At 45.4% G+C, this 61,941-nt stretch overlaps 4 protein-coding genes and 1 long non-coding RNA gene across 13 annotated transcripts; 3 read left to right on the top strand and 2 right to left on the bottom strand.

Moving 5' to 3' along the window:
* Positions 1-6,723: 6,723 nt before the first annotated feature.
* Positions 6,724-8,882, top strand: LOC129601929 (uncharacterized). 2 transcript variants are annotated; one of them, XM_055500870.1, is made up of 3 exons: positions 6,724-7,134; positions 7,186-7,904; positions 8,037-8,882. In XM_055500870.1, the coding sequence occupies exons 1-3, from the start codon at positions 6,942-6,944 to the stop codon at positions 8,040-8,042; spliced, it is 918 nt and encodes a 305-aa protein (XP_055356845.1). In that variant the 5' UTR covers positions 6,724-6,941; the 3' UTR covers positions 8,043-8,882. The 2 variants fall into 2 exon arrangements, with proteins under 2 accessions (XP_055356845.1, XP_055356844.1); XM_055500869.1 differs by having other exon boundaries at positions 6,855-7,904; positions 8,037-8,881.
* Positions 8,883-36,380: 27,498 nt separating this feature from the next.
* LOC129601931 (uncharacterized) lies at positions 36,381-41,119 on the bottom strand. 2 transcript variants are annotated; one of them, XR_008692305.1, is made up of 6 exons: positions 40,283-41,119; positions 39,949-40,025; positions 38,806-39,028; positions 37,894-38,023; positions 37,785-37,824; positions 36,381-37,300 (listed from the first exon to the last, which is right to left on the bottom strand). XR_008692305.1 is itself a non-coding variant. In XM_055500872.1 (5 exons), exons 1-4 carry the CDS (start codon positions 40,333-40,335, stop codon positions 37,942-37,944), a joined length of 435 nt encoding a protein of 144 aa, XP_055356847.1. In that variant the 5' UTR covers positions 40,336-41,119; the 3' UTR covers positions 36,381-37,300; positions 37,894-37,941. The 2 variants fall into 2 exon arrangements, 1 of the variants encoding a protein (XP_055356847.1); XM_055500872.1 differs by lacking the exon at positions 37,785-37,824.
* A 175-nt stretch (positions 41,120-41,294) lies between these two features.
* LOC129601933 (uncharacterized) lies at positions 41,295-43,672 on the top strand. 2 transcript variants are annotated; one of them, XR_008692307.1, is made up of 5 exons: positions 41,295-41,648; positions 42,072-42,147; positions 42,393-42,527; positions 42,683-42,804; positions 43,312-43,672. It is a non-coding gene; the product is annotated as an uncharacterized LOC129601933 (long non-coding RNA). The 2 variants fall into 2 exon arrangements; XR_008692306.1 differs by having other exon boundaries at positions 42,683-43,672.
* Positions 43,673-44,990: 1,318 nt separating this feature from the next.
* On the top strand, positions 44,991-54,070 carry LOC129601934 (putative ATP-dependent RNA helicase Pl10). 6 transcript variants are annotated; one of them, XM_055500873.1, is made up of 12 exons: positions 44,991-45,032; positions 48,109-48,226; positions 48,288-48,364; positions 48,454-48,840; positions 50,183-50,643; positions 51,125-51,224; positions 51,391-51,455; positions 51,529-51,602; positions 51,735-51,814; positions 51,876-51,923; positions 52,163-52,315; positions 52,855-54,070. In XM_055500873.1, the coding sequence occupies exons 5-12, from the start codon at positions 50,441-50,443 to the stop codon at positions 53,287-53,289; spliced, it is 1,158 nt and encodes a 385-aa protein (XP_055356848.1). In that variant the 5' UTR covers positions 44,991-45,032; positions 48,109-48,226; positions 48,288-48,364; positions 48,454-48,840; positions 50,183-50,440; the 3' UTR covers positions 53,290-54,070. The 6 variants fall into 6 exon arrangements, 3 of the variants coding, with proteins under 3 accessions (XP_055356848.1, XP_055356851.1, XP_055356850.1); XR_008692310.1 differs by lacking the exon at positions 44,991-45,032 and having other exon boundaries at positions 48,062-48,226; positions 52,855-53,587; positions 53,654-54,070; XR_008692309.1 differs by lacking the exon at positions 44,991-45,032 and having other exon boundaries at positions 48,063-48,226; positions 52,855-53,367; positions 53,435-54,070.
* A 1,897-nt stretch (positions 54,071-55,967) lies between these two features.
* On the bottom strand, positions 55,968-60,945 carry LOC129601930 (sulfate transporter-like). Its single transcript, XM_055500871.1, has 18 exons — positions 60,662-60,945; positions 60,476-60,508; positions 60,243-60,259; positions 60,174-60,189; positions 59,887-59,964; positions 59,602-59,795; positions 59,258-59,322; positions 59,046-59,148; positions 58,850-58,984; positions 58,586-58,774; positions 58,189-58,408; positions 57,848-57,984; positions 57,709-57,782; positions 57,547-57,570; positions 57,384-57,462; positions 56,741-57,314; positions 56,499-56,638; positions 55,968-56,425 (listed from the first exon to the last, which is right to left on the bottom strand). The coding sequence occupies exons 1-18, from the start codon at positions 60,885-60,887 to the stop codon at positions 56,246-56,248; spliced, it is 2,484 nt and encodes an 827-aa protein (XP_055356846.1). The 5' UTR covers positions 60,888-60,945; the 3' UTR covers positions 55,968-56,245.
* Between the last annotated feature and the right edge of the window lie 996 nt (positions 60,946-61,941).

Genomic DNA, 61,941 nt, shown 5'->3' with positions numbered 1-61,941 from the left:
TGTCGCTAACAGAAAGACCCGCGTTCCGAACAACAACTAAATGCAGTGCTAGTACCGACGGAATTAAACCTTAATTATTATCGAATGTGCGGCTTCCACCGTACTAAAAGCACCTCCGTCTTGGTCTGTGTATTACTAGTCCGTATTGTTCTTCGAAATCCCTAATCCAAGCATGACTAGGTTGATACGCGGTGTAGTGGAGTGATTCTACGTAAATAATATCACACTCTGCGCTACGTAAACTTTACGCAGCCGAGCGCACACGCAAATCTCCGTATGACGTAAAATTGTTTTGAAAATTTCACGCCAGGCGTTGAACTTTTCCCATGGCTGATTTACTGTATGTGTATTATAACATGCGTCTTATCAGTAAATTATCACTTCACGTACAGGTAATGACGTAACTGAACCACAAACTCTGATACACAGAGGGGTTGAGCGTGCAAGCATGAAGAAGAAAGGGGACAGAATACGAACGGATGTGTTCAAGAACCACTGATATACCTGTTGTAGTATACTGAGTTCACGTGTTTGTTGTCCTTCTAATACTTTCCTATTTCTGACCTTTGTCCTTGTCTTCTTAGCAACTTCTCTTCTGTTTCCCTGTTCTCTAGTTACGATTCCTCAGTTTCCTTTCAGTTGTTTTCCTGACCATTACGATACAATAAAGATACGATTCTACACATGACAATACATGACAATGGCGTGGTTTGTGTAATACTGTAGATCTCTATCATTGAAGTGTACGAGTTCTTTATATACGGCTTAACAGCGCTAGTTCGCTTCTTAATTCATTCGAATATGGCGACACCAGAAACTCATCCCATCCTACGGTTTAATCCCGAGTCGATGCAGTGGGATATGTGGAAAACCTCCACAGCTATATCGAATTCGCCGACATCCCAGTGGAGAAGCAGAAAGGGCTGCTTCTGAACTCGCTGGAGGTCAAGCTATTCGAGATGCTTGTCTCGATGTGCAGGCCGACTGCCATCACGGACAAGAAACTCACCATAGAAATTCTACTGGCCAATTGGATACAGTGTACAACAGTACACATTCAAGGTCGCGGAGGGCACACCTGTTCCGAACTGTCCAAGGGAAGGACGAATCGCTGGCGGCATACTCCAGCAGGTTACGGTACAGGAGTACCGTATGCAAGTTCCCCGCTGACATCATCGACCCGATGCTCAGCGCCGTCTTCATAAACGGCATCCAGTCGGATTCCGTCCGCCGTCACCTACTCATAAACGAATACCAGACCCACGAAGAAACCCTGAACGCCGCCAGGAAGATGGAAACCGGCATTGAAGAAGCTACGGCCAGTACGTCCAGCCAAGACCGTGAAACTGTGACGAAAGTCACAGCCAGCAGAAGGTCAACGGTTGTCAAGCAAAAGACATCCAATTCCAGTGGTCAATCCAGTGCAAATGGAAGCCAAGCCACCCACCAGCAATCAAAACGAGTCCGATTCCGATTCCAGTTCCCAAGCGAAGATGCGATTCCTGTGGATCAACCGATCACATGCGCGAGCGCTGTTCTACAGGAAACACGTATGCCATAACTGGGAAGAAAGGTCATATAGCAAAGGCATGCCGCTCAGCGAAGAAATCCGACGTCGCTACGAATAACTACATTACGGATTACGCACCGCGTCCTCCATACGACATACTGTGATTTCAGTTCCGATTCCTACGACGCTTCGTCTCAGTGGTTCAGAGTTCACTAACTATATGGTTCAGTTGCCGTGGTTCTTGTTGCTATGGTTCTATGGTTTGTATGCTGCTAAATATATGGTTCTGCTGCAATGGTTCAACCCAGCTCTTTTTGGGCGAGGGAAGGAAATGTAGTATACTGAGTTCACGTGTTTGTTGTCCTTCTGATACTTTCCTATTTCTGACCTTTGTCCTTGTCTTCTTAGCAACTTCTCTTCTGTTTCCCTGTTCTCTAGTTACGATTCCTCAGTTTCCTTTCAGTTGTTTTCCTGACCAGTGCGATACAATAAAGATACGATTCCTACACATGACAATACATGACACCTGTTGCGCGCTTACTCTGTTTTGATAGCTGTGGTGTAAACAAATGATTTTTTGGTAAGTACTTGGAACGTTAGTAGCTGAAAGTAAACATGGATTAATGCGATGAAATTACGCTTTCGGTGTGTTCCAAGTTACATTGCTAATTGCTATAAATAATCACTGACACAGGGCCTTGGGTCCGCAGAAACAATGCTGTTTTGTTGTCGATAGGAGTGTTTCATGTTTGTAAATACGATCACTGACGATCAACAATGAATACTGTACTGAACTGATGAATACTCCTTATTAATTATTCAGGTTAACCACTTACACAATCACTGTTACCGCTTAATGCAAATTCTAAACAGAAACGAAGATCAGAATGTTGGGAACCAAAGATAACAGCTACCGGAACGGAAAGACCGGAGAGTACGACGCAATCAAATCGATCATGAGGCGCTGCGTCATTGCAGCAGAGTGTGCACTCTGCCAGTAAAGCAGTGTGTATTAAAAACCCGTACCACCGCTTAAATTTTGGTTGCGCTGGGATATTAGTGACTTCGATGTACAATACGGACTAGTAATATACAGATTACAGACCATGCCTCCGTTGTGCTCGCCGCCATCCTGAGGCACCCCCCGAAATCACAATCCATGTAATGTCTTGTACCCGTGGACTGTTTCCCCGAATTTTTCAAACCGTATTTCAAAATTGATACTCACCTATGGTCTCTCAAAATCGGTGCAAAACCATTGAAAGAAGCTGCATGCTAAAATTCTTGAATACCTCATTTCGCACCACATGGACGACAGGGGCCTTTTTTCCAGAAATTCCTAAAGTATAGCGACAGATCCCAGTTCTACAGAGCCTGCGCAGATACACATATGGTAATGAGTTGTTGTAATTTGCTGAATAGGAAAAAGATATTAAACTGCTCATAAAATCGCCGGTCTGGATACGAACGAATAAGCGCATGTTTGCGCATTGCACGGAATCTGCTTTTTGTAGTACCAAGTACTTACTATAGTGTGAGAGTAAGTTCTAGTAAGTTCTAGCTATAGTAAGTTCTTGGTAGTACTATTATGAACTACCACATTAAAGAGGATATTTTTTGCAGTTTCTCTTTTATTTGCTTTGTCTAAGTAAGAAGATTAAAAATCCATGACATCGTTCCCGTTTAGGTTATTTAAAGGCAAAACACACATTTTCCTTCTCAACCGTGTCGCTAATTGTACCGAGAACAGAAACCGCATTTACTCGCTGGATTTCAATGCCGATTCTCTGGCGAAAAAACTTTGCAGAGCGAAAGTTGCTTGTGCAACCGCTTGTCTTTCTCTACACTAAAGTATTGTAGTAGTATTAAAATAGACTTTGTATTGTGGACCTTGTGGTGTAACTGTATTTCAGGTTCAGCCCCTTTACGTCCGACGGCCGACCAAAATCGTGGGCCACAGACGACCTGCGGCTGGTGGATGTCCGTAACCTGAGCAGACTTGCCATCTACGGAATCGATGCACTATTCCTGTTGTAATCAGTACTCAGTACTGCGGACAGCTGCGTATAGCGTTTGCTGACGTTTTGATCGTAGTCAGCCATATATCGCGTTGGTTTCTCTGAAATCTGGTGATCCCACTTTCTTCTATGTAGTATGAAATCTAATGTGCAAATTAAGTACTTAGACAGTCTTAGAGTAATACTACTTAAGGGTAAAATTTTAGATAGTGCAACGAATAACATACTGTCAGAAGACACAGAAGCAGAAGAAGAAAATGGGAGCAAATCCAGCCTTTATTGGAACAATAAAGCAACCACAAAACCAATAGAAAACCGATACGGAATCACTGTGGAAAAAGTAGTGATAATGAACGGCGTGCTGCAGCTGCGTAACAGCTGATGACGTAAAGCATGGAATAGCTCGTAAGCGCTGGGCTACGCCCCCACGAGTGCAGCAATGCGCTGATTGGTCAGCGCAGACAAAGTGTAGTCAGCGTGTAATAGCGGCACGAGTGGCGTGGCCACCTGCGTGCGGGCGACAGAGCGAGCCACAAGAGGTGTCTACCGCCTCGAGCGGTCTCTGACATGTCTCTGGGCGGGAATGGGAGCATTCGAGCACCTTCCCGACTCTGCCCCTGACCAACCCGGTAGGGTGTCAGGATCCGATACCCGGTAGGGCCGGATGCCACTTTGTCTCTCAACCCGATCGGGCGGCTGCCTCCAGACCCCCGGTGCAGTGCACCGAACGGCCGAAATCTGGAGTGCACTCGGTGTTCTGGGGGTTCCAGTGTGGTTTGGAAAGGCTTCTTCGGTCGATCAAGTAAAAAAATAAAGTTTATGAGGCTCATTAGGTAAACATCGAAATGAAAGAATCACAATTCCAGTGGGAATTAAAGAAAAGATCATAGTTAGAGATCCAAAGCCAATTGATTTTGTTAATAAGGTCTAAAAAACAAGTTATGGTTAAAAACCTAGACGCAAAATGGCTAATTCCAACTAGGTTTACCACAGGGCAGGTTCTGTCCACACGGGTCCTAGTCAACGGTCCGCTTTATCCGATAGGATTGGTCAGATCCTGTGAATCCGGGGTGACGGTTCCCAGGGATGTCCACGGTGTTTAGTGATGTAAATTCAGCGGTGTTGTACTGTATTTTTACAAGTTTAAGGAACGCTCCAGGGGCCGGGCCGCGCACACGGGTTGTCGGCCGCTTTGAGATCAAAGCCGACCGGGATATTGGAGAAAAAGGTCATCTGCGCGCTATTTGCAAGCACACCTGCATTCGCACTGTCCTCAACGGATTATTTATGGGCCGTAGTCAGACAGTTCAGCTCAGTACTGACTACAGGCCACCATCAATTTCCGGCCGGGTTTTGGTCTGATAAGTGCCGTAAGAGTTTTTCGGGTTTTCACTTCCTTTTGAGAAAAATTCGGCTCCCATTACACTGATAAGAACGTTGATGTATTGACGGAATCCGTAAGTGGAATAACGCGAATTACAGCGAACTGGATTTTAGCGCAGCCAAGAGTATGAGGTAGGTGGCCCTGCTTGTCGTCGGATTTCCTTGAATGTTGTCGCTGGCTGTGTGATACCTACCTTATTAAGCTGTATCCGGTAGGACGGGTTCCCGGCGTTTCTTGGTTTGCTCCTTGCTCGTTGCTGAATTGCCTCCGAAATCCAGAAACGACCAAGACTATGCTGGTGCTGTGTAACCATGAAGTGGGCGGTACGGACTCCGGAGCAGATAGTTCAATACTCGTACGCCACATTAATAACAATTAAACGTGTTTAATGAGACATTAGCTGCTGCACGACCTCGTCATACCATCGCACTACACCCGCCTTCCCATCATGTTTTCCCTGCTACTAGCATTTTAGCTAGATTTTTTGCTGGGAATAATTTGTTGTACAAGCTCTTTGTTAAAGCCAAAAAGCAGGCCTCACTTGCACAAGCCTCTCGCAATAAACCACCGCAAGGCAGCCGCATACGGCACCCTATCATTTCGGAAACCATTCATTTCGGAAATCATTCATTTCGGAAATCATTCATTTCGGAAAATATTCATTTCGGAAATCGTTCATTTCGGAAACCATGCATTTCAACACTTTTCCTTTACAGTTAGTGACAGAAGACGTTATTTCGGCCATTATTGTACAGAAACAATTATACAATTGTGAATTGTCAACGAAAAAGCATTTCAGGGATCTTTTTCATAAACTTTCATTTACTGTACTAACTGACAACTGCCATGTCGACGGTTCGATTTGCTTGTGTTGTGGGTTACAATGAGAGCACAAGAATTAACTGCATCATAATCGAGCTTAGCAATGTTACCCGCATTTAGCGTGTATTAGTGCGCACGATCGAACACGGCTGCAGATAAGCGGCGTCATAACCAAAACAATAATCTCTGACACACGAAAAAAACCACAGCAGTTGCGCGTAGAAGTATGTCATAAACCGTGCTCATAAACCATACATTTACATGTTGCAGCCTAACGTGAGACGTGCCGATAAAACAATATGTTGCGTTGATTTTGCGCTGAAATGAAGATTGTACAGAATTTGTACATGGAATACTGTTATTTCGGGAACCCGTTTAATTGTACAGATACAAAGTACACAGACTGTACAATGGCTACTAAACATACTAGTACCAGTTATAATAATTAATCTACTGTTATAATAGTATAATAATATTAAACTACTGTGATAACGTATGGTTTCCGAAATGAATGGTTTCCGAAATGAATGATTTCCGAAATTAATGGACACCGCAGCATACAACCTGGCCACAAATCACGGAGGCACCTGATCACGCACCCAGTGCTGGTCTCAGTTCCATGGCCGTGGGAGTCAGTTCCTTGCCCACCTGGCGTGTCACTAACCTCACTGCCACGAATCAGTGAGGACACTTTGTACCTTCCCGAAGCACGTGCTAAGGGAATTGAGGGACAGACATGCCGCAGTGACCACGTTCACATAGATCAGAGTGTAAGGTAGATGGGATGTGTTAAGCCCGTACCGCAATGTAAGGTAGATGTTATGTGTAAACCATAATATTAAGTACACATCGCAGTGTAAGGTAGTAGACGGGATGTTTAAAAACCATAATATTATCGCAGTGTAAGGTAGATGGGATGCGTAATCACAGTGTAAGGTAGATGGGAAGTGTTGTAACCATAATAATGTATTATTATTAGTGCAACTGTGTAAGGTAGATGGGATGTAATAATCCCATATTGCATTATCGCAGTGTAAGCTAGATGGAATGTGTTAGAACTTAAGCCTGTGCCGCAGTGCAATTACGGTAGATGGGTGTGCTAGGACCATAATATTACGGTTGCCAAGCAAAGTTTTAGCGAACGCAGAAAATAAATTAACTGCACCAATCGAAACGGTGTCTCATTTTCATACATGCGCATATTTACATGATTATTTTGTTTACAATGCCACGTACGTTGGCCGTTGTCGAGCTGGTTTCAGTACGCGAACATTTAGCCAGCGTTATTCCGCAGTGCCTCGATTACACGCCGGGAAAGGATTCTCCGGCCACCGTCATCTGTGAACAGCTGCTGCACCAGCTGCGCCGTTTTGGCCCTTTCCCGGCCTTCTCTCCCATAAGTACGGGGTTCCGCCGTGAAATCGCTGCCGCCATACGTAGATCTTTTGCAGATAGCCACGCCAAACACCACATGCGGAGCCCCTTCGATTGCCAGGGAAAGGTCGCGGGCGGTGTTCTGCGGAACCTGTCCTGGGCAGATCGGAGCCATCAGGCAGCGCATCACGATGGCGCCGTTCCTGACATACCGCGCCCAGTTAACCAGGAGCCCAGCGTGCCCCAGGTGACTGTTTCGGAACATTTGCCGGTATCCGAGGAGGGGAAAAGAGAGCTGCCATTAGCTCCACGTAAACCGGGAAAGCGCCCGTGGAACAAGCGTACACGAGCTGATCAGTGGGTAATCGACAGCATTCCCGGCGAACCCGTCACCAGCCGTCTTCGCCCAAGGCTGCCTGTAGGCGAAGATAGTGCTGGCGAAGTGCCCCGCAGCACGCCAGTTCCAGCGGACATCGGTACCATCACGAGGGCCGAGCCCGACGCGACTGCACCGGAGCCGGAACCGGAAGTGGATGCGCGGGTTGCCACTGCCGCGGATTTTTACAGCCGCCCCGAGGGAACGGTTTCGGAGACCGCGGAGGAGAGAGCCTTCCGGTTGGATAATCAGCGGGACGTCGTGTTCGAACTCCAGCGACGCAATGCTGTCGCCGCGGCCAAAGCCGCAGATGAAGCTGCCGACAGGATTATCTGGCAGCACCAGGCCGCCGTTGTTCATACCCATCAAATGGAGCAGCAGGACGAATGGGACGAGCAATACGATCGGGACATGGAAGAAGTACTAAATTTAAAATTAGATTTAAATTAAATTGAATTAATTTTAAATTAAATTAATTAATTAAATTAAATTAAATTAATTTTAAATTAAATTAATTAATTAAATTAAATTAATTTAAATTTTAAATTTTAGAAGTAAATTTCCAATGGTTTATGGAGGATCACGATGAGCGTCAGGAAAGAGACGATCCGGAGTTCGACAACACGTCACCTTCGTAACTTCCGGCCGGCTGGCGCGACTCCAAAAGCTCGTGTGCGCGTAATTGGCTGACCACGTCCAACGGTAGTGCTATACCCACTAGATGGCATTACCGTCTGTTTGCTCTCCTGACTGACACTGAGCAAATTCTTGGCCACGTTCTTATTCTGATCAAAGTTGAAGAGAGACAGCCTGATCTACACAAACTCCATCAATGGTTTGCAATATATACATATGCAGAAAGGGAAACCATTCTGTTGTATGGGATGACATCCACGGTTTTATTTCGTATTTCTTTTTAAGTGAAATTCTTGTGGGAATTCCGTATACGCGCGAAGAAGAAATGGTTGGGCTTCTGCGTTTGAAGCAGTATGTCAGCTTTCACCGAGGTACTCTTGAGTTACAAATAAAAGAGAAGAGGCATCAAACGCTTATAGAAGAAAAGGCCCAGTGACCAGCCGGATGTGGTCCCTACCGGATCTCGGTTGCGTCTGTCACAATTGCAAGAGCGGGGAGGAGGCAGCGGCGATTGGGCCGATAAAAGCGTAGCTTCTACCAATTAATCGTTTGTCTGAGGGTTTCCAGAAACTCGGGTTCAGCTGTACAAACTCCAACTCTGGTGTTGGTATTGGTAGTAAATGTTGTTGAATCGTTCATGTAGCTCCGCGAAAACTCGGTGCAAACAAAAATCATTCTGCTTCACAGATGGTCATAGTTTTGCACTTAACGCACATGCTTACAATTTGGCTTTGTTCACTGTAACATAATAAAGGAGATACATTGTTGATTATTACAGTACCTAAAACCAGACGCTACATAAAGCCGTAAATCAAACGCAATACGGACTGCTTTCGGTGTATGTATAGACACTTCTATATTATGAAAAAGCCGTGCACGACGGCATGTACAGAGTACACAGCTGGAAGGTCAAACTTACTTCAGCGTAGTGAGCATTTGTTAAGTGCCGTCAGTAATATATATGGAACGTTTTTCTCTTCTTGTAGCCACTGTAGTCATCTGCAGACAACCTGTTTTCGCCCTGTAGACACTGTCAAAGCTTTTTTCCCCGACAGATAGCACCACTGTAGACACCTGTAGACATCTGTAGACACACAGTAGGCACATCCATCCTGCTGCGACATCCTGTAGATCCTTCCAGTACCGTGTCTACATAGCTTCACGCCAATGACTACGGGCTGCCAACAAGCATCTACTGTACAGGTGTATACAGGCACCTAAGGAGGGCTGCCTGTATACAGCGATAGACATCTGTAAACAACCTGTAGTCACCCTGCCCCTAAAAACCAGTCGACTACAGTATGTCTGCAGTGATGTCTACGGGCTGTCTACTATTCTTCTCCCTGCGCGGTCTACCGGTCTCCTTCGCCCCGTGATCGGCACTGCGAACGTTCTGGCAAGTAGGAGCAGGAAATTCATTAATGCATGCGCAATCTGGCATAGTTCTTTCAGTAAGCGCTCAATGGATGGGTAGAAGGAATTGCTGCGATTACTGCATGCGATGGTAACGACACGCACAGGCGCTGGCTTCGACGAAGGGATGCGCTAATCGCTGCACATCCCAGATCGACTCTACACATGTAGCATTAGACACCGACCGCCCGGCCATTATCCGACGGTACCTAGCAGCTGCCATTTGGGCGGTCAAGCGTCCCTGCCCATGCACCGCCGGCTGCATGACGGTGACACGCTATAACTCCCGGATGAACAAACTGTGCGTCTGGGTCTCGGAGGAACGGGCTGGTTGCCCGATCGCTCATGCCCGTGGGGCCCGAATGCGACCTGTAGTGCACACGGCGCCGACCATGATCGCCGCCTCCCTGGTTAGCAAGAAGGGAAGCGAAATTAGGCGAATGTAATAATATTCGTACCGTGTGAGTGAGGAAAACCACTGGCCGTTGTGCTGACACCCGGGCCGCTCCTTACCCGGGCAGACAGAGAAAAAGAAATGGGTCGATAAGGCTGGAAGCGGATTGGAACCGCCACCGGCCAGAAATTCCCGAGTTTCTTTCCGCAGAGGCTTACACTTGTTGTTCTTGGGTGTTATGTTGTACCAAGTGGTATCCTTCTATAGCGCTTAAATTGCATATTAAAGGAAACCAATCTCATGATGCCGTGATAACGTGTAAAATTACACAGTAATTACACTTCGTTCTCTTTATTTGCTGATCGCGTTCCATCTAGCGATAGCAGCTGCTCATTACTGAACAGCAAACGCGGCACCAGAATGGCCCGGCGCTGCTGGTACGTTCCCGTGGCCTTCGTCAGGTCAAACTTGACACTATAGGTAATGGGCTATTGGGCATCCCACCGGTGCCTTCCAACTGCATAGCGGAGTCCACCAAGTCCTGGCGGTGGACTTTCTCCCGCAGCACCGGCAGGTTGGACCGTGCGAAGGCTAGGCGGTCGGTGCTCTGGCACGTAAACTTCGACCGAAATATCGTCGCCACCTGTTTGACAGAGAAGCAGAAACAATTATTCAACCTAAAGGACAAAGGTCGCTTCACCTCCGTCGGCAGCTCGCGTCGTAGGATTGTAACCAATTCCACCAGGTCGGTGGTCCATTTCGCCAATTTGGCGTCGTCCACTACTGGCAGGCCCACCGACGGCCGATCCTCGGCGGTGTGGCTGTTCCGTCCCAGATAGCGGGCGGAGAAGGCCATCTGCGAGGCCAGACACTCCTTCAACCCGTCGGCAAACTTGTCGAAATGCCCCAACGCCCGCAGCACCTGTTACGAACCAACGTACTGGCCTTGATACTGTGTCGATATGCATATACATCGGCCGTCTTACTTCTGTCGCCACCGTGAACAGAATCGACCACATGCGGGCCGTACGTTCGACGCCCGTGTCGTCGCCCAGACTGCGTATGACGAGCACCAAGGTCTTTTGTATGGCGTGCACCCTGGCCAGGAAGCCGTTCAAGGCATCCGGCGACAGGAGTGCCAGCTCGGTGTAAGTGGCTGCAATCGCCTTGCCGCGCTGGAAAGCCTGCGCATCGCTGAAGTCCCAGTCGGTGACTGGCTCGTCGATCTGCAGGAAGACGATGCGGCTGGTGAGGCGTTCTCTGTCAAAGGTCACCACTTATTGAAAATAGTACTGTCAAACTGCAGTGACAAGATCAGCGCTGTCTGACCGGTCAGTCCCCGACTGCACCAGCCCTTCGGCATTCCCCGCGTTGACGGTGATAAGAACGTTGGACGTCAGCGTCCACCGTGCGATAATTCACATGCAACTGCTGCTCGAACGAGGCCAGAATGACCTCTCGGAGTGTGGCGATGTCGGCCACGTAGTGGAATATGTGCGGCAGTCGCTGCTTTTGCCAGCGCTCACGTAACGCCGGCATCGCTATCTGTCGGACGTTGCGGTGTGTGCAGTGTGTGCAGTTCCCGTCCGAAGAAACTCAGCGCTAAACTGGCCAGCGTCGTCTTCCACGAGTCAGGCTGGCCCACGACGACGACACTGGGGATGCCGATCAGGGCGCAGTACTTAATACTGACTAAAGAATGGTAACGCGCTATCCATAGATTGCGCATATTACGTACGTACGTGTTATGACGTACGTGTTGTCTGTTCCGTTACGTACGATTTGCTGTTCTTATCTAACGCATTTGATAGCTAATTGCATCCACGATTCTGGTCTAACTAATCAGTCTGAAGTTTCTAACTTTAACTAAATCTGTGAGCTTGTTTCTAGCTGAAAGGTCGTGTGGCTCTAGGTTAGAAGGAAGTTCATATCTCATATCTCGTTCTGCTCAGTTTGCTTGTTCGTTCGGTTTGGTGATTAAACATTTGGGAAGTTCCTGAGTGTTTCGGTTTCGGTAACTTTTGTTAGGCACAGCAATCCGCTCGTACCTAGTGGAAGTAGGCAGTAGTACCACTTACGGAGTCCAGAGCATATTCCCACTCTACCGATTGAGTAGGTTTGGTCATCTAGTGCGGTTGTCGCGGTGCGACTTCCGCATAGCATGTCAATGGGCTGAAAATACAAGCAAGACATGAATAAATTCGTAATTTGTTAAACAGTAGAGGGAGTTAGCCCAGCATTGACCGACCCAGCATGAACAGGAAGGTGTAAAAGGTTTTCTTCGGCAACAGCCGGCACAGCGTTAGCAGGAACGGCGGCTCCTCCGGACCGCTGTGCGGGACGACCTTCTCTGGCAGCCCGCATCCCGGAACCCAGACGTATTGGATGTCGGGATACTGGAGGCGTCGTGAGCCGGCCTCACCGATACAATAAACCACATCCGGCGACAGCACGACGGTGCGGAAGTCGTCTTGCAAGTCAAGACAAGCAATGGACTGTTTCCGTCCGGCGTTCGTCCTGCACTATTCAGAAGCATACAAAGCATACAAAGAATTTTTTAGTACTTCGCTTTGATTCGTCATTGGATCACTTATACTTTACCGTGCAGCTATCGGATCACTGCAACCCATGCTATCAGATCGACAGATACGTAGCACGCCACGTGGGGGGCTGGTGTTCGGTTAGCTTAACCATACAGTAAACAGCGTGCTTCAGCAGCAGTTCAGCTAACAGATCACCAACCGCCTCACGTGGCGCATTGCATACTTGCTGATCTGATATTGAGTGCTGAGTGATCCGATGGCTGCACCATAAAGTACAAGTGATCCAATGACGGATCAAAGCGAAGTAGTAAATTTTTTATCAGTAGTAGTTTTTTAGTAGTACAGATAAATATTATTAATTTATTGTTGAAATCTCCATCTAACGTGAGGTCAAATTAATTTATTAACTGTGTGTGAATTTTGAAATGAATTGTGAGCCGTACTGTCGTGTGCCGTGGACTGATGGTTGTGACCTTTCCTTACTTGAGCATTACCGCCAGCTCAAAACAGTCATTATTGGTCTTGTGGGCCGCTTGATAAGCAATCCACGCTGATCTTGAATATATCCTGGCTGGTAGTACTCTGTACAGTACAGGTCAAGAACTTCGTACTTGACCTTTCAGTTGGTGGCTAAAGAGGACCACAAACGGTGCTTCCGTGAGCAAGAGCAGCCAGCTGCCCGCGTCAACATCTTTGTCACGGCGTCACGGCACGCTGTAGAGCGAAGTCGGCGCGCACCCCATTACGGGCTCGAGGTATCGCCGGCCCAGCTGGACGTAGGCCCTGCGTGTTTTATGCGTCGTCTGTAGGTAGAGGTTATCGAAAATCTGTTTCGAAAAGCTTGCGGCGGCACTCTGCCCGGCGCTGCCTAATCAAACGATATTATTTTATGCTGCTTGGCGATGTCATTCCGTTCACTTTAAGACGGCTGGTCAATAAAATGTATTCGTTATTGTGCAAAATCTGACTGGCAGCGGACCATGTATGCACACCATGTTACATTGTTACACAATCTATTCACTCATGCCGAAAACTCAAAGCATGTAAAGGTTAACGTAGCGCTGCACAGTGCAGACGCGTTACGCACGACCACACCAGCACAAGCAAGGATATGGGATCAAGCCATTGCTGGCACATCGTTTATCTGTTGACAAACATCCCACCGGCATGTAAAATGCATATACGTCATAGTCTCTTAACATCAACCCGTGGAATTATGGATCGCCGTCGGCTCCTAAGCGGCAATGTCCTGGCCATTGTCTTAATGTCACTCGTAGTGACAACAGCCTTCGTAGTCGTGATATGGCGCATCTCACTGTTGACCCCACTGGAGACACCACATAACGTTGCCATAAGTGATACTGGCAGTACCATTCTACCGACAACCAAGGACACTACGTTGAATGCGTCGCCTGCGACAATGACTACTGCGACTGTGAAAGCCACCGATACTGGCAGTACCATTCTGCCGATGAACATGGATACTATGTTAGATGCGTCGCCTGCGACACTGACTACTGCGACTATGAAAGCCAACGATACTGGCAGTACCATTCTACCGATAACCACAGACACTACGTTGGATGCGTCGCCTGCGACAGTGACTACTGCGACTATGAAAGCCAACGATACTGGCAGTACCATCCTGCCGATAACCATGGACACGACGTTGGATGCGTCGCCTGCGACAGTGACTACTGCGACTGTGAAAGCCAACGATATTGGCAGTATCATTCTGCCGATAGCCATGGACACTACGTTGGATGCGTCGCCTGCGACAGTGACTACTGCGACTGTGAAAGCCAACGATACTGGCAGTACCATTCTACCTAAAACCATGGACACTACGTTGGATGCGTCGCCTGCGACAGTGACTACTGCGACTATGAAGGCAGGGGATAAAAGGTGGCAGTGGCAGGTGCCACTGCCAACTGCCACCGGCAGTGGCAGTTGCCACTGCGCGTTCTGGCAAGCGATAAAACGTGGAAACTGGCAACTGCCTAGTGCCTACATATGGCTATACATTAATCGCTGCCACTACCTTTCCAATTCCATTGATGGCTGCAGTTTGAGTGTGGCGACATGTCACACTTCTAGTTGTCCGGGTGCGATTTCATCATAATTCTGCCAGTCGACGAAATCATTTCAATACTCCTGCACGTTTGAACTTAAGAACCCCCAGAAAATTACTAAGAGCAGTTTCTAACAGCGCTCGGAAAATCAGTGCCTGCAGATTGTTCATCCATCATATCTCCGAATACGATGAAAATGCTTTAAAGAACGAAACAGAGAAATGTATATGCCGTCGGCTACGATATCCGCAGGCACGACAAGGTGCTACCGAACATTGACGGTTCTGAGCATAAGGTGCCTGTTGCGCACCCGGACGATTGGGAGTGTGACATTTCGCCGCACTCAAATTCGACGCGCGACTTTTCGCCGCGAAGACATTTCGTCGCCGGATATTCGGACGCTAGGACACTTCGGTTTGGGACTTTATACTTTGAGACATTTTACCTTTGCGACATTTTGACGCAAGACGTCTGGTCGCGGACAATTCGTCTTGGGACTTTTCGAACGATGCGACTGATTACCGCAAAATAATTACCCGCGTTTAATTCTCACTAGTTTTTTAATTTTTTTTAATGTTTGTTCTTATTTTTCTTAAGTTTCTTAATATTTCTCAGATTTTCTTAAGATGCCTTATTTCTTCTTAGGTTTTTCTTAGGTTTTCTTTAGTTTCTTTGATTTCTTTGATTTCTTAGGTTTCTTAGGTTTCTTAGGTTTTTCAGATTTCTTGGGTTTCCTAGGTTTCTTTGGTTTCTCAGGTTTCTTTGGTTTCTTAGGTTCCTTAGGTTTCTTTGGTTTCTTAGGTTCCTTAGGTTCCTTAGGTTCCTTAGGTTTTAGGTTTTCTTAGGTTGTTCATTTGGTTTTGATTTCCAGTTTTCTCTTTGCTGACTTGTTAGTCAGCTTAGTAAATCGTTTATCTGATGGGCGAAATGTCGCTTCGTCGAGATGCCCTTGCGACGAAATTTTTTTGCGTCGAAACGGCTATGTGACGGAAAGCCTCGCGGCGTAAAGTCCTACCGACGAAATGTCCTTCGACGAAACGTCGCGAAACGAGATGGCCTTGCGGTGATATGTCTGCGACCAAAAGGCCTGCGACTTGTTGTCCGCTGCGAAATGTCAGTGCGACCGCCGTTGTTTCTAAATCGGTTGACGCCGCCGTCATGTCCCGTCTCATTCATAATTGAACAATAAGCGCTTGATTTTCTGTACAACAGCGTTCGACACAACAGTGGCTCTGGTTGAGCCTTTGATTATTTGATTTTAAATTACAAATTCTTAGATTTAGACAATTTTTCGATAATTATAAAAGCTTTTTTGAGATGTTGCTTGCACCAACAACTTCATGTGCTTGAAGCAATCCGCATCCGAGGCATTGTCATGTGCCTTAGCGAAGCACACTACAAGTTCGCTGGTTTTCGTATAGTTTATTAAACATATTTGATGTAAGCCGTGTTTATTTGGAACTGGAAGCGATACAGTTGATCATTCATTTATCCATTAGGTCCTCCCAAATTATTCGATTCGTGCAGATCGCCGTTGTTCGCTGCGTGAGTACTGAACGGCCAGTTTTTGGGATTCCCTGCTTCTACCATGAGGCCCCGATAGCAGGCGCCGTTTAATGATGATTATGACGTCGAAGATTAACGCGGTGTTTTCTGGGACACTTGGTATTTAAAAGTGTTCCTGCGCTCAGGGCATTAGGAGGCGTACAGTAGGAACTGCTCTTACGATGTCACGCTTAAGTGGCAAGAGGTTAATCGTATAGAAGCGACCTACTTCATTCTGAATTTTTTAGGTACTTTACAAAAAGATTATCGTTGGATGGCAGAACCATCACGTTTCAAAATTCCGGCAGTTGCCACGTTTTATCGCTTGCCAGAACGCGTAGTGGTAACTGCCACTGCCAGTGGCAGTTGCCAGTGGCAGGTGCCACTGCCACCTTTTATCCCCTGCCGACTATGAAAGCCAACGATACTGGCAGTACCATTCTGCCGATATCCATGGACACTGCGTTGGATGCGTCGCCTCCGATAGTGACTACTGCGACTATGAAAGCCAACGATACTGGCAGTACCATTCAACCGATATCCATGGGCACTACGTTGGATGCGTCGCCTGCGACAGTGACTACTGCGGCTATGAAAGCCAACGATACTTGCAGTACCATTCTGCCGATAACGATGGACACGACGTTGGATGCGTCGCCTGCGACAGTGACTACTGCGACTGTGAAAGCCAACGATATTGGCAGTATCATTCTGCCGATAGCCATGGACACTACGTTGGATGCGTCGCCTGCGACAGTGACTACTGCGACTGTGAAAGCCAACGATACTGGCAGTACCATTCTGCCGATAACGAGGGACACTACGTTGGATGCGTCGCCTGCGACAGTGACAACTACGACTATGAAAGCGAACAACATCGGCAGCTTGCCTTTGTTTTCACTGACGCATTATGCGCCAACTGTGGCGCCGGCTGGGACCAGAGGCGTGGAAGATCTTGGTAGGTGGTTGCGCTGGAAACATCGAGTGTGTTTATAGAAATGCTATTCACCATTAACCTTTTTCATTTCAACGACCACTTTGCTGGCGTATGAGGACAGTCCAATCAAACCCGGGGAACATGTTTCATGGATTTGTCCATCTGAAAATTGACCTTTCGAGATTTTACCCGACCTAAATCAAGCTACACCTGTTCAAATTTTGACGAGAAAGAATGCTTACGATTAGTGGAGCGTTCTCTGGATTATAGTTGAAGAAAAACTAGAACAGACCAGCTGACAAAAGTGGTTCGGCCCATCGAACCTGTTTGTTCCTGCCGATTAAAAAATTTGCTAAAATATTCTGTCGATGTTTTAGCCTACAAGCAATAGCACTAACCTGTTTGCCATTCAGTCCTTCCACGAATCAGTCTATACCCCAGCCGATTTCAATCAGGCGTTTGTGACCTTTGCAGTCTGACTGTAGACACCCGAAAATCTGAGGGTAACCTCTTTTGCTTGCTCGCCGTACAGTCGCAGGGTGCCTTATGTGAATGTTTTTGAAAAAATCTCCTTCATGAGACCCTGAGCGTCAATTAAAGTTTTTTTATCATCACAACAATCTCAGGATATTCCGTCTCCAGAAGATCAAACAACAGCTACAACTTTTTTTTATCTCCAGCTTTGTCGGTTTTTTGTTCCACTTATTCGGCACAACTATCTCCCCGCCTGCGCGATAGATTTTAGTTAAAATGTTAAATTTGTACGATGTTACCCATGTCTCATGCATGGAAAGTATCACTTCGAGATTACCACATTATGTGCGCTAGGCAGCCCCATTGTTCTTAAGGTGCGTTATAACATACAAGTCTATGGGAAAGACAATTAATTTCGTGGCTACCGCGGGTACGGGTAGAGTACGATTTTGTTGCTAGATTGTAGCGAACACCTTTTGGGTCCCTTAATAGTCTGCAAAAAGATTCACGGAAAAATATCTGTCGGTGAATTGTTTATAGGGACAGTTATAAGCGCCAAAAATCCGACCACCACCCCATCCCCTAAATATCCGCTTGGCTCGCTACTGGCATTCCGGAACGTACCGGTTCTAACATTTCTGGATTCGTAATAAAAAGTTACACAAACAATGTTAAGAACGTAAAAGCGAAACGATCAACAGAACTATTTTATAATTTATTTTATGCAACTGCCCACACTTGGCGTGACCACCCTGTAGTTATGTTGTTCCGTTTCGCTCGGTCATGGTCCTTCGCCGACACAGTGGTATTTCACGTTACTGTATTTACTATCTCGATCGTAATTATAGAATCAACTTCCGCTTTTCATTACGTAAATTTGACTGGGACGTCGCAGACTCGCAGCTTGTATATCTGCAAAACCTTTTCTGATTCTCAGGTCAACGACTTGGTCGTTCATCTGAGATTAAGGTGATAGAAAGCTGGTACTGTACTGTACTGTAATAGTATGATTTGCGGGTGCTAGGATAGGATTAAGGATTTAATGCACGTCTGCAAATACAAGGAATCACTCCTTATCGAGATTTGCAGACACGGTCAATTAAAAACTCAAGCTGTTACAGAAACGCGGTTAACGTTCACTGCGATGACTACCCTTGGGCTCTACATGTTGATATAATAATTATTATTTTATCACAATTTTTCTAAAAATGTTTTTTATTCTAAAGTCAAAGCCACTGCAACGGGAACAATTTGCTTGATCGAATGTTATTCTTTGATTCTTGCTTTCGACATCCGTCTCCTCCAGTTGACCAGTTATGCACAGTCTACCACAGACAGAATAGAATATAATGCAAACGTTAGATGAATTCGCGCCTTGGCCCCTGACTACCAGGAGAAATGCACTTGATCAGCTTGCTCTAGCCAAAGACAGCAACCGATAATTAGCTGGAAGCCAGCAACTAATCAAAGATTTCGGCAGACCACAGTCCGAAGTTCCCGTCCAAAACAACCATAGAAATCCGTGAACCGCTTGCATAATAGAAAGCGGGCGATGATTGCGTGCTGCTAGCGACTTTGCGTCCGATGTGGCGTTCCGACAGTCTTCGCTGTCAGGATGTATCCCACACTCGTAGTTCTCCCCGGTGCTAGTGGCGTTGGCCGTTGTGTTGCTGGGCGTCCTCACGGAGATGAGCTGCGATGGAGTGGCATTGGACCGCTGAAACAGGTCCACGATGAGCGGATCTCTATCCGCATCCGGCGCGGCTGGCGGTGGCATGGCTCCCACACTCCCAGGTCCACATTGCACAGGTCGCTCCGACACAGACACTACACTTGATACATATCGACGCCCGGCAGTTAGGCGCAGGGCCGCGGCTCAAGACGGACACTACTGCACAGGAAATTCTGTCCGGCGAAACCTAGCGGACCGACGTTGAAGCTAAGCTCCTGGATGCGCCGGGAGGCGTCGGTCTGCGGTAGAGCCTGATAATACAGGGACTGATTGGCTGGAGCGCCGGTGCCTTTGCGGTAGCAGTTACCGAAACGGGCACGCCCCACGGCATAACTAAGAATCAGTACGGCAATGTCGGCTGTTTGATTAAGCTGGTGTCCGCCACCTACATAGTAGTCTACGTTAGTGTTTGTTGTACAATTGTGTTTGAATGTTATGTGCTGACCGGTACGTAATAAATTTACGGCGCTGGAATAAGGGCTCGATGATCACCTGTGTGTTCGGTAGTGTGGGTGTCCGCCACCCGATCGGAACCACTGTTTTACGGTTCCCAGTCGATCAACGTAATGACTAATATTGCCAGTGCAAACCATATTCCGGGTGTCGGACACCCCGATTACTGTGGATAGTAATGTGCAGCGAATCTGTCGTTTGCACCGCTCGAAACATGAAATTTGTCCATAAATACAAAAACTGGTGTAAACACTGAATTCGAAGCTGCAAAACAATTGCGTCGAAGATCCAGAGGAGCAGTACTTGATTTGCTGCCCTATGGTAGGTAAGTTACTTTGTCCACGTTTCGACAATCAGTACGTGATGCCTATCTTGGGAATATGGTGCGCAATACAGAATAACTTTGAGTAGTTATCGCAGCATCTTGGAATGGCCAGATTATAACATGTCAATTACACTTCAAGACATTAATAATTAATTGCAATTGAGGATTAAAAACAGAAGCGTGCCGTAACAGCGGGATTGCACGTGCCATATAAATACAGAGTACTACACCAACTGAGAAAAGTACAGTCTGGACACCAATTGTAGTTTCACCTTCGCCCCAGGCACATAATTCGATAGTTTCACTTTCACAATACTGACGCGTTCCTTCGACAGTTACCAAAATTTGCGCATGCTGCACCGGTTAAGGATTTCTTGCAGCTGAATAGTTTACATTTTTACCAGCAACTAGTGTTTGCGCACGTGCTTGCAGATGGATTTACAGTTAATTCAAGTTTTCTTGTTTTAGTTACCAAAATTATTTCCTTACTTCAAATCTGTATACAGTACTGCATTATGTGTTTGAGCAATCATACATAATCTAAAATCCGTATGCCATGTGTATCCTATCCAGCACGAACATGCAAGGTTGCCGTGGTTAGATTATTTTAATTTCCTACTTTATGTGCTGCGGAATGCACAGACTAGCACAGTTGATTGTTGCTGCGAGATTTACGAAAGCATGGTAAAACTTTTATCAGCAGCTGCTCTAACCCGAAGTAGGAAAACGTGTACCACACAGAAATGTGCCTTATGGATAGCAAATGTGCTCTATCTAAGCAAAGGACACACGCCTCGTATAGCAAAGATCTCATCAAGCGCATCGGTATTCCACTGCCGTTGCGCATGATGCTGCGATATAAAGTGGACATGACAAAATATGTTTACTACAGCTTGACATGAGAGTCGGAACTTATGGCGTGTTAGATCACACCATGACAGGCTATTTTTAGTCACCATCCTGTTTTATTATGTATGGACCTTCCGTAGGTTTTTTAAGTTTACTGACGTCCACTAACAGCTCACTGATTCACCTCTGTGCAGTGGTATCATTTAACAGAGTGTCCGCCACCCAGATTATGGTGCCGCCATGACAAAACTATCAAGTACTTTGATCGATAGAAACCTTATGAGCCATGGTCCTGGCTAGGTGGCGGATACCCGCTAATCAAACAGCCAACATTCGGCGTGCTAGCAATAAGTGTCACTGCGGCCGGTGGCATTGAATGCCTTGCATGATTGCCGCCGTTGAATGCATGACCTACTAATTGTGCGAAATTTGAACTTTATTTTTTTGCGGATGGAAATTATAATTTCAAAAGCTTAGGTAAGTACCGTTAAATAAATAATCCACGTACTTCACATGCGCCAACCGGAACCTTTGTAGAGACTCTTTCGTACCGTGTACGTATCGTGAAAAAAACTTCGCCACTTTCATTATGTCAAGAACCATAAAACTGCCAACATGCAGTTAATTTTCCTAAACTTACAAACAGCAACAGCAATTTAACAGCAGCAGCAACAGCAATTTAAAAAACCTAATATCGGTATTTTTTCTGCAAAATTATTACTGATCGCAAAAACAGGATTCGTGTTAAATCTACCCGTAGAGACCTTCAAGTGGCCACCTGTGTTAAGTCAATGGGCGACATACCTTCAAGTGGCCAAGCTGATATACCTTCAAGTGGCCAACCAAGCTGTAATAACTGATTCGCACTTCGGCAGGTAATTTCTTTCACACGACATTAAAATTGTCTAAGATAGTAAGCAACTTTGCACGAAAACAGTTCGGGTAACGAATTAAATGTGATAAACTACAAAAACAAACTCGCGCTTTCGTTGACTCTTGACAACTATAGCTCGCAATTTTTTTAGTCTTTCTTTGATTTTCTCTCCAATCGGCTGTCACGTAACGGATACATACACCAATAATCCGCAACGGATACCGTTGTCAGATGACACAGAAGCAGAACAAGGAAAATGGAGCAAATAGCCTTTATTGTGTAACAATAAAGCAACCAACAAAAACCAACAGAAAAACCAGTGCGGGATCACTGTGGAAAATGTAGCTGCAAGCGAGCTCGTAAGAATCGTGATAATGATTCAGCGTGCTGCAGGTATGCAACAGCTGATGCCGCAAAGCATGGAATCGCTCGTAGGCGCTAGGCTACGCACCCAAAGAGTGCAGCAATGCGCTGATTGGTCAGCGAGACAAAGTGAACGCTGAGTAAGCAGCCTAATAACGCGGCACGAATGGCGTGGCCATGTGCGGGCGGGCGACAGAGCAAGCCACAAGAGGTGTCTTCCGCCTCGAGTGAGCGGTCTCTGACATGCCTCTGGGCGGGAGTGGGAGCTCCTGCGAGCACCTTCCCGACTCAGCCCCTAGCCAACCCGGTAGGGTGCCAGGATCCAATACCCAGTAAGGCCGGATGCCACTTTGTCTCTGAACCCGGTAGGGTCGCTGCCTCCAGACCCGCGGTGCAGTGCACCGAACGGCCGACATCTGGAGTGCACTCTGGTTGCTGGGGGTTCCAGTGTGGTTTGAAGGCTTGGTTGGTCAAACAAGTAAAAAAATAAAGTTTTATAAGGCTCAATGGTTAAACATCGAAATAAAGATCACAATTCCAGTGAGAATTATAAAAAGATCATAGTTAGAGATCCCAAAGCCAATTTCTTTGGTTATTTGGCTAAATAAAAACATATATTTCTTTGGTTAATATGTCTAGAAAAACCAGGTATGGTTAAAAAACTAGACAAAAATGGCTTATTCCGACTAGGTTTACCACAGGCTAGGTTCTGTCCACACGGGTCTTAGTCAACAGTCCGCTTTATCCGTTAGGATTGGCCAGGTTCTGTGAATCCGGAGTGACGGTTCCCAGAGATGTCTACAGGGGTCCAGTGGAGTAAATCAAGCGGTGCGGAATATGGAAGGCATTGTTGCTTTTGCAAGGACAGTTTGTCCCCTTCCTGGTTCGGTATGGTGGACCAAGACCGGTTGGGAGGTTCATGAGGGCCAATGAATGAGGCACCTGGGGTGGAGTGATGCTCCAATGACCAAAATGGTATGCTGGACCAATTCCGTTTGGATGGCCCACATGGGTCTCTAACTTGGACCGATTTGGTCGTGCATGCCGGTTTGGTCATGCACCTCGGTCCAAAAATTCCTAAGTCGAGAAGAGCCACAATGGAAAAATTTTCTAAGTCCCGGACCGAGGTGGTGTGATGGACCAAACCCGTTGGGGCGGTCCAACCTCGGTATCTGATATGCCTTGGGCGGGATCTTAGGTTCCATTGTGATGGGGCTTGTCCATGGCAGGTGCTGGACGTGGAAGTCCGGTGTGACCGGGTTTGGCGCTCCGATGTGGACTTAGTCATTTTTCGGCTGGCCGCGCCGTTTGGCGGGCCAAAATGGACTTAGTCGCTTTTTCGACGGTCCACGGTGTATGGCGGAGTTAACTACCTTGTCAGAACGTTCTCCCTGAGACCGTGGCCATAACAAAATTAAGTGGTTTATGACGAAAACATCAGATTGGCCTGGCCATTTTCCAAAAAATTAAGTTGTGGGCGCCGGCAGGCGTTTTCCACAAAGGAGCCGGTCTGTTAACTGGAAACATCTTCATTCGGCCTCAGGGCGGTGCGTCTTTTTGGTGAGCCTCTGGGCGTTCCGTGGTGAGGATGTTGGACGTCGCATGCAAAGTGGGTGCACCACAATTTCTATGTGGCTCCCACAACTCACTTGTCCCAGTTGCCTGGTATGGCAACTAAACTCGTGAGCCACTTATGGTCCGTTGGACGAATAGCCTGCCTGGTCCAACTTTTATGGGCCAGGACTTGGCCATGGCTTGTCGCAACTTCTATGCTGGCCAGGGCTGATCCACGGCTCGTCGCACCTTCTATGCGGGCCGTCGCCACCTTGTGGGCGCTGAATCTCTTCCATGCCGGTGAACCAGGCCTTGCGCCAAGTTCAGTCCGGTGGACTCCGTCGGATGGTCTGGGATGGCCGATTAAGGCCGCTAAGCCAAAGCCAATCCGGGGAATCCGGTTAAGATCCAGGGATTAAGGTCCGGTGAGGTAGATGATGCATGGCCGTAAGCCACGTTTGTTGGGCGAGGGTAACAACCGTTGGATTGTACCCATGATGGTGTTCAAGTCCGGTTTCAGCTGAGGTGGTCCCACTTCTAGGGCAGTGGCCACTTCTAGGCCAATGCCGGTCTACTGCTAGGGCCGATATGCAGGAATGGCCGTTGGCCTATTCCTGCCCTCCCTGTCCGGCTTGGTCGCCATCGCCCCGCTCCGGGATGAGTGGGTCGACGACGCTTTCCTCTATGTATTCAGATCTTGTTCGGTACGATTATCCTGCTGCTGGCTGGTGGTGCTGGTCGGCTGGACTTCTTGGCCAGGATGCTCGGCCTGAGTCTGGATGTGCGAGGACGATCCTGCTGAGGATCGCTGGATGCGAAACTTCGTTGGAAGTTTCCGCGCGGCCGTTCGATTAACAAACCCCTCCGCCCCATCCTTAAAGTCCGTTGGATCTCGATAGCGGTAATCCTTATGGCGCTTCCTGAAAACGTTCAGGGAGCTTTGGATCTTGACTCACGCCTCAATTTCGTGGATCTGGTTTCCAAGGAGGCCCACCTGAGTCAGTAATCGAGGAACGATCTTCCCCTGCCGGCAGGCGACTTCAAGTTCCCAGTGGCACCGTAGGTGAACAAGCGTGGCGGCAAAAATGCGTATTAGCGTGCCGTTGTACGTATAGGTATGCGTTCCAGGTGGGGCCTCCTTGTAATCAGCCGGCTTGCATGGGATTTCCGTGGCAGCTCTGGCAGCTGCGATCAGGAAACTGGCGTTCGCGTCCGGTAGGACGAACTGGGCCAGGTACTTGACGCAGTCAAGCTGGTCATCCTTAGTGCGTAATTGGCACAAATGATTCCAGTCCGGTCTGGTGATAGGCTCTCCAAGTAAGTTAACATCCGTGATGCTCGATAGAGCATTATCACGGACCATCGGGTAGCCTTCACGGTTATCGATGTGTTCCTCCGTACTAAAAGTACGGGGCTACTCCTTTCGCTGCATTTCCAGTTCCAGGCCGGACCGGATAACGAAAGTTTGCAAGTTTTGGACCATGGCATCCACTTGGGCCCATCGGTCCCTGGGGTATGGGATTGCGCCCATAATGTAATCCGTCACCACCCGATGAGGAAGTGGTCGGATGTTAATGCCTTGGTCCTCAGCATACTTGTACGAGTCGAAGTCCGTGGCACTGACGCTTGGGTCGTGTCGGGCCGGTAGGTCTGACACTGGCAGTATGGCCTCAGTTTCCATTGGTATATGGATGCTGATGTTATGGGCCATAGAACTGACACTTTGCTCTGGTCGCTTAGTGGACTGAGCGACAACCAGGCTGGACTCTGCCTTGCTCCGCTTTCCAGGTGAGCTGCGCGTCCGATGTTGGCGCTCCTCTGGCTGGCTGCGGCTTTGGCGACCACTTTGGTCCTGGTTGCGACTCTGGATCTGGTAGCGTAAGTCATCTTGCTGCCGCGGTAGCGGTTCCGCTGGTGCATACTGTTCCGTACGCGCTGGCTGATACTGTCCTTTCAGGGCGTCTAACAGTCCGCCTTCCATCAGCTGCTTGGCCAACTGGTCAACCATAACTTTATTAGTGTTTTCCAGGATCTGGTTATAGGCCGCCGGTGTGGACATCTCATATTCATAGGAATGAGATCCTGACCATGGCTGCGACTGATGTCCGTGAGTTTCGGGGCGGCCGTTGGCCCGCGACTTGAGGACTGATAAGATCCCGTGTTGCGGGATCGTCGTTTCCGGTCTCGTTCCTCTTTCTGTTCTCGAGCCGATTGGCTGAGTGGAGGAATTTGAGTTCCGGTGCTGGTCCAGCCTGGTTATCGGGCGCCAATGCGTTCCATATAAAGGTCGTAGACCTTTATCTGTTCGTGGTCCCTCAGTAGTGGGAGCAAGTGGCGTCCATCGCGACTGGTCATGTGACAGTAAGCGTCGACGTTGCCGCTGACCACTTCTAGGTAGAAGCAGTACGCTCTGTCATTTTGGTCACGGAAGCCGGGTCACAGGTGGTATGCGCAGGGGAACACTTCCCGTTGGGAGTTGTCCCGGCGGTTTACTGGTCCCCGCTATTGCGTCTGCAGTCCGAACATCCCGATTCGTACTTCTGCTGAGGGGTGAGTCCCATTCGCTGTGGTAACAGAAATGAAACATGCAGAATAAGGTTAAGTCCACTTCTAGGACAGGTCCCTATGATAATTACGCCCTATAATTATTACGTCCGTCCGTAATTATAATTATTACGTCCGTAATTACGCCCTATCAAATTTTACATGTATTTGTTAACTAGGCTTTTCTTGCCTGGTGAATTATATCGGGATCACCCCCTAGACCCTATGCGACTTCTACCCCTAGGTCATTCATGGTAAGTATGCCGCTTCTTCTTGGACTTGGTTGAGGCCAAGGAGGCGGGTTCGGTAGGACGAGGGCCATAACGGTCCGGTGGGTTATTCTTCATCCGGTACCGCTGCTGTGCTTCTGGCTCATCGACGGTTTGCTCGAGCCGGCCTTCGCGCAACATCTTCTTGACGATGTATCTCACGTCCTCGCTGATATGGTACACTTCGTTGGGGCGACCTTGATTGGGGAAATATTCGGTCCCGTCAATCAGCTGAGGATGGTACGTCAAGGGATATAAGTCGTATCGTCCAAGGGGTTGATTGGCCATTTCGCCTCTTGTCAGGCCTAAGGGACGTTGCGTGGTGGTTAATACTGACAGGTTGGCGTTGCGCCACTCCCAATAGCCTTGAGGCGCTTCATTACGCTTTTCCGGTGGGTACGTGTAGAACACGTGCATGTTGGGCAGATGAGTCCTTAGGATGGCTCCCTCGTTATAGGCCATCTGGAGGTATCTCATCACGTTGGACTTAGTCAATGGTGGGCCGTTCCATTTCTGGATGAGTTGAAAGGCCAAGCCTCCTGTAGCGAGGGTTGTGCCCGTTTGGGACAACGCTTTTAGGGCTGCCTTGATGCATGCCCACGTCTCGTCCGTACTGGAGATCTTTGGATTCTTTGAAGGGTCTCCGCCGGGCCACTTCCTCGCCACAGTGGTTCTCGGTGGTGGCCCGTAATCTATACGCAGTTTGGCCGGGCATGGGTCAGGCAAGGTCCATTGAATCTCGCCATCTTCTGATTCTGGTGATGAGGAATCTCGCACTCTTTCCCGTTCGGGCGGTGCGCCACTTCCACTTGGCTCGGCGTCTTCTACGCTGGCCTAACTTTCTTGACTAGCGCCTTCTGCGCCGCTCTGGTCCTGACTGGCGCCTTCTGTGCCGCCCTGGTCCTCCATGTCCTGGTCACCGTTAGGTGGCCGGTTTTCGTCACCAGGCGGAGTTTCCATACCCTGGTCCGGTGGGACATCCATGGTCAGTTTACCAGGGCTCTGGTCATCGTCATCGTCTGAGTCGGACATCTGGGATTCCAAAGTCTGGTCCTGGTCGTCCTCTTCTTGCTGTTCCTCCTCTGAGTCCTCCAGTTGAGTCCTCAGAGTCCGAGTCGTCTAGCCGCGGTGGCGGGCCTTTCTTCCCGCTTTTCTTTGTGGCCGTGGCCTTTCGGCTCTTCGTAGATGTGGCCGACTGGGCTGGCGAAGGAGGTCTGGACTGCCCAGCTGCGTTAGGCAGCGACAGTGTCCCTTGGCACGGGCCGGATTCCGGTCGCGCGCGTACCTTGTTCTTTCGCTTCCTTCCGCGCGGCTGCCTCTCTTCTGGTGACCGATGGTCGAGGGGGATTGTCATGTGGCAAGTTCTTTGGAGCCGGCAGTTTAGCCACTTTGGAGATCAGGTATGCTTCCTTGGCTCTGCCCGTCAGCTTGTCCTTCGCTGGTTTAACCGTTTTCTTCCTATCCCGATCCCATTTTGTGCCTACGTCGTGTGACACGTTAAGAGCCGTTGGGTCTTCTGTGGGATAAATCCGGGGATAGTGAAGCTAATAGGTTCCGCTCGATAAGCATTGTCTCCATTGGTTGTCTCCAAGACTCCCTCCTTGACCAATCCGATCAACTCATTTGCCAGCCTGGTAGTGAGTTTGTCCAGGTTCTCCTCTCCTCTATGATAGAGAGCATTGAGTGTCCTGGCAATGTCGGTCAGGTTGGAGCTTCTTGGATTATGCATGTGAGCGATGGTCCTGCAGAGCTGGTGAAAGGGATAATCACGGCTGCGGGAAAGTCCTGCTGGCCGATGGGCCACGTGTAGCTCCATCATGCTGGTCCAGTCACGGTGTGTGCGGACCAGGAGTCCCATGTCAAAAATCCGAGTTACCATTCGCCGCATAAAGGGTGCCGTAAGTACACGGTCCGCCGGCGGGTGCCCTCTGTATTCTTCGTTATACTTCATACGGACCCGGAGGGCGCAGACGAGGCACTGGCACATGTCGCGTCTCGTTGCGTGCCTCATCCCCCTGGCGGCTGCCACCGTTAATCGTACATAGTGGGCCGCTGGGATCTCTATGTGTGTGGCCTCTGGTCCAGGATCTGGTAACTCAGCCTCAGGGTCCCAGGGCGAGGGGAGCATCACTTCCTCTGAGGGCGGTTCTGCTTTGGAGCGTGGTTCATACTCCTCGTCCCGCCATGAGCGATATAGTGCGGGCTCTGTTGGTTTTTCTGGACTGTCTGATAGGACTTGGACATCTTCATCGCCTGATAGCCGCTTCTCGAGCTGGGCGATCTTGGCCTCTTGACTCTTCTTGTCTTTGGTCGCTTGTTTCTTCTGGCGGTTCCGTTTGGCCTCTGAATTCGCAGTTGGCCGAGGTGCGGCCGCCTGACTTCCACTAAGTTGAGGAGTTGGGGGAGAGGCCGGTTTGGCTCTCTCTGGGTTTTTGACTTTCCTTGGTGCCGAGCGACCGGTTCGTACGTCAGGGCCAAAGGTGCTGGCCGGACAATGGTGATGGTCGCCACTCATTTACTGGGTCGAAGTCCCCGGGGCGTTCCGTCGTTGACGGGTCACGTCGTTGGACCTTCCAGTAATCTTCAATGAACTTCTTGAGCCATTTAGTGATAATATCAAAGGCTCTCGATCCGAGGCTGGTAGGCGTTGTGTTGTCCGCAGTCATCTCTTTGAGCTAGCTTATCCGGTAGAATAAGCTCTCCAGTTCCTCTTTCAGCCTGGCCACTTCTGGGTTAGATGGGCTGAGATCTTGTATCCGATTGTTTAGCCGGCGCTCAATGTCCTCGGCGTCCCTGATAAGGTGCCGAGTCCTCAGTGCTTGAGCAACCGTCATCTGTATAGGCCCAATGTCAGGATAGCGCAACCGTTGGTCCGCTGCTGCTTGTTCGTCATCCCACTGTTGACGTAAGGTCCGAGGGGCTGGTTGGTTGGCGTTGGCCGGTTGGAGTGTCACAGGAAAATCGTCCGCATAAGTCGGTCTGACTTGCGTGACGTTGGCCCTCATAATCAGGTCCAACCGTTCCTGTATTTACTCCGGGGCCTCCGGTATGGGAATAACGTCTTTGTCCGGTAAGACCGACAAACCTGGTACCGGAATGGGAACCGGCATGTCGAACCATTCAATGTCGCTGTCGGTCTCTGTGTCCGAAGCGCTTGCTGGTCGACTGAGTGCCGGTTCGGCTGCAAATCGTTCAGCCGATATCCTCATAATTTTCAAGAAACGCATCTTCAACTCCTCCGCCGGTTGGCGTGTTGAAGACTGCGTTGGCGTTAGGAGTCCAGTTTGTCCTACGCGTGTTGGCTGCCCCGTTCGGGGCAGACAACACGCGCCTAAGTTCTTCATCGATCAGGCCAAGCAGATATTGCCGGTTACGGAAATTGCGCAGTGTTGGCGCGTCGTCGGCCGTGTTTAATGGCTTGTCCATAAATTGCAACATGGCCCGTCTAATCCTGGTTATATACTCCAGGACGCGCTGATATTCAAAGTCCAGCGCGACTTTTCTCCGTATCGTGGCGATGTCTATGCCCTTCAGGCTGCTGATGGTTTTACGGATTTCCTCTTCTAGGACTTCCGCAGCATGAAGTTTGCGTTCCAGGGGCGGTTTGTCTGGTTAGGCCCTCAAATCGTGCGGAGAAGATGCTGGTTCACGCGATTCCAAACCAGTGGCCGTCAACATTGCCTCGCCGGTAGACGTAGGCTGGGCCACTGGTGGCGCGGAAGATTCCCCTGTCGTAGCGGTAACTACGACTGTTGGGTTCAGTGGGGGAGGCGGTGCTGATGGTGCTGGTGGCGGGCGTGTTGGTGCTGCGGATCCTTCGGTCCTCAGCTGTCTTTCCGCCCGATACTGTGCCAGCTGATCCCTCAGCCTGCGAGATGCCGCCAGCAATGCCTGACCGGTTTGGTCATGCAAAGGGAAGATTTCATGCTGAGCCTGGCGGGTTGCAATTTCCTCGCTATGTTCATGAGCGAGGCGCCGGAATTCTTCTTGATCGAGGAGGATGCGCTGAGCCAACTCACGGTAGTGAAGGCTACGCCTGTCCAACTCTCGAATCATAGCCTCCAATTCTTGGATGGCGTTCTCTACTTCCTTCAGATTGTCCTGAAGTTGGTAGAGTGGAGTCTGGCCGTCAGCCAAAAGTTCAATGGGGGATTCAATCCTCATTGGTGGGGTAGTTGGATCCCATTGGACGTCCCCTTCTTCCGGCTCTGGCGATAACACAGGTTCTGTCGGTGGGACAGTCTGGTCACGCCCGGTCAACACTTGATTAAGTTCTGGCCCTGCCACTGGTTCTGGTTCGGCTAAGCCAAGTTGGGCCGCCAATGTTATAAACTCAGTCGTCCGTCCACGAATACCCTTAATGGGTAATCACGTAACCCGTCGGGCCGCGATATGCTTTGCTGGGATTCCGGCGGCGCTGGAGTTTCGTACGCTTCCGGGCCCGCAGGTAGAGGTTCGACGAGTCAGACGGCACCTGGCCCGTAGGATCAGGTTGTGCCGCTGAAGGAGGGATATACGGCGGTTGACCGTATCCTACGTATCCGCCGTAAGGCGGTGGATATCCATAAGGTCCTGGCGGATACAACCACGGTGGTGGGTATCGCCATTGGTTCGGGTCCGGCTGCGGCTGGTTCGAAGGGCCAGGCGCAGGATACGGTGGACACCCATAGTGTGGGTTGTAGTATGCCGGCGGAGTATACTATGGCCGCGGTCCAGTATGGACCGGCGTAGTCGTGACCGTTGGCCCGACTGCCACTGTTGTGAAAATCGGCTGACTCGCCGCAGTGGTCGATAGGCCACCATACAGAATCGGTTGGGGTGGGCCGGTACGGCCATGAGGATGATGTCGGACCGTTTGGGCTGACGATGAGCTGGGCTGGCTGACGGCTACTGCTGCGTTTACCAAGAGTCCGGTGTGGTCAGAGAATGTCCCTGGTGGCCAGTATTGCGGCGGAATGGCTCGAGGTGGCAGAGGCTGGGCCCGCGGTAGCGGTGTGTCGGCCCGAGAACTGGGACCGACTGACATAGTGGCCAGCCGCTTAGCAGTTAAGTTAGCTCTGATATTCGGTACCTGTACACTCGGAGGCCGGTTGGACGACCAAGTTGAAGATCTACCCGACCGAGATTCCGGTCGTGAGTATGGGTGTTACTGCGGTCGGAGTCGTCAGAGCGATCTGTGCGTCGGCGTCCTTCCATTGTTGAGTAAGGCGCTTTCACGAGATGAATCACGCTCTGTTAGACTCCTACCTATCGGTTAGTTTACTTTACAGGTTAGCTAATTCTAAGCTACCATGCCAGACCAAGTTAAGCTACTTCTAAGCTACTGGTCATTTAAAGTTTTCGGTTAGTTAATTTATGTTAGTTAACGGTAGCAGCTCACGGTGACGATCGTGAGATTTTAAGGTTAGTTAGACTAATTCTAAGTCAACCATGTCAGAACGCATTCTATTTAACGTCATTCTGTCCAGCCTTATCAACCGTCTTGTCGTGTGCATCCGGTTGAACTGTACTGGACTTGTCCAATACGCCCGATGGGTGCGTATTGGATTTCTGCTTTTTGCTCTTTGGGATTTTCTCTGATTTCTCTCGACCCGTAGTTATGCGGGTGAGTATGTTTTTTTCCGCCTCATCACCAGCAACTACGTCCTCTTCCAGGACCTGCTGGGCCGTAAGGGTTGCCTTAGGCTTTTTTGGCAACGTTGGTCTCTTAGGCTTCTCCTTAGGCGCCGGGGCCACTTTCAGCTCTTCGGTCACCGCTGGCTTGTCCGTGGTGGATGTCCCTTTTTCAGGTTCCGCTGGGGCCAATGTTAGGTCGATGACGGTTAATGGCTGGCTTTGAAGCTTGGTCAACGCTGGTGTCTCGAAATCCGGTTCGGCCTTTCGAGGTCGACCTGGGCCACGCTTCACTGTTGTAGCTGGGTCCGATGTCTTTGGATCAGGTGGGCCATAGCCTGGGATTTGCAAAGTCTTTTGCTGCTCCGCCACGAGTTTCTTGGACGGGCCCTTTCCGGGCTTCTGCTTCTTCAGCAGCTTCTCCAGTTTGGTCTAGGGAGAAGCTGCCGGAAAAGCCGCATCTTTGCACTTTCCCGGCTTAGTCTTGTTACTGCACCTTCCCGACTCTGTACCTTCCGGTTCGGCGTCGCCGCCCTTCTTTTTGCTTGAGCGAGTTATTCTGCGACTCGGGCCGTCCGGGTTAAGGTATGGCTTTAGGCGTTCGACACATACATTATGTTCCACACTGGTGTCTTGCTCTCGGATCCAGTAAGTATGTTCGCCCGGTTTAGGCGCTGCTGCATCCTCTGGATGTAACGTTCGTTAGTTGTAAAGGTTTCTGGGACGTAGGTCCCAGCGAGGACGTCTTGTGGTATGGTCATTTCTCGTCCAAACAGCATGTGGTAGGGCGAGAATCCAGTGGTTGCGTGAACGGCACAGTTCCGGCCGGAGATCGCGTAAGGTAGGGCTCATTGCCAACGATGTTCGTCGCCGGCGCCGCCAAAGTTCCGAATTCCGTCCCAGATCGTTTGCATCCGGCCTTCGACATGGCCTTGGCCCTCTGGGTGATAAGCGGATCCGGGGTATCACGCACTAAATATCCCGCTTTTTAACGTTAAATGCTATCCGGCTTTGTGCTTGTGACTGGTGGAAGTACCGTAAAAGTGACACCTCCTATATACAGGTACCACCAAAAAATAATTTTCTCTGAGTCGTTACTGGTCGAAGCTATGGCTTCGCTAAGGGTATCACGCACTAAATATCCCGCTTTTTTACGTTTTTTGCTTTTTTACGTCTGCTCGATGCCAAAGATCTTCGCCACTTTAGCGAAAAATTTTGCCATAAAATGCGTTCCCCGGTCGGAGTGCATTGTATGTGGAATGCCATACTTCAGTACGACCTCTTCGACAAAGAACTTCTCAAATTCCTTGGCCGAGTTTGTCTTGGTCGGCCTGGCTATGGTAAACTTCGTCATTCGGTCGACCACCACAGCAATGTACCGGTATTTCTTAGTTTGGGTCACCGGTTAAGGTCTTTTGAAGTTAGCAAAGACGCGGTACCAAGGCGCGATAGCTTCCGTCGGCACCAGCTTACCGTAGGTAGCTCGCCATCGTACTTTGCCAAAAATACACGTCTGAACATCGGTCGATGTAGTCGTGAATGTCGCAGGTCATACGGTCCCAGTAGTACCTGAGCTTGGCTGCTTCAACGGTCTTGCGGTATCCAAAATGATTCCCTGCTTTTCCGTCATGGAGGGACTGGATAATATTTTTCCGCATGAACAGAGGGACAACGAATCTCCTTTCGAGCTTCGCAGTGATTTCGGTGAGTCGATAGAGCACCCCCTTGTCCATCTGGTAATGTTCGGGTAATTTGGACCTTCTGTCCATTTCTGTCTGATGTTTCAACTCGTAAATTTTCTTGGCCAGAGTTGGATCACGGTGTTGCATTCGTCGCAGTTCTTGCGCGGTGCAGTCCGTGACTTTTTCTGGACACGGTGGGACTTCGGGCTCTTGCTCTCCCGGTGTGGGCGCCGGTACATCAATGACCCGTATGTCCGCCGTGCTGAACTCGTTCCAATCACTGATTGCGTTACAATCAGGAAGAAGAGGCTTGTCCCATTCGTGTGCGGGGTCCTCATCAGTTACTTGCAGCCTGTGCACCTTTATGATGCGTGCCGGAATTTCATCCTTGTAATCCTCGAAATTAGGGACTTGGTCCAACTCTTCGTGTGGGCCTTTGTCATCGTCCCGTTCGAGTGGCCATTTGTACAATGCGTCGGCATTGTCACAGAAGGTGCCTGGTTTGTACTCAATGGTGATGTCCTTTCCCAGTCGGGCGAGGGCCCATCGAGGAAGACGTGGGTTGATGCCGGGCCGGTTAGACTCGCATCTGAGCAGATTGGTTAGGGCAGTATGGTCCGTCCGAACAGTAAATGGTCCGTTGTCGAAATAGTGCTTAAACGTCTGGAGGGCCCATACTACGGCTAAGCATTCCCATTCTGTCACGCCGTAGTTTTTTTTCGGCTCCGTATAGGTTGCGACTCGCGTAGGCGATTGGCCTTGAGTCTTGGCTAAGTATGGCTCTGATGCCAGCGCCACTTGCATAACATTCGATGGTGGTCTGCTTGGTCGCATCGAATTTGGCCAATATAGGGGCTTCCGTTAGGGCCATTTTGATTTCGTTGAACTCAGCGGTGTGGGCGTCAGTCCAGTCGTTCTTGACCGAACTTCCCTTCCGCAAGAGTTCGTACATCTTGGAAGTCTTCTGGGCGTATCCCTGGATGAACTTCCGGTTATAGTTAGCGAGTCCAAGGAACGAGCGAAGTTGACGCCCGGTCTTGGGCGGTAGTTTCTCGGCTATGGCCGCAACCTTCTCGGGATCAGTATGGACACCGTCCTTGCTGAGGATGTGTCCAAGGAATTGGAGTTTTTCCATTCCAAATTATCGTGAACCCGTGATGCTGGGTTCACGATCGGTTTTATCGTGAACCCGGCATCACGGAGGCAGATAAGCGTATTTCTGAACGCCTTCCTGAATTCCACGAAAGTCTTGTCGAAAAAAAATGACGTCGTCGATGCATGCGAAGACGCCGCCTTTCTTCTTAGCCGGCGCCATGATCTTGTCCAATGGTCATTTGGAAAGTAGCTGACCCATTGCAGATACCAAACGGACTCCGTCGCGCTCCGGGTTCCAGTGAAACCCGTATGATCAGGAGATGGCGACTCTTCCAGGTCGCGGGAGCTGGCCTACTTTTAGACTTAGCGTGCTGGCCTACTTTTAGACAGCGCAGTTTGACCGAAAAGTGCCTTCACTGGGGGTTCAGAGATCCGTGCGAAGGAAAACCGATCGGGCTCCTACCATGTCAGAAGACAGAGAAGCAGAACAAGAGAATGGGGCAAATCTAGCCTTTATTGGAACAATAAAGCAACCACAAAACCAACAGAAAACCGGTACGGAATCACTGTGGAAAAAGTGAATTATCGTGATCATGAACGGCGTGCTGCAGCTGCGTAACAGCTGATGCTGGAATCGCTCGTAAGCGCTGGGCTTACGCCCCCACGAGTGCAGCAATGCGCTGATTGGTCAGCGCAGACAAAGTGTAGTCAGCGTATAACAGCGGCACGAGTGGGGTGGCCACCTGCGTGCGGGCGGCAGAGCAAGCCACAAGAGGTGTCTACCGCCTCGAGTGTGCGGTCTCTGCCAATACAAACACAACGAAACACACCAACAGTTTTACAAGAACTAAGCACTTCCGTGTACGATTCAATAATATGTGTTACATAATTATATTGAATTGTACACGGAAGTGCTTAGTTCATGTAAAATTAGATATACTGTAAGCAAGCAGCGCGCCCTCTTCGAGATTTAAGAATTATTTTTTATGATTCCGTATGGTGCAACTAGGTTCTGCAATTGCTACATTAGTTGAATTATTAAATTATTAGTAACAGTAGCGCGCGGAAGGTATTGTACACATGCGACACGCATGCGGTACGTCTGCATACGAAATAAAGAATATTTTTAATCGGTTAAAGTTGCCTGATAAAAGTTTGATTATAAAAATATAATAATAAATATCTGTTTCGACGATTCGGCTGCACATAGACGAATAAAATTACAGTACAATTCCAAACAAATATTTAAACAGCGATAGGAATCAACGATTACCGTTACCGTATTGAAAATTGCTCATTTTCTACCGTCAGATTCCGTACGATGTACTTCTGCATACTGTAACCACTTTATTACAATAATAATTATTTGTTATTAGTTTAGAGCTAATATCTATATAACTGTTATCCATAATTATTTTGTAACTATGGGAACGATTTCGATTTTCTGCAGTGAATCTGCCGTGAAATTGTACGAAAAACGAACGGAGAACACGCTTTCGCGACAAAAAACCGACACCGCTTCAACGCCTCTCACACTTTATTCAACCCGTCATCGTGTCCGCAATTTCGCATCTTCATCGCGCGCCACAACACACCGCAACGACACAACCAACCGAGAAATCATCATAAATAATTATTATTCCAATACTGTCCAGTTAATTACTATTCAATAAAGAAAGAAAAAAATAATCAACATATTTCCCAATTATCACGGAAACCACTGCCACGATTCCCATAAACCGTTACGCAAATAAATCCGCCCCGCAAAAAAATCGCCCGCGAATCCAGGAATCATCGCCCAGATTAATACAACACAAGGAACACTTTAACGCCGCACTTCCTCAGACACAATCCGCGGACCACTTTCAAACGAGGAGGCAAATGATTAATCCTCAATACAAAAACACAAGAGCGGAGGAAACACAACACAAAACACAATCCACGCGTCCCTCATAATTATTCCGGGAAGATAATAAACGCAACTCTCCCCCCATCCGCCCACCACGGAAACACAAGAAGAGCTCCATTGATATCTTTCCGAAACCAGCGGATTCCCCAAGATTTTCTTGCTTACACAGCAAAAAAACAAACAAATCAGAAAGACGGACGGATTTCGCTCGCTCCACGCGGAGAAACATAATAAATGAATTAAATAATAATCCCGTTGAGTCTCTTTCCAACGCCGAGGCCAGGCGTGCTTTGGTGTGCACGAAAAGGAGATACAAAAAGAAAACAGCGCCATTCCGGACCGGTTGCGACAACCGGTACAGAATCATCCCATACATCAGCGTCACGTAACGTTTTTGGCCCCAACAAGAGAAAAACACACACCGGAATCACAGCGCCGCTGCTGCTGATTAGACTGCGATCCCGGCGCAGCGCAATAAACAAATGAATCGGCGAAACCATAACACAACACAGAAAAATCCATCCATCCGTACAAAAAAACCTACGACAGAATTCCGGCGGTAATATACGATAGAACTTGAATCAAAAAATTATACACAAATAAAATATGTTAAATTCGTAAACAAATAAAATGCAGATGCACATTTAGAATTTGTTCAATGTTTTAACAACATCCATTGCTTCGAAACACAAAGAACGAGAATTCAAAAAGAATATCAACTGATATAGTAAAATTCGCATAATTATAACATATATGAGAGTCATTTCCGTATACACTGCTAAACCTTAAAAAAAAACCAATTAAAAAAGCCCCACAAACAACATAAAATTTGGAAAAAAACAACAGACTGGAAAACCTAAGCCCTGGATCAAGTTTTAAAATTGCTGCAAAAAAAGTTAATTTTAATGGATGGTTAAAATTCAAAGAAAAACCTGGAAATACTCCACAAAATTAATTGTGATTAAATTTATTTTCATCCCACTGTAAACTTTAATCCTCAATTATGGAAAACCAGAAACTTTACCGCATGGTACAAGATACCGCATGGTACACACTGTCACACCCTTCCGAAAGAAAACACTGATCGTTAATTCCAGCGCGAAGATAAATCAAAAATATAAACCGATACTCACGAATACACACATCCCCCACTCGTTCGCCACTGAGTCCTAACAAATCACTCATTCGGTCATCTGAACATCCACGGGAACGATGTGATCAAACTCTAGTTTGATAGTTAATCCCGGGGGATGCTCGTCCGCTCTAAAGAAATAAATCACAAATTTAATGGTATCTGGCGTAAAAACAAAATATTTTGTCATGTGCATAACCAGTGACCACCAGCAATACTGCAGCGAACAGAGGATAAGCTTGCCTGAGCAGAAAAATGCTTGCTTCATTTAATAATCGCTTTAAAACGAAAATAAAAAGTGAAACGTTGTGATTGGGTTTTTCCGCTGGTCGCGGACACTTGACGTCGGGTGTGCAGAATCTGCACGACAGATCAGTTTTCTTCCTGTCAAACTAGTGACAGGGAAGAAAACAATATCAGCGATTTCAGGGCCGTAGCGAGGGTATAGGCGCACTGGCGCGCGCCTACCCCTCCTCGGCCAACTTTTGACTAATATTTGCGCCCGAAACTGGCGCACAGGCGCACGGGCGCAAAATTTCTGGATTTTTCAAAGGGCGCAGCGGGTGCCACTGGCCATGCGCCCGTGGCGCAGAGTGGACTTTGGCCGATGTGCCTTGGTCTGAGGTACGGCGATCAAGAACTATAATAATTAAACTATATTTTATATTAATTAAAGTAGTAACGCGCGGCCTGTTTATACGGGCGCAGGCTTCGAAATTTATGGGCGCAGTGGGCTCAGACTGACCTTCGAAGCGGGCGCAAATGGCGCAGCCAAATTGCGCGTACCCCATCCCACGGACCTCGCTACGGCCCTGAGCGATTTGGCGATAAAGGTCGGGAAAAAGGCTATAAATTTTCTGCCAAAATTGTAACAACCTGGGCAGCTCATCCTCTGTACAGAAACAAAGCTCACTTGCAAGCCTCCTTAACAGGATCAGGAACTGCAAAAATATGCAAGCAAATTTCTTGCACTGACACCCTTGCCGGAGCATTCTGATAATTCATGATCTGTGACCGTCCAATCTCTGGTCCGACGGAGCCACTCAACCCAGTCAAGAGCAAGATCTTGACAGCTTCTCCTTCTCGAGCCGCAGCCTGAAGGCGACCGCAATAATCCGGACCCAACCGGACCGTATCTGCAACATTCATAAAATGAGGATGCTACACGATATCAATAATATTTTTGTATAGATTTATAAATCGCTACGTCTTTTTTCCGAAAATCTAACTCTTAATTCAAGATTGAACTTCTAAGTAATACTATTTTAAAATATGTTTTCAAGATCGGTGATTAATTTCTTGTGTAAAGGTACAGGCAGTACTTGCGCAAAAAGTGCGATATTGGCAGTCGCCAGTCAATACGACGGCCACTGCACTACAGCTATCGAAATAATAAATTCGTGCAATTCATGCATTTTATGATTTGTTCGCTTTTTATTCATATATTTTATGTAATACCTTAGTATTCATTTTCACATCAGTATTTACATCCCCCGTATAGTTTGAAATAATTTCGCTTTTGTAAAAATTCAAAACATTACGAAATATCACCACAGCATATTAACATGTGTATCTTGCTCGGTAGATTTACGAATGTTACACGTTGTCTTTGTCATGCTATCATCGTACATACTTCACTGTACTTGTACTGCTGCTCAACTGAAATTTCATGGTTGTATAATGTACTGTCCTGTCCAATCGATACTGTTCGCTGAAGCAATAATTATTATTTCCTTGTGAAAAGGCCGGCGTGTTAACCGTTGCGCAACGTACAATTTGAAGCATTTTTATATCCGTATTTAGAGTTAATAAACATTTTCTTTTGAAACTTGATCAAATTTCAAATTGATAAAATTATTTTAACAGGAATTTAATGGAAAAACCGGAATTAAAGTGTGGATTGAACGTGAAGTTAGAAAATTGTTAAAAAAATTGATATGAACAGCAGTTTACTCATTAACGGGCAGCTCGATAAACATAACAATAAATAATCAAGTAACAAAGAAAAGTGACTCATTTCAAAGCAGCCGGAAAATAATAAAAACTGTTGTATTACCTAAATGGTACGTAAGATTTCCCCATCTAGGAGTTTTTCCGGATTCGGGCGTGCCAGGTGGCGATTCCGCCAGGCCTCTGCAAGACGTTTATAATTAAAATCGTAAATGTTAAAGCCATTTTTGGTTACGTAGCGCTACCCGCATGGCCCTAGTGAACCCTTTAAATACAGTACAAAATATCTACTCCTAAGGGCGGCCGCCATGGGGGCAGCTATGGTACACATTGAACAGACGCCTACATTGAACGAAAATCTGGGAACGGGAGGTATTCTGCTGGCAGGTTTTACTGTATTTTCCTTTACGTTGTCATTATTAACGACAAAGATCACTTACTGTTCGGGCAATGCCGCGATATTCGATGGCTGCTCAGGCTCGAATAGGTCCATCAGTTGGCGTGCACGCTGGATCAGTGGTGAGGCGCCACTAATTCCACCCTTATGGAAACCCGCTTCAAAATATGTTTTTCCAACAATCGTATACGCAAGTTGCTTAAAATCGACCGAATAACAAAACTCAGATTATTTCAAGGCCAGATTCAAGCGGATAGGATTCGTTGCATCGTACGCACTGGCAACAAAATTCAACGCCTCTTCAAAGGACCTGCGAGTAGCATTGAGCATGGCGCGCCGAAACTGGCCGCTTGCTACTTGAGCTACTTCAGACAAATGCTGAAAGTATTCAGTTTTCATATCGAAATAAAAAACTTTGCTTTCGGGATTGGAGGCCTTGGGGATGAGGTGTTTGTCCAGCAAAGTCAGGACCTCGACGCAGGACGTCTCAACTTCATGCTGCTTCTGCTCGCGGTATTCCTTTGCCATCTCATATTTCCGCGCAACTCCTTGGACTTGGTTTTCAATGGATAAAAGTACTTTCCACGACGGTAATCGATCATTTACTACCATCTTGTAAGCAACACTCAGGAGAAACCTTTCCTGGTTACTCAGCTCCTCACCGAGCTCCGTTACGTTCTTCATCGCCAATGCCATATCATCGTAGCGTTTAAACGCTGCGGCCTCACTGGCCTGTGCAATAAAATTCTGCCGGGCCATGCTATAAACTGTACAAAAATCTGAGCTGTTGTGCTAATTCTCAGATCTTTATAAAGACAAACCAGGGAACAGGAAATCTTTCGAAAAGAAAGTCTATGAAATACTGAAATAGCAGATATGCCGTGTCCGTTATGTGCCACAGAAAACTTGAGTTGTTCGTATTAATAATATTTTGCTCGTGTTTACGGACGTAACCGGTTACTGGAGGCGGTTGTCTACTTCGCGCGCTCATCTAACTTCTGGCTCGCTGCAAATCTACTTCCGCTGCTGCCAAATTTTGCCATAACTGATAAAGGCGTAGCTCCGATCGCGCTCGTCTGCCCCCGTTGCCAACCGATAGCGCGCGGTGTATCTGGATGATGGCCAGGATGCCTGCCTATCGATCTTTTCAAATTTTACGCGGCGCTATCATTTATCCGGAGAGTGTATGTAAAAGGGAATCTGCGATTTGCCGGAGTGGAGATGTACGACGGTAAAGCCGTCAGCTGCGAAGCACACCACGAAGGGACCTACTCGTCGCACTCTTCCCTGAATAACGGCTCCTCTTTCGTCCAAAATGGCCGTCACGACGAACGGAAAGAACAAAAAATTTCACCGCGATGGATACCGTGCCCAAGAAGAGCAAGGGCCGCCCGCGCAAGGACCAAACGGTAAGAAATCAGAAATATTTCTTATTAAATTTTGTTCCGGAATATTAATTATCATGATTTTTTGAATTTTCAACGTTAATTTTGATATTATAAATTCTTTCATAATTTAATACTTATTATTCTCGATGTAACAGCAATAATACGAGTAATATCGAAAAGAGTAATATAATTGCTACTACAAAAATTATATTATCGTTGGCAGTCGTTATGATGGTGCCTGTGTTCGATACTTAATGAATAATTATCGCTTCGCTATATCTTCAGTATTTCTACTGTGCATAAGGATGGAAATGCATCCCATTGAACAGCTAAATAATTATTTAAATTTTGATTCATAAATGGGTGTATCTGGAAGTTTGCCTGACGGATTTCGTGGAGTGCCAATTTTGCATTTATTTGTATCATTTTTACTCGTTTTCGTAGGCTGTGAAAAAAGTCGTGGATGAAAATACTCGCCAAGGGATTGCGAGCGGAAAGAGTTGCAAGAGTCAACCTAACGGTAAATGCAGGAAAACTGAATTATTTTAAATGGGAAAGACTGCTTTTGCGGAAAAAAATCATGGAAAAAAAATCTGGGAAAAAATTAACCGTGAAACGATAAACCGGGATTAATTCTGCTATATTGTTTTCGGTTTTGTGACTTTTGTCATTAATAAGAAAACTAATATTTGAACTGACAAATCAGCGTCTTAGGAATTGAAAGAAAATTATGCTGATTATGTATTTCGCTGCGGAAAATCGTAGAAAGCCGGGAATGCAGGGAAACAGGATGGGAAGCGCGTGGAATCCAAAACGGCGCAGGCGGTCCGTAAAGTGAAATCGCACTGTCGAGCTGAAACGGTGCAGCCTGCACAGGCGAAGGATGCCATCAAGAAAAAGGTATTCATCCAAAATACGGGGCAGTATCTGCTTAAAAAATACAGTATGCATTTATATAAAATAATCAGACATTAATTTTTCTTTATTTTTGCGGTATACTGGATAAATAAAATACCACCATAGAACTGAATATTGAAGCATGTTTTTCCCGTTAGTGCGCGCCGATACGCCGATTCCGGAAGTCCGCGGTACTGTCAAGGAAAGCCATCCGGCGACGAAAAAAGCGGAGAAGCAGCCACCGGAAATCAACCACCAGGATGTGACGAAGGAGCGGAAGGTGGGCGTTAACTTTCTGTTTTGTCGCTAATACAGCGCGCATAGTAGTTGCAGTATTTAAAAAAAAGTTAAAAAATTGTATACTTTATTGAGGTTCGTATTGGACAATGTAATACAAGAATATCAATTAACAAAAACCATAACATCATTTCCGTTCCGCAGTATTTTGGTTAGTAATGTAGTACGTAGTCGTACCGATACAATTGACGTACAAGCGCCGGTTCAGTACAGCGAAATACAGTACACAAATTTGCGTGTTACGCCAAACGTAGTGTAGTGGCAATCGCTATAGCGCAGACTTCGCGCTAATTATGTGCTATCTGTACCTTTACGACAGAAATTACCGGACAGGCTTGTACATGTTTATTTCTAGGCTTACGTTTTATTTGAATGTATGTACCGCACGTGAGTCGGTTTGATGAAATGTTTTTTTGACAATTGGAATCGTGTTATGAGGAATGTTAATTTTGACGCTTTTTGCGATAATAATTGTGTCTGGTTTTGTAAGAAAAACCGGATCGTGCACACCGTCCGATAAAGACCAAAAACGACCGGAAAACTGTTGAATCTCCCGCAAAGTCGCACTGCCTGGTGGAGCAGACGACTGATGACGCTGTGGATATCAATTTGGTCTCTTCCGGTCAGTACAGCGTTTGTTCAACGAATTCGATATGTGTTGCGTTTCGGGTTGTTTTTCTGTTATTTACTCATGTTTATTCACCGTCTTTTTTGGATTACCGCTTGTTTGTTTTTTTCTGGTCGCTGAATTGACTGGGAGGTGTGAACGGCTTTTTTTTTACGTTAAACGAATGTGTATTGTATTATCTTTCCGCGATGCCTGGAAAAAAAATAAAATAATTGGTCTGTTATCAGTGTTATGTGAATGAGGGCTTATCGGCGCGCGTTACGATCGCAGAAAAAACCTTATGTAGATATTTTGCTAATTTTATTTAGCAGTTTTGTAATTATAATGTGGTATGGTTTTTTTTACTTATTTTTGTAATTTTATCTACTGATTTATCTTTTAGTGATTTTATTATTTTTCACCGGTTGTGTTATACGACGGCTGACGCAGGAAAAAAATGTTAAAAAATGTTTTAGTTGAATGACGACTGCCGGTGCGCTACGACCGCAAAAAGAATCTAATTTTTCATTATTAGTTCGCACTGTTATTTTATTACAGTACCGATGTGTATTATGCAATGGATAATGCGGGAAAAAATACAAAAAATTTACCTATGAAATGACGGTTATTTTTGGCCGTAATCGCGAAACAAAAAACTTAAATCTATTTTTCTTCGTAATGTCTGGCGTTAGTCAGACCGGAAGTAGTGCGTAAAGCATATAGTAGTGTATACTCCAACTGGAGGGCTTACCTCATGCTTTAGCATACCTTACCTTATAGAGCTATATACCATACCATATACCATACCATACCATACCTTAGAGGGCTTACCTCAGCATGAGGTATACTCCAACTGAAACTGATGGGAACGCCCCTACTGGAGCAACTGGAGGCCCGAACTGACGAATTGAACCTGTTCATTTCATCAATTTGACTGGAGCTCCGCCCCTCCAGTTGGAGTATACACTACTATATGCTTTACGCACTACTTCCGGTCTGACTAACGCCAGACATTACGAAGAAAAATAGATTTAAGTTTTTGTTTCGCGATTACGGCCAAAAATAACCGTCATTTCATAGGTAAATTTTTTGTATTTTTCCCGCATTATCCATTGCATAATACACATCGGTACTGTAATAAAATAACAGTGCGAACTAATAATGAAAAATTAGATTCTTTTTGCGGTCGTAGCGCACCGGCAGTCGTCATTCAACTAAAACATTTTTTAACATTTTTTTATTAGTGCATTATATAACAACTCGCCAGTTCTCGCAACAGTTTACAACGAGGAGCGGCTCACTTTCCGCCGCGTTGTAATGGTAACCACTTGCAGCAATGCAGGAGAAATACAAGCGCAGCCGGTTAAGTCCCGGTTAGTGACCGCAAACGTTCGATGAACTCGGCTCGGAGCCGACCCAGACTCGGTAAAGCGACTGCAGTGAATGGATTATGGTTCTCAATGCATCCAGACTCACCGCCCGAGACACTGTGACTGGCCGTGACTCGACCACGCACTCGCCTAAAATCCGCGTGGTGGCAAACGGCACGCAGCACGGCTGCAGACTGAGATGCAACATTTGCAACATTTGCGATGATCAGCGCAGTTTTCTAGGCGTTTCCACACGCGTGCCTGTGCTCTGATCCGATCCTGCTGGAGGGTTGGGATCTGAGTTATTCACCTAATTCGGTTCATTTTGTGCACTTAACGTCTCGTGCTTAGTACAGCAATTACACGTCCACTCTCGCATGAAATCCATTGGAAACTGTCGCTGTGCAAAGTCTAAGTTTGATCAAACAAGGTAAAATTAAAGTTTTTTATTTCGGACCTCAACAAGTGAAAATCATCGCCGACTACCTATAATCAATTTTTAAATTGCAATCGTAAATGCGCATTTTCAAATTGGTTCTTATCCAAGTGTGAGGAACCTTGATGTGTACAGCGCAACTTATCCACTCATCCACAAATCTGCATTCTCTGTTGCACTACTTCTTATGAATGTTCATGAATGTTTATTTTATCCCAGCTGTGCTATCATTTTTCACCTGAAAAGAAATTTAAACAAAGCAACCAGGCGTACGATGTATCAGCGTACAGTATTTAAGCAAGTTCAGCCACGCAATGAAATTTTTCTCTGTCGGTTTTTTTCCAAACTTATTAAACGGATATTGCAAATCGCGCCCGCAAAGAATAAGAAGACCGGAAATTACAAAAGAAGCTTGAAAACCCGAATTTACCTTACAACCTACAGTCAAGTAAAATTTTTAACGACACTAACATGTGCACTCGGGTTAAGACTTCGATTTGAACTAACATGATTACGAAGGTTTATAATCAGTTATAACCTAAGAACAGCACTCTGATTAAGGCTCTTGTTAAAATTGTGGGAAGCAGATGCTCAGCTTAACAATCGTTTTGCTTGGCTTTAACAATTCCCCATTCGACAAACTGACTTCAGATTTTTTCGGCAAATTTTCTGCAGAAATATTACTCAAGTAAATTTTCGCAGCGAAAACGTTTTCATCTTTATCTTTGCTATTTAAAAAGACTAAACTTAACGCTTTCAGTTAAAATTTTTTCAGTAGTATCTACGCAAGGGATAGCCGCATGATGTACGTACATTTCGGCATAAGGACATATCGACATAAGACACTTTACTATAAATTCATTTTAGCATAGCGAAATCTTGGCACGCGGCTATTTCAGCTTCAAATCTAAGAAATCCAAATTTTAAAATCACTTGAGAAGTTAGAAAACGTATGCAATCTAAAAAAATATATTAAACTAAAGCAAGCCGAAAAAGCCAACAAGCTTATAAAAATCAAAAAAAAAATATTAGAGAAAAGCAAGAAATATGCAAAAAAAACAGGGAAGCACAAGACAACATGAAACAACACATTCAAATGTGATTATTCAACTGAAGCGTACACAGAAAACGTTTGCACTACAGTAACATGCCGAAATGTCTGTGTGACGAGTCGGCGAAATGTTTTATGGCCAATTTTTTTCATGCCAAAGTTTCCAACTAAAAATTACTCTTTATAAAACATTTCGCAAAAACTATTTTTGTGTAGCGCAACATTAATTAGTCCAGAAGCTAAAAATTCACTTATTAAATGTATATTTGTTGTAAAGATAAAAATCTGTTAGCTTTAGCAAAAGTCTTAACCCGAGTGCTAATGTTAGTTTTGATCTGAGTATGAACCCGAGTGGTGATGCTAGTTCAAAGCAGAATCTTAACACGAGAGCTCAAAAAAGTGTTGATAAAAGTTTCAAGCCAGCGGAATACTTGCGTATAACGTTCTAAAAAACTTTTCACATAAATTTCATCAAATTCGAAAAGGCTCGCTATTCGGCAGCGTATACAAAAGATAGCGTAGCCCGCAAACGTTTTTGTCACTTCCAAAAACAGTTAAAACAAAAAACTTACATAATTATTTGCAAATAATTAACTCAAAAATTTGGTATGCTGCAATAACTTTTTAATCAGCCTTTTTTTTTAACTGGTTTCTCAACCGACATTTATCTGTTAGATCTGAGCAAATCCAATGATTCCAGACAGCAGATTTCCGCAGACGTACAGGATAAAAAATTGTTTTGATAATTGTCGAGCCAAAGTCAAATGTGCAAACAATACCAAAGACTTCTTAGGTTAAAATCTTTAAATTAATAATGTCGTATTTCTGCTTGGAATTACACCATTCTTAATTTGTAGCACTCTTTTGGTTTGTCAAAAAAACAACTAATACAAAATAAATAATATATAACACTCGTACATTTTCTTTAATTCTTTAACTGGAATAAGCTCTGTTATGATACATTACTTCTGTTATAATGCCTTTCTAGCTGAACACATTTCGCATCTGAACATGAAAAATAAATTTAATTAGTTTTATAATATTTTGTGGACGGTGGAACTTTTGGGTTTTTGGTAGCAGTAGTCAGAGTTCGCAAATATCAAGTTATCTCAAGTTTGAAAACCAGAGTACAAATGTTAGTTTTAATCAAAGTATTATCATAAGTGCTGATCGTAGTTTTCAGCATAGTCATAACCCGAGTTTTCATCTTAGTTCTGTCAAAAGTTTCTGCTGACAAAAAGAATATTATTTTTGAACCGCGTTATTATGCTGAAAATTTTAGAGCTATTTGCTAGCGTGTTTGGCAAGCGGGAGAACATTACAAATGGACTGTGGTGGGCCTTATCATCTTGATTTCACTAACTATGCTGCTGTAGGAGTATCATAATACGCCTTTCCAGTAATATGTTCAGCAATATATTCCTTAATTAGTTTTCAGCAAAGCATTACAAAAAACTACGAAACATTATGGCTCGAGATCCACAAGCTACTTGTTTAAATGTTGCTGATCCTTCACACGGAACTCATAATTACTATATTTTTGCAGGTGCCAGTATTTTATATTATCTTATAGTCTTTACATGGTAAATTTTATCAATAAAAGGAACATTGTGATAACTTGGATGGCTTTTTTAAAACATTTATTATCTGAGTGCGGAAAACGGATGCCACACACGCTAAGAAACCACAAATTCCAATGGATGTCGAGACGTGTAACGCTGTAAACACTGCTACTGAGCGCGAGACGCTAAGTGCATATAATGAACCGAATTAAGTGAATAACACAGATCCCAGCCCTCCAGCAGGATTGGATCAGAGCACAGACACGCGTGTCGATCCACGGATAAACGGTCTATAATTCTATTTCCTTGTTTCCTTGGTTATCTTCGGGATTTTGTCCTTATTATTCCATTTATTAACCCAGATACTCTCTTTAATCTTGTAAGCACACCTTTTTCCCAGTCCCGCAGCAGCAGGAACTAAATCCACCGTTTGCTTGTAGAGAGCTTGTGGCGTCGTTGAAGCAGAGACCTTGACACGAGTTTCCCGCATCTCAGTCATTTTCACATCTCCTTTTCGGTGTGTAGCCATTGCCAACCGTCCACCCCTTGATACAAAAATATTCTCCGATCATTCCTGTAAATAAATAACCCAGTTTTGTCCCGTAGGTGTGTGCTATGAGTAATTGGCGTCGCGATCCCAATGCATCGGGTGCTTCCGCGTTCCCCGCTGAAGCCACGTCCGATGCCTCGTCCACGGTGTCACCGGCCGCTCTGACGGCCGCCCAACAGCAGCAGCAGTCGCTCCTCCATCAGCAGCAGCAGCAGTACCTACAGCAGGCCGCCGCGGGGGTGGTGGACGGGGCCAATAAGTATGTTCCGCCGCACATGCGCCAGATGCAGCAGATGCCTCTGCAGCAGGCTCCTGGGGCCTTTCCGCCCCTCGGGGGCTATGCCGCCGACGGGTATGGGGCGGCGCAGGCCGTCAACGGTGCCATGATGCCGGGGATGGTGCAGGGCGCCGCGCCGGGGATGATGTTCTATCCCGGAATGCAGGTGGGTGGATTTTGGCAATTTTTAAATGATTTTTCATTGAATTTTCGTTCGGGAATTATCAATTTCTCTGCTCACACTGAAAACCTTGTCGTTGATTGTGGTCTAATGTTTGTGTACGGTATTTGAAAAATTCAAAGTGAGCGTAATTCTGAAATTTACCAAATACATGCTATCCCCCTGATGCTGGATTTGTTTTATTGGAATAATGGAATTGTTGAATTTTCCAGTTTCGTGTTGAAGTTGAAAGCCTTATCTCTCACTATGACATGTGATGTAATGTTGTTTAAATTTTTTTATAAATGTCTAATAATTGATTTTCTAAATTTACCAATATCGGACCAGAGAATTTTGCAGGTCGGTGGCTGAAGTGGGAGGGCGATTAATTTTTAGAAAACTGATTTTTTAATTTGATTAACCTGTTTACTTGACGTTGTAGCGTGGGATATGTTTCTCTAAACAGTTTTGGGAATTTATAGGAGCTGAATTTCTAAGATTTACCTTTATCAAACCTGAGAATTTTAACTCTAGCAATTGAATACGGTAGAAGCAAGCCATTTTTTCTGAAATGAATTTTCAATTTAATTAGTTTTCTCAGCGTTGGTGTACTGTATTTCTTACATTTATTCCTACGGTAATTTGTATGGTCTTTCAAAAAGCTCTCGTTTGTTGTAAATTAGAATCCAGATGAGTCGAAGTGTGGCCGATTTTGCTGGGAAAGATCTTTATAGATAATGTTTGTTTCTTAGAAATTTTAAAGGTCGATGGCGGTTTCAGTGTGCGGAAAAATAATCCTCAGTAAAGCTGTTATGCGCGATTAAAAACTGGAGCGAATCAGGCGTGATATTAGCGTTTAAAACTTTTAAGTGATTATTTTTGAAAACCAAGAAGATTAATACGAAATATTCTAGATTTATGAAGGCTGTATTTTATAAAATCTTTTCCTTACAAAATAATGAAGAAAGGCGTGAGATATTTGTAGAAACCTTTGGGTGTTTTTTACAAGCACAAAAATTCTGATTCAGTCAGTCAAGACTTTTCAAACTCGACTACTAACGAGCTACGTACGAGTATAAAAATTTAATATTATCCAGGTTTATTTTCTTGAATACTCCAAATATCCTTCGTTATATTGTGGTTGCAAGCGAGATATTATCAGGAATATTATCCTCTACTCAGTAGAGTTATTATTAAAAACAGGCTTCTACAGAAAAAAAGCAGCGGGAATTTTCTACGCCTGTTGAGTCGACGAAAATGCGTTTAAATTTGGTCTTTTAATTTTGTTGTGATTATTGGTCGACGAAATCAATGGGAAACTACAGCGCGGTGCGTTTGTCTTTGGCAGAACGCCTATCTGGCGCAGGGCGCGGCCACCGCGCGTACACGCGTACAGCCAGCCCTCCCAAGCGCAAATGTACCAGCAGCCGCAGCGTCCCGGCGGCGCCGTGGATGCCCAGCAACAGCAGCAGCGCCATTTCAACAACGCCGCCGCGGGCTACACGGCCACCAGCACCGACGTCCGGGGGGCGGGCGGCGGATACGGCCAGCAGCAGCAGATGCAACAGCAGCCGTATAACAACAACATGGCCTCGGGCAGCGCGGCATGCAGCATTCGGGCAGCACCGGCAGTTTCAATAACTTTGGCAACCGGAACAACTATCAGAATAATAACTACGGCCGGAATGATGGGTACGGGGATCGGGGCGGCGGCTATGGCGGGAATAATCAGCGGTACGGGCGCAATGCGCAGGATTTCACGCCGGAAGAGTGGAATTCGGCGCTGCCGCGCGATCCCGGTCTGGAAGGGTACGTGCAGGTGTTTCCAGATTTTTTGTAGGATGTTCATTATTTTGTTTTCCGTTTGTACGATTTTTTCTGCACTTTTTTTATTTTCAAATTAATGTTCTCAAAATACGTGTGCATAAACCATTATTTTTTAATTGCATGGCAAAAAGCAGGTAAACTGCAATAATGGCATCCAAATATGTATGAACCGTTTGTTTGTAAAGAAGAAATGAGCTGCATAAATCAAAGCGTTTAATTACTGGAAGACTGCACGAATAAATTAATTACAATTTGGTTAAACAACTTAAAACTGAAATTTAATAGACGGACTTTTCAGTAATCATAGCTTTTTTGACGCTGATAGTATCGTAGTGCAGTGGAGCTGACCATTTTGGTTACCATGTTGCGTGTGGCTTATTTATCAAATTTACTGAAAATCGAGGAGAGACGTTTGTTTTTCGCGGTAGGTTGAATTGTTAGAAAAATTATTGTGCTTTTCCAGGACGTTGTTCCAGAAAGTCAATACGGGCATCAACTTCGACAAGTATGAGGATATTGAAGTGGAAGTCAGCGGGCGGGATGCACCGGCACCCATTCAATCGGTATGAAAATGGTCAGAATAAGCGTCTCCTATTTTTTTCTATAAATTTAATTCTGAGTGTAGAATATTTTCTCAATTTTTGCTGGTGAATTTCTCAATATTTTGCGAATTTGTTTTCAGTTTGTGCAATTTGAATATCAACGTTGATATGTGTTTTCGGGTTGTAGAGCTTTAACGATGTCAGTCTGCATGCCATTATCCGGCAGAATGTGGAGTTGGCCGATTACAGTCGGTAAGAAATTTATCAGGAATTTTTTCTACGCTGAAACCAATTTAATTTTGCGTTTTCTGATGATTTTTTTCAGACCGACCCCGGTGCAGCGTTATGCGATCCCCATCGTGTTGAACGGTCGCGATCTGATGGCCTGCGCTCAAACAGGTAAATTGCGGGTGGTTTTTTGTGCGACTTGTCATCGGGGATTTTGCTACGGATTTATTTTTAATTGTTGAAGAATTTATTTCTGTTTATCAGCGTTTTTTGTTCGATTTCTATGGTTATTTAATTGTGTAGGTTCTGGCAAAACGGCGGCGTTTTTGGTTCCGATCCTCTCGCAGATGTTGACCGGTGGCCCGCCACAAATCCACATGACGGTAAGCATTTTTTTGCGATTTAATGGAAAAATAAAAAATATGTAAAAAATGATATTTTCAGTTTTACAATAAATTTTGGAGAATTTTTAATGGCGCACAGAATCTTTCGGTGAGTTACGCAATAATTGTCATGTGATTGTGCCGGACAAAACTGTGCCAGATGAAAAGTGATCAAGAGAAGAACGCTAGCTCGTGGCACTGGTGTTTTTAGTGTTGGCGAGTCAGTAGTCTTCTGTACAAAATTATAAATCGATTTTTCGGAATTATTGTGAAAATGAAAGGAATTAATGTGTGTTTTAGTAATTAGTTTGGAGGAATTAATTGACGGTTATTTTTGTAATTTTACAGCAGCAGCGCCGGCGTGTACAGTATCCGTTGGCGGTGATTCTGGCGCCCACCCGCGAACTGGCCATCCAGATCTACGATGAATCGCAGAAGTTCGCCTATCGCACGCGCATCCGTTCGGTGGTGGTTTACGGCGATGCGGATATTGGACAGCAGGTGAGGAACGCCGAATGGCATTGAACACGTTTTACGTTGTTCACATTTTACGTTTGTAATAATTTATTCCTTGCACAGTTCGTGTTGAATGTGGATTTTTAGTGTTAGTAGTTTTTCGCAGACTTCTTTACGTTGAATTTATTATTTGGTCTGCTTTATTTTACGCCTGAGTTGTAATTCATTTGCTCTTTCTCCAATTTATTCACGTTTTATTTATTTGCGGCTGTTCTGATTTATTATTACGTTGATTTGTTCTTTAAAACTGACCTATGTGGTCTGTTTATTTTATTTCGCAGCGAATATTAATTGACATTTTTTCCTAATTTTCTCTTTTAATTGTTCATTCTGGCAGTTAGTATTATTTACGCTGATTTTCACCCGTTTATTCGCTAGCATTGATTTGCTTCCCGGTTACTGTTTATTCGGATTCACTGGAATTGTCGTGATTTTTTTCACGATTTAAATGCCCATAATTATGATAATAACCCTAATAATTGACAACAGCATAGTTGATGGTGGTGGCGTTTTTCTTCCGGCAGATTCGGGATCTGGAGAAGGGCTGCCACATGATCGTGGCCACGCCGGGCCGTCTGAATGACATGGTGGAGCGCGGCAAGGTGTCGCTGGACTATGTGCGCTACCTGGTGCTGGACGAGGCCGATCGCATGCTGGATATGGGCTTTGAACCGCAGATCCGCAATCTGGTACAGGAGAACGGCATGCCGCAGCCGTCCCACCGCCAGACCCTCATGTTCTCCGCCACCTTCCCCAAGGAGATCCAGATCCTGGCCAATGACTTCCGTCCCTCAGGCCCCCTACTGCCCGCCACCAGTAGGAATAGCGGCTACGGACGTGGAAAGCGGCGCCTTGCCTGGGACTTTGGCAACAGCGCCGACGCAGGCGGAAGAGAACGCTGGTCGCGCCGAGAAATACCAAATGCCAAATGTAAAGGCCATATCGCAGGTGGTGAATAAGCGTTCCCACGGTGGATGGGATGGAGATGGATTTGATGTGGCACCAAGTGTTGAATCAATCAAACGCTTAAAACCGGGGTAAGGAGCTAAGATGCTATTTTATTTTGTCATGATCGTCTGGTTAGTCCTGCGCAGTTTCTTGCAGTCATCTTCATCTGTCTTACGGTCACTCCTCAGCTACGATCTGGAATCCATCGACGATCATCCCATAATCTGAGTAATCGTGCCCCGTCGCGCCGTTTCCAGCCCGTACCGTTAGGAGGTCCCGTTGATGAACCACTGGTCAATTCGTCACGTGGTAAATTGGCACGCGGTAATCCGCCGCAGTACAAAACGGGTCCAACAATCTCCGCGTTTATTGCAGGAGTACATGAACAGCTGCGACACAAATATAAAAAAACGCAAGCACCCAGCAGCAGAAAAAGTAGCCGTGACCGTACCGCTGATAGTGTACCGGCGTGGACGGATTTCTGCTTTCTTGTTTATTTCGTAGTAAATTTCTCGAACTTGCTGGATAACGACTGATTCTTCTACCGTTGAGATAAGTTGGTTAGGTACATAATAACTGTCATTTTAACAGTGCGCTGTAATATTGAATAGTACACTTAATACGCTGTTTGGATCTAGTTTTGTCACTTGTGTGTATGTGCTGTCTAACAGCAGTTTGGTTTTTTTCCCACGATGCGTAATTGTTTCTTCTTCGCTAATTTCTTTAGGAAGTAATTAATTTATTTATTTATTCGCCGGGACCTTACCAAAGGAAATTAAAGTTACAGTTTGGGGTACTTTAACAGTTTGAAACGGGTATCATCACTATCATGCTTTGGTCAGAACACAGAACGGCAGAAACTATGGTCATAGCGAACACTTAGAAACAAACCAGGTCGACAATCACAATTGTTAGCATACGTATTACACCTACCCTAGGAATTGCCGAACCAGTGTAAAAGCAATCCACCAGATATCTGGAAGAACAGACAGCCGTGGGAAAGCTCCATGCACACAACCCTTGTGTTTTTTGGACCTCATTCAAAATATCCCGAATTCTACAGTGACACGATTTTATTGACACAATTTAAGTACCCTGATTTCTCACAGTCTTCTGACTCTCTGTTTACTTTTTACAAGTAATTCATTACACTTTTTCAGATTAATTGACTCTTGTGATAATAAGCTTTTAAAACGTAGTTTTCTTGCAATCGTGAATGTGGGCACTAGGGGCACCGGCACCGGTAATAGTGCATGTTACGAGCATAATAAATCCAAACTTTCGATCTGAATTTTAATTAGGTACTCGTACTTCAACTAATTACCGGCATTTAAGTTTGCATACGATAATTATAGAAATAGTGGGCTGCATTCGATAATACAATTGCCATCACATAAATGGCATCAGTACAGCACCTTAATATCTGTATGCAGCAGTACATAACTACTAGTCTACTACTCATAGTATATACAGTTGGACAATGGCCAGACTTGCCACCAATGTAGCGTTATTGGAAAATAGACTGCTGTTTTGGACTGGCGCAGAATTGTCTGAATATGCCAAACTAGTTTGATTATCTGCAGTTGTTTGCTTCTCAAAGGTCTGGCCATCGCCACCATAGCTACTCTTAATCCCACTCTCGCTGCCTGCTTAAAAATAGATACAAAAAATAAAAAAATAATGATATATACCAACAAAACATGACGGTATCCGTTGCGGATTACTGGTGTACAGCGTGGTAGCGCCAAGTTGTACCACGCTGTATATATCCGTTACGTGACAGCCGATTGGAGAGAAAATCAAAGAAAGACTAAATAAACTGCGAGCTATAGTTTGTCAAGAGTCAATGAAAGCGCGATTTTGTTTTTGTAGTTTATCACATTTATTTCGTTATCCGAACTGTTTTCGTGCAAAGTTGCTTACTACCTTAGACAATTTTAATGCCGTGTGAAACAAATTACCTGCCGAAGTGCGAATCAGTTATTACACTGTCACTACGAATTAGTGCACCGGTGATTAAGCCTATTATTTCTTTTCCGAAAACATGCGCTGGGAATACATTGCTCCAGTCCCATCTGAACTGACCTTATAAAATGACAATCTGCTCCACCCAACGGATATATATTGGGTGTCCGCCACCCCGGGTTTCCGCGACAGCTCTCATCTCGTCCAATAAATCTTAACAAACCCGGGTGGCCGACACCCAGGTAGACAACTTTTCCATCCTTTAAAAGTAAAATAATCTACATAGTACTGTCGTAGTTTTAAAATCTACATAGTACTGTCGGGTCCCGGTTTTCAGTAGGCTGCCTCTAAAATTACCACAACCAATCGTGGCGTTACTGGTTTGAGTTTGTATTTTAAAGGCTGACTGATCTGCAAAGCATCTGTAAGTTTTATTTCTGTTATTTGTAATATGATGAATCCATCTTTTGACTTAGTCCCTCATTCAGAATCCCTGAGAGGGCACCCCACACAGGCATCCGGTCCAGTCCTATTAAAATTGTGCTTTATTCCTTTTCGTTTTGCCAAAAGACACCACAGGAAGTGCTTAATTTCAGAACCTGCTAGAAGTACATATGTTTACATCAACAATGCATACTTACAACAAAATACTGGCTGTCAGCTTCTTTGTTGCAGTACTACCTGCCTGTGTGGAACAACAATGTAATTTGCGAATGCCCAAATTGCCTGAGCACTATGAAGCCGTGACAGTTTACCGTCCAGCATGGTTTTGTAACAAAACTTATCAGAACGTTGCTCATCGCCAAAAGGGACGTAAAATTCGGCAAAATATAGTTTTTTGGTAGTTCAGTTCAATGTTCATTCATGACATATTTTCAAATGACTTTTCTACGACCTTTAAATAATGCAGTCTGCGGTATGAATATATAACAGAATCAAAAATGCAATAAGCGCAGCTTGCACATTTCCAAATTAAACTCTGTACCAAATTGCAGTTCCTTATCATTTTCGTGATGAAGCATAGGAGTTTATGGATCCATGCCGTTGGAATCCCCTGTTGACGTACTCGTAAGCAGTAGTGCTAGTTTTTCTGGATGGCGGCGCTGCTTCGTAAGCAACGCTTACTTTCCTGGATGGCGGCGCTGCTTCGTCAGTAGTGACGTGCATTAACTTATTGTGAATCTGAAAATATAGTACAGTTCATTAGGTAAGTTAGCAATTTCAAAGTAATGGGTAATGGCAGACTTCGATTTACATTCATGGCAGCGCTATTGCTTCCGGCACGACGCTGAACATTGAGTGCATACAATACTGCGTCGTGTAAGGTCACGAATAACTGATGCGGCTTAATGTACTCGTCAGCTTTGCATAAAACGAGCATATCTCGAACCGGCTCTAAAATTAATAGAAAGATGGCTTCATCATCAAGTCACATGCAGAATGAGATTTAAAGGATAACCATGCAAAATAATATTGTATAAATATGTAGTAGTTTACTGTTTGTGCAGGCCAGCAGTAGTTCTACGTCAATCGCACTGCACTCCATTGAGCACTTCTTCAAGAATCCCACACCGGTAACATCCACAAAACACACTTCCGAACAGTCAATAATCAAGTGTTTGGTGGGAACTGTTTCCGCCATCGTCAAGGTATCGGCATCTATTTCATCGGCATGGCTTTCGTAGGTGTGCCGGACTTTATTCAGAATTTCCATGTCGATGTTGGTATGTGCAGACCGGCGTCGTCCACCGGCCAGCAGACTCAAACGTCGGATGGACGAAGTAATCGATCGGGCACCGGCGCTTTCTCGACTCAGCTTGCGTGTTCGCATGCGCCTTTCCATCGAATCTCCATCACCGTCATTTACCGAAATATTATTGGTAAATGCAAAATTATGCTTCTGCTCAGGTTCGGTTTCCTGCTTTTTTTCGTACGCTTTGGTCCCTTTGTATTTTTTAATGAGATTGTATAGATCAGCCCAGGCGTAAACGCGCCGTTTAATGTATGAAGCGTTGGCGAAGTAAATTGGTGCGTCCACGCGGACAATTTTAATTCCCAAAACTTCTACTGCCTGGAAAAGTAGTATGGCTTAACTGAAAAAACTCGGATTATAAAATAATTTATTGCATGTCAACACTACCGTCGAGTAAACATCAGTTCGCCTGTAAATGTCCGTGCCAGGAATTCGTCCAATGGGTCCAACTTTGGGTTTTTGCAGCCTTTATGAAACAAAGCATATTACATGTATTAAAAACTCAGTTCACCGATTTCTTATAATCCGTTTTGCCAGCGGTATTTCTTACCTTAACATAACCGTGGCTATCGCGCTAAAACAAGAAAAACGAGATCGAAGGAAAGTGCTATGACCAGTTCTTATACATACACATATTACGGTATTGTAGTACTCTGTACGCGTAGTTCTATGCAAGCATGCTTTATAACAGCTTTTATTATTTAACACTTGCCAACCAATTCCGACGGCAAGTCCAAGATCAACATCCAAAATTATAACTCCCAAAAACACCAGAAGGAAAATAAACTGAAAACGATTACTGATATTAGAGCGGTTTTATCGGATAACCAAAGGTCAACGCCCACATGTACCATGTCAATCCATGAAAGACTCCACAAGGTGATTAGTTCACCAATCTGGAACATCAGCTTCAATACCGATACCATTACAATGGCTCCTAGACAGGCTTTTGGTAATGGTTCCAAAAATTTTCCAAAATAAACAATCACTATAGGACAACAAAACATCCATCTTAATACCCACACAAGGGCGAGACGGTTAAAGGTTATGACTGTAACCTTTGCAATACACAAACAATCAGACCGCTCACACCCATATATGGGTCACATATATAATGGGTGTGATCACTGCCTGATTCAAGTATTTCAGGAAATTAAGAGACATTGTTGGGCTGGTATAATTGCGCATTTACCAGCGAGGACAATGGTGCACTGAACAAGGCTCACAATCTGCGTTTTGCCACCAACATCATTTTGTACAGCAGTTCTGGCGACAGAAGCACTTGAAGGAAAGCATTGAAAAAATGATCCAAATATTTTGGCCACGCCCATCGCTTTGAATTCTTGGTCTGGATCAATGGAATATCCGTGTTTGCTGGCAAACAGGAGTCCCAGGGTAATACTTATTGACAACTGGAAAGAACAGAAAGCTTGGTTGTATTAATTATAAGTACAACATTACTAATTAGACGAAACATTACTAATTAGGAGTAACACTGCGCAAACCAAACGTTTTGTACAATAGAAACAAAAGGTTACATATATGGCTTACGCATTTTGCTTTTAGTATTTTTAGATCACCGAGCTCACCGACACAACAGCTATGGCAAAGGTATCTCCAATCATCTCAGACATTTTAGAAAAATGTGGCAGCTGTGGAGATGGAAAACCTATGGGAATCTTTTTGATGATTTTAACTCCGTAATCTTTTTCCATATTCATTAAATGTGAGGCCAAGGTGCCAAAAATTACGACGAAGAGTTCCGCTGGAATCGGTACCTTAGTATAAATAAGAGTAGCAAATTAAGCACTGCTGGGACCAGAATTAGCCAACTAGCAAGAGTGCTTATTTACCTTAATTACTGACATGATTTTCCTATTGCCGTTAATAAAAAACTTGACCACAATCAGAAAAATGACTGATATAAGGCCCACCACAAATGTGGTAACGTGCGTAGATCGTATCACTTGAAAAAAGTTCGCGTAAATCTGCAATGGACAGAGTTTTTAACGCAACTATAACAATCCGACAGAGATATGTTTTTCTGACATTTATTAATTTAAACGCTCCGTAGTGGTCATGCAAGCCTGTGACGCCAAAAACGGATCCCAACTGGCTTGTGAAGACATGGAAAGCTGCACCGCATGTAAACCTACGCACCCAACATGGATCTCATAGTCAACATTCCACCTGACTGTCAGACTGTTTCTTTTGAGCATACATATTCCAGTATGCGTCATTTTTTTTAAAAATGGACATACCCTTGAACTAACTGATCGGAGAAATATACAACCAGTCCTCCAGCACCAATCAAACCGAATATTAGCTGAAATAAAAATAACAATGTGATTTAATAGGTACATACTGCTGCTTCTAACTTCTATAGAACCGTGTAATCAAAGGTCACTGCAGTCATACGCTGTTACAACCAACAAACAACAAAAACTATGTCATATTTGATAGGCTTATTACTCTTAAATATACAAAAGCTTCGTTTCTCAATTTATTAGACTAAGCATAACAATTAATACACAATGTACTTATGCTACATAACGCAATAAAAAATTTTCTAAGCTAGCTGCACGTAATACCGAATTTCACGTACTTGCCATATACCGCACAAAAACCCTGCTGCTGAGGCTATTTCAATCTGGCTCCATTCCGCAATAGTATACACCGATCCGTTATACGGCAGCTCCTTAAATTCAGGATGCGTGACATTCCCGTTGGCATCTTCCGCGAACAGTGCATGATCATGAACTATTTTGCTGGCCATGACACTGGTTACAGCGTCCGTTCCTAAGTTTTTGAGATAGAACAGGGCATTTATTCTTTTCGTTATTGCAAAGCAAGATTTTTGATAAGACAAGCGTGTGCAAACAAGTACTACCTAGTGAAAGATGGCGTGATGTTGCCATCATAAAATATACAAGGAGCGGGAAAAAGGAAACATATAGTCCAGTAACGGCTAAAACGCAGAAGTCAAATGAAACGCTGGCATTTTAACTTGAGACCAATGAAAGAGGCGACGTAACAATCGCACCATATGTAAAGACGTAAGAACATACTTAACATTAAGATATTAAAACAAAACACAGTTAAGACCAAAATGGTGAACCTCGCTACCGACGTTAATACTGTATGCCTTAAAGTACGGATTTGTTGTTTTATACGCACGCGGAGTCTTTGTAGCCTACAAAAAGGAAATTTAGAAATTATGCTTATACGTCGAAGCTGAATACTTACCATTGCATAGGCAACACCTAAAACGAAATCAAGTTACCATTAATTCAAGCACCTTCCATGGAATTCTGAAGGTTTAATAACAGGGGTTTTGACACATTTTGATAATAGCATGCAACATTTGACAAACAATTGTTGTGACAGCTACGAGATTGCAGTTTTATTTGCAGTTACCGCTTGCAGATTAGCTGCCAAATGTCACCCTAACTGTACGCGCTCCGTCAACACGTTTTTACCTTGGGGAGTATTGAGAAATCCAATAGTAATACCTGTCAATACAAAATAATAAAAATTAGTAACGGCTATGCCTTTTGTATCTATTGCTAGTTCATGAAATTTATAATCTGCTATGTATCTGGTCATCTTTTTCTAATATAAAAGCAAAATATTAATAGTTTTACTACAGCACTGTGATGTCGTACCAGCAATGACATCTGGTAAGAGGCTCGAACGCCATTCGTATTTTGGTAGCCAATCAATCACCGGTATCCAATTCGTCAGAGTCCTATACAAGCTTTTTTTTGTAATTGCATTTCCTTCTACGGTTCGATAAAAAAATTTCCGGCATTGTCGTTTAAAATCCTGCCATGGGGTTAAAGGCGCCGGTTCACATACACCATATACCGTATCGAACCTGGAACAAAACATGCCTCTGTATATCAGATAAAAGTGTTCCGACTGTTCTATGTCCTCAACTAACAAAACTTTCAACCAGCAAAACTTTCCCTATAGTAATAAACTTTTTAAGTGGATTCCGAATAAATAAGAGGGATAAAAACAAAATTTTTACGTTGACAATATAGTCACCCCTTATATACGCCTCTGTGTCGTATAGCTACCCCTTTCCACACCCCGTTTAATATAAGCACTTTTTTCTGATTTAACTGATCTAGTTTTAGACACTCATTTTATAAATAAAAACAATTTCTCGTATCATGTCACGGACCGCATCAAACCATTAGGAGAAATGTTTAACCACCCGCTCAACGATATTAATCTAGTTAAAGATCCGAATGTTATTTGTTGAAGTAGGTTTCCGCTGCGGGAAAACCGCGAATAGCTTTATACATAATTAAGCGGTTTAAGCTACAAATGCAACAAAACTTCACCGCGAGCCCTTCCTAAATTTTTCTGGGAGGCACCGGGCATGTTCAAAGCAAACACCGGAAACTATTGCCAGTCTGCAGTTATTGTACGAAACGGTCGATTAGTGGCGCGAAAAGTCATTGGGAGAAGCCGAAAAATGAATGCGTTTTATACCGTCTTCAAAAAAGTGTTATTATTCTAACAACTTATCTTTGCGATACCCGATGCTCATGGTCAGCATATGACTTGCGTATGTTTGCAAAAATGAAGATAGGACTGAAGCAAATCCCGAAGCTTTAGAGAGGCGAAAAGCATGAGTAAAATTTTATCTTATAATAACCTAATTATAAGTGAATTTTTTTAGCATTATAGAAATGATAACTAATTTATACAATTAAAAATTAGAATGGGTGCACCATGCACCCTAAGCTACAAAGTGACCCCCGGCACTTCCCTAAATCATCATAAATTACGGTAATATGTCGATATGGATAACCTGCAGCATTATTCTGCAAGTCCACAGATTTATGATAAATTGGTTCAAAATATTGCAATTAATGTTCAAAACCTTTGAGTAATAACAAGAACAGATTTTTTTATTTATATATATTAATAT

This window comes from Paramacrobiotus metropolitanus, unplaced genomic scaffold (assembly GCF_019649055.1).
Source record: "Paramacrobiotus metropolitanus isolate TYO unplaced genomic scaffold, Prichtersi_v1.0 Parri_scaffold0000301, whole genome shotgun sequence".
Taxonomy (NCBI): domain Eukaryota; kingdom Metazoa; phylum Tardigrada; class Eutardigrada; order Parachela; family Macrobiotidae; genus Paramacrobiotus; species Paramacrobiotus metropolitanus.
Note: the sequence above shows the minus strand (reverse complement) of the source record. Positions and strands in the feature narration are given on the sequence as shown.

Excerpts from the sequence above, each read along its gene's own strand:
- LOC129601930 (XM_055500871.1), bottom strand. The coding sequence starts at position 60,887 with ATGTTTTGTTCCAGGTTCGATACGGTATATGGTGTATGTGAACCGGCG. Across the intron at positions 58,985-59,045 it reads GAGCGTTTAAATTAATAAAT|ATTTACGCGAACTTTTTTCA; the intron begins GTCAGAAAAACA and ends TGTCCATTGCAG. Across the intron at positions 57,463-57,546 it reads ATAGCCACGGTTATGTTAAG|GCTGCAAAAACCCAAAGTTG; the intron begins GTAAGAAATACC and ends TGTTTCATAAAG.
- LOC129601931 (XM_055500872.1), bottom strand. The coding sequence starts at position 40,335 with ATGGACCTATTCGAGCCTGAGCAGCCATCGAATATCGCGGCATTGCCC. Across the intron at positions 40,026-40,282 it reads ATCGCGGCATTGCCCGAACA|AGGCCTGGCGGAATCGCCAC; the intron begins GTAAGTGATCTT and ends AACGTCTTGCAG. Across the intron at positions 38,024-38,805 it reads CCTGTTAAGGAGGCTTGCAA|AGCGGACGAGCATCCCCCGG; the intron begins GTGAGCTTTGTT and ends TTATTTCTTTAG.
- LOC129601934 (XM_055500873.1), top strand. The coding sequence starts at position 50,441 with ATGCAGCATTCGGGCAGCACCGGCAGTTTCAATAACTTTGGCAACCGG. Across the intron at positions 51,225-51,390 it reads CACCGGCACCCATTCAATCG|AGCTTTAACGATGTCAGTCT; the intron begins GTATGAAAATGG and ends TTCGGGTTGTAG. Across the intron at positions 51,603-51,734 it reads GATGGCCTGCGCTCAAACAG|GTTCTGGCAAAACGGCGGCG; the intron begins GTAAATTGCGGG and ends TTAATTGTGTAG.
- LOC129601929 (XM_055500869.1), top strand. The coding sequence starts at position 6,942 with ATGATTATTTTGTTTACAATGCCACGTACGTTGGCCGTTGTCGAGCTG.